The sequence below is a fragment of the Lynx rufus genome, unplaced genomic scaffold (assembly GCF_022079265.1).
Source record: "Lynx rufus isolate CCGP_SWC_20201006 ecotype Redwood Valley unplaced genomic scaffold, mLynRuf1.p SCAF_28, whole genome shotgun sequence".
NCBI classification, from domain to species: Eukaryota; Metazoa; Chordata; class Mammalia; order Carnivora; family Felidae; genus Lynx; species Lynx rufus.
The window spans coordinates 10894643-10960520 of record NW_025814843.1 but is presented as its reverse complement, the minus strand read 5'-3'; the positions used below and the strand labels follow the sequence as shown (position 1 = coordinate 10960520).

Sequence of the window (65878 nt, the reverse complement as noted above, 5' to 3'; positions counted from 1 at the left end):
ATCTCACGGTTCGTTGGCTCAAGCCCCGCGTCGGGTTCTGTGCGGACAGCTCGGAGCCTGGAGCCTGCTTCGGATTCTGTGTGTCTCTCTCTCTCTACCCCTCCCCCATTCACACTCTGTCTCTGTCTCTGTCTCTCTCTCAAAAATAAACATTAAAAAATAAAATAAAATAAAATAAAATAAAATAAAATAAACAAAATAAAACAAAATAAAATAACTTCACAATAAAACAAAAAAATCAGCAAGTCACCTAATTTCACGAAAAAGAAAAAAGATATTTAATTGTACCTTTTTGTTAGAAAATATGGCATACCCGGCCATCCATAAAATGGCTGAGAAAGTCCAATCCAACTGTAATACCCCCACGTGTACACAAAAGCCTTGCTGACATACTTTGTCTGCAGGTACCCCCCAAAGTAACGCTCATGAACTGTATACCCTCCTGCTATCCTCAAAGCCTGACACGTAGAAGCTTAAAGGTCTACAGGTGTTGATCGACAACTTCACAGACCACGTACAAGTGCATCCCACCGGCAACCAGAAGGTGACCACATTGCAAATATGAGGGCAAAACGGTTCTTCAATATGAAGGTTTCTTGATATAATCCACTCAAATTATAAGAGACTGAGATCCTGCTACTGCTCGAAATACTCTACTTGGCCAGTATACAAAAGTACAGGGTCACCACCGAATAACTCCGGAGGAAACTCCCGACCTAAGGATCTTCATATAAGTTTCAAACTACTGCTGACAGGGTCTCTGCGCTGTCTTTGTAATTTTTCTGTAAACCGGAAACTATTTTCAAATGAAAAGTCTATGAGAATAAAAACAAAAACTCTTCCTTTGTAGATTAATCACTGAATTTTTTTTTTTTTTTTAACGTTGGGGACACACTGTGACCTGAGCAGGAGTTGTGACGTTTCTGGGACCCACATCAGTGAAACCTTAAGGAAGGTCAGTGGCTCCACCTGCCAGTTTTTGGTGCTAGGTATACACCCCATTGCTCACAGATGAATGCGTTAGAGTGGATTTGTGGGAGGGGGGTTTGGAAAATTGTACCCGAAACATCCCCCCCGCCAAAAAAATATTGGTTAACTACTGCCAGTGCTCACAAAAACACTTCCGGATGCCAGACACAATGGAAAAGCTATCAAATGTTACTATAAAATTAACATAAACTAGTTGGCCAGTAGACAGGTGCTGTCTGGTGATGTTATTGTCTGTGAACAAATACGAACAGAACTGGACAGGTCAGATCAAGGTGACCTACTTTGAAGTACCTCTTGGGGCGCCTGGGTGGCTCAGTCGGTTAAGCGTCCGAGTTCGGCTCAGGTCACGATCTCGCGGTATGTGAGTTCGAGCCCCGCGTCGGGCTCTGTGCTGACTGCTCAGAGCCTGGAGCCTGTTTCGGATTCTGTGTCTCCCTCTCTCTCTGACCCTCCCCCATTCATGCTCTGTCTCTCTCTGTCTCAAAAATAAATAAATGTTAAAAAAAAATTAAAAAAAAAAAAGTACCTCTTCTAGGAGAGCTGATGAACAGAACTGTCTTTCCACCCGTCTGAAGCTCGAGGGCAGGCACCAGGACAAAAGTCAACTCCCCAGAAAATAATTCTTCAGAAAAAAAAGAGGATCTCTACTTCAGACTACATATCGGGGGGGCAGGGGGAGGAAACATTAAGTAGTGAGTCAACGTGAAAATGTAAGGTCGATTGCTGGGCAAACAGTTTTCCCAGACCCAAACGCAAGTGCCCCTGAAATTACCTGACTCACCTAGAGAGGTTCTAGAAATGTGAAAAAAAGCCAGGGGATGCCAAGTTCCTGCCCCTGAGAGCAGTACCCAGCAATTATGAGAAGAGAGCCATCTGGAAAAGGACCCCAGGAAGACAGGAAGAAATTCACTCCACATCCACACTCAGACAGGTCCTGAGCTGTCCGGGGAGAACGCTGGGTCACCGTTTCAAGGTGCTATTTCTTGGGCCCAGACCACAGGGGCCCCCGCGCCCCAGCCTAGAGACTGTGCCACTCAGTGCCTGCCACTTGCGTTATCCAGGATCCTTTGTTCACATGTAACAGAAAGTCAATTCAAAGTGGCTTTTAAACAAGAAAAGACATTTATTGGTTCCTATAATTTAAAAAGCCAGAAGTAGTCTGACCTCAGATGTGGCTGGATCAAAGTGTTCAAACGATCTCATCAGGATTCAGTCTCTCTCGTCCGTGACCCAGCTTTGCTTTCCTCTATGTCGGCCTTATTCTCTGACAGGCAGGCTTTCTCCAAGTGGAGGGCGCTGAAGTCAACACGCCTATAGCCTACAAGCTTGGTGGCCACCGTGGAAACACAAAGACTCTATTCTTTCTAGTTCCATCGAAGCCTCAGAAGGAAGCCTCATTGGTGCTGATTAGCCCATCCTGGGCCATGTGTCCACCTCTCGGCCAATCACTGTCCCGGGAGACAGGACATTATCATTGACTGGTGTTCAATAGATCGGTTACCAGTAGATAAGGAGCATAATCATTAAACACCCTGGGATCCACCAGCAATCCATATTCCAGTAAAAGCAACAACAGTCAGAAAACAAAACAAAAAACAAAAAACAAAAGACACGACACAGGAATCTCTTACAGACTGAGCAGGTTTTCAGATTTGTTCTTGAGAAAAGAGTGACAAGTACTGACACATTAAACTTAATAAGCTTCCTCGAGGAGCCTGGAATTATAATGAGTTCATACATGTGAAAAGCACTTAGATGAATGTCTGGCCCAAAGTAAGTAGTACAGAACTGTTAACTAACATCACGGAAGCACCCTAGAGAAGGAAAAACAACATATCCTAACAGGCCAGGGTGGGGTAAAGAATCGTTTAATCTAAATATTTAAAGGAATGTAACCCAATTTTGTAAGAAACTGGTGAAGCAGGATATATTGGTTAAACTACTTTTGCTTCTTTGATTCATAGTTTGAGAATCGCAAGACTGTTTCAAAATATCTTTCCAGTCCCCAATACAAGGAGATTTGGTAAGGAATAAATACCCAATGCTGACGACAAGATGGCGGACAGATAGAAACTGGAGTCTACTTTCCACACCAAATTCTAACCATAAACATGATAGGAAATATATTACAGATGCTCCAAGATCAGAAAGTGAATGGTTCATGGGAAAGAGAGGGAGAACTAGATAGAAGTCCTACTAGGCTGAAAGGGAATACCAGCCTGGAACATCAGCAGGAATACAGAGAGAGGAATATACTCCTTTCTCCCAGGAGGAAACAAGAACAGTGCCCTGAGGTGTGGGAGCCACGTGGAAGCCATCCTTACGGCATATGGAGCAATCACACTCTGTGCCTCACCAGAAGCACACCCGTCCACTTCCAACTTTCAGTGGAAACAAATACAGAGTACAACCCTGACAGTGACACCAGCCCCTCTCCCCAGCTGGGCTGTGAAAACTAAGACGGCAACAATCTAATAGATAATATCAGCTATGAAGAGGAATACACAAAGAAAGAATTAGCAGGCAGTTGAGGAGTTTCTAACCTCATAAGAGAGGCACACGTTCAAACACTGGGAGAACTTAAACCCAAGGAAATGGCATTAATAAGGTATTAGAATAGGACTTCAAATAGGGATAAATAATATCTTCGGAGAGATAAGGGTAGGTAATCATGAAACAGGAACTGGGAGTTTCTAAGTGAAGCAATTAGAGAAGTAGGGAATAAGACAAGTGCTGTTGTTGAGATTACAACTCAGTGGCAGAACAGACACAGCTAAAGAGCGAATTGGTGAGTTGGAAGACTCAGCCAAGGAATTCTCTCAAAGTACAAAACACAGAAATATCATTTTTATTATAAAGTGAGGGAGAAATGTTGAGGGACATGGAGAATAAATCCAGAAGTTCTAACATCCATCCGAAAGCTCAAGAAGGAAAGACGAGGGAAAAAAATGGAAGAGCGGCACTATTTAAGGAAAAAAATCTTCTTTTAAGTAATGATGAAGGGCTGGAGTTCTTCCTCTCCTCTGCTCTCATTCCTTTCTCCACTGAAATGTCAGTTAAGGGACTTTTTAGGGGCGCCTGGGTGGCGCAGTCGGTTAAGCGTCCGACTTCAGCCAGGTCACGATCTCGCTGTCCGTGAGTTCGAGCCCCGCGTCAGGCTCTGGGCTGATGGCTCGGAGCCTGGAGCCTGTTTCCGATTCTGTGTCTCCCTCTCTCTCTGCCCCTCCCCCGTTCATGCTCGGTCTCTCTCTGTCCCAAAAATAAATAAACGTTGAAAAAAAATTAAAAAAAAGGGACTTTTTAAAAAAGCATAATGACAAAAGGAATTGGAGATCGTTGGTTCACAATCTGGCCCTGTATGCAGAGAGCAAGGAGAGCTCGAAGTAAGTGGCAGATCACTCTAGATTGGTAGGTGGCAGTTTTAATAATCAACTAACTTACAAGGCTTGTCTTGGGTGGCTGCAGAACAAGCAGATTACACCTGCCTGCCATATCTTAAAACTGTGTAAAGAAGCCATAAATGGGTTCAGTCACACGAACCATCCAGATGGTCTACACGACACACTGTTCTCTGAAGGCTGTGTCCTTGAAAGTGGCTCCCGCTGTAGGGGTGGTGGGGAGAGCATACATTCCAAACATAGGGAAGGGCAAGGAGCCCCCAATATCCTGAGTCCGACTCTCACATGAACTGTGATCACATCTTCTCCATGACCTCTCCCAAGAGAGATGGTGCAAGGGTAGACAAGAGATGACATCTACAGTTTGGAAGGCGAAAGCACATGGACAAGTGGTAATTAATGTAGCAGACCAGAGAAAGTTAAAAGTCCAATGCCCACAGGGTGTGGGTGGGCCAATCAACACAGATCCCCCAGAAAGTGTCAGGAACTGGAATACTGATGATGATTGCAGTTAGGGCTACAGGTGAGACTGAGCACAGTAGAACTGGTTGAAATTTGGAATGACAAGGAAGCAAATGGCCCCCATATTCCTTTATCAACCCATTCAGGCAATTCTCCTTCCTCTTCCCCAGGAGAAGACTAAAAGTTTATCCTCTGACTGAGCAAGGGAACTCTGGACCTGGGACATCAGGTGGACATGTCCTAGTGAAAACAGAAAATCTAAGTGAAAGCCAACATGCCAAATGGTGCATCCTCGGTCCTCTTTCTCCAAATGCTGCCAAGAATGTCAGTGGCCAGGCTTACATACCCCAAACAGGAAACTGGAATGTTGGGTCTCTGGAGAGACCAAGCATCCCACTAGAAAATGCCTAAAGATACTGATACTGGAAGTCCCACACCAATGGCCAGGTCTCTGCTCATTCCTTTGAAAGCCCCACTAACAGGCACAATCCTTTTTTAGTGCCTCAGTCTTAAATATGAAGAGAAGGCCAAGGATCACCAGACATTTAAAAAGAGAAAGGGACTCAAAAAAAAACCAGGAATAGTGCAGGAGTAGACATTTTTTTCAACCGTAATTATCATGTTCAGAAATATTAGAGATTTAGCATCCTTGAAACAAGAGCAAGGTGGGGTTTTTTTTTTAAGTTTTTATTTAAATTCCAGTTAGTTAACATACAGTGTAATATTAGTTCCAGGTGCAACCTTCCATACAATACCTGGTGCTCATCACGACAAGCTCACTCCTTAATCCCCATCACCTACTTCACCCATCCCCCCACCCACCTCCTTTCTGGTAACCATCAGTTTGTTCTGTATAGTTAAGAGCCTGTTTCTTGGTTTCTCTCTCTTTTTTTCCCCTTGCTCATTTGCTTTATTTCTTAAATTCCACATCTAAGTGAAATCATGGTATTTGTCTCTCTCTGACTTCTTTCACTTAGCATAATACTCTCCAGCTCCATCCATGTTGTTGCAAGATTTCACTCTTTTTTTTGGCTGAATAACATTCCTGTGTGTGTGTGTGTGTGTGTGTGTGTGTGTATGCATATGTGTGTGTGCATGCATGTGCTTGTATGTGTATATATACACACACACATACACACACCACATCTTTACCCATTTATCAGTTGATGAACATTTGAGCTGTTTCCATAGTTTGACAATTGTAGATAGTGCTGCTATAAACATCAGTGTGCATGTATCCCTTGGAATTAGTATCTTTGTATTCTTTGGGTAAATACCTAGTAGTGCAATTACTGAATCCTAAGGTAGTTCTATTTTTAACTCTTTGTGGAACCTCCATACTGTTTTCCAGAGTGGCTGCACCAGTTTGCATTCCCACCAACAGTACAGAAGGGTTCCCCTTTCTCCACACCCTTGCCAACACCTGTTGTTTCTTGTGTTGTTGATATTAGCCACTCTGACAGATGTAAGGTGATATTTCATCATAGTTTTGATTTGCATTTCCTTGACGATGAGTGATGATGGGCATCTTTTCATGTGTCTGTTGGCCATCTACATGTCTTTGGGAAAATGCCTATTCATGTCTTCTGCCCTTCTTTTAATTGGATTACCCACCTTTTGGTGTTGTTTTATAAGTTCTTTATCAATTTCTTTATCAGATATGTCACTTGCGAATATCTTCTCCCATTCCATTGGTTGCCTGTTAGTTTTGTCGTTTCCTTTGCCATGCAGCCTTTTATTTTGATGCAGTACCAATAGTTTATTTTTGCTTTTGTGTCCCTTGCCTCAGGAGACATACCTAGAAAGAAGTTGCTACAGCCAATATCAACAAAGTTACTGCCTATGTTCTCCTCTAGGATTTTTATGGTTTCAGGTCTCACATTTAGGTTTTTAATCCATTTTTAATTTATTTTTGTGTGTGGTGTAAGGAAGGGGTCCAGTTTCATTCTTCTGCTTGTTGCTATCCAATTTTCCCAACATTGTTTGTTGAAGAGACAGTCTTTTTCCCATTGGATATTCTTTCCTGCTCTGTCAAAGACTAATTGGCCACATAGCCGTGGGTTCATTTCTGGGCTTTTTATTCTGTTCCATTGATCTGTCTATTTTTATTCCAGCACCATACCGTTTTGATTACTACAGCTTTGTAATATATCTTAAAGTCTAAAATTATGATGCCTCAAGCTTTGCTTTGCTTTTTCAAGGTTGCTTGGGCTATTCGGGGTCTTCTGTGGTTCCATACAAATTTTAGGATTGTTTGTTCTAGTTCCGTGAAAAGTTCTGTTGGTATTTTGATAGGGATTGCATTAAATGTATAGACTGCTTTGGGTAATATAGTCATTTCAACACTATTTATTCTTCCAATCCATGAGCGTGGGATGTCTTCCCATTTCTTTGTGTCACCTTCAATTTCTTTCATCAGTGTTTAGAGTTTGCAGAGTATAGATAGGTCTTTCACCTCTTTGGCTAGGATTATTCCTAACTACCTGATTGTTTTTGGTGGAGCCAACTGTTTTTTGAAAGTAACAAAGAACAAGACAGAAAAGTTTCAATAGCAGAAGTGGTTTTTTAAATGAGGTGTTTATTTATTTTTAAATGTTTTATTTATTTTTGAGAGAGAGCGTGCCTGTGCGTGCACAAGTGGGGGAGGGGCGGGGGGGTGGACAGAGGATCCGAAGCGGGCTCTGCACTGAGAGCAGTGAGCCCAATGCAGGGCTCGAACTCACGAACCGTGAGATCATGACCTGAGTCGAAGTTGGGGGCTCACCCGACTGAGCCACCCAGGTGCCCTGGCAGAAATATTTTTAACTTAATAGAAAAAAAGCAGAGATGAAGTTGAGGAAACCTCAAACAGAGTAGAGAAAAAGAAGTGATATGTGGACTATTCGTTGGATGTTTAAGTCACTGTATTTGGAGATTTCTTTGTTATGGAAATTAGTCTATCCTTACACTCACAAAAATAGTTTCAAAATTCTGAGGGCGGTTAATTTCCCATCCAGGATTCTAGGCCTAGGCCAATTACCAAGCAAATGTGAGTTGAATAAAGACATTTTCAAATATGCAAGATCTCAGAAAAGATGTACCTCTTAAGCACTCCTTCTCAGAAAGCCACTTGGAGCAAATGTTCATGCCACACTCCTTGTGCAGTAGACGCATGATAAATAAATATATAAGTACTTCCTCACTAACCAAGTACTCTGTATATCCACTGATAAATCACCATGCACCCATGAATTCCATAATGCATTTTTAAAATTTTTTTTTGAGTTTCTATTTAAATGCTAGTTAACACATGGTGTAGTATTAGTTTCAGGAGTAGAATTTAGTGATTCGTCACTTACATACAACACCCAGTGCTCACCCCAAGTGCCCTCCTTAATGTCCATCCCCCATTTAGCCCATCCCCCCACCCCTCCAGCAACCCTCCATTTGTTCTCTATAGTTAAGAGTCTGTTTTATGATTTGACTCTCTATTTTTCCCCTGTGTGCATCTGTTTTGTTTTCTAAATTCCACAAATGAGTGAAATCATTTGGTATTTGTCTTTCTCTGACTGACTCATTTTGCTGAACATGATACACTCTAGATCCATCCATGTGTTGCAAATGGCAAGGTTCATTTTTTATGGCTGAGTAATATTCCTGTGTGTGTGTGTGTGTGTGTGTGCGCGCGCGCGTGTGTGTGTGCGTGTGTACATCTTCTCTATCCATTCATCAGTCCATGGACATTTGGGCTCTTTCCATAATTTGGCTATTGTTGATAATGCTGCTATAAACACCAGAGCACATATAACCCCTCAACTCAGCATCTTTGTACCCACAGGCAAATACCTTGTACTGCAATTGCTGGGTCGTAGGGTAGTTCTATTGTTAACTTTTTGAGGAACCTCCATACCGTTTTCCACAGTGGCTGCACCAGTTTGCACTGCCGTAGACAGTGCAGGAGGGTTCCCTTTCTCCACATCAATCAAGCCATTTATACAGGCAGGAGGCCCGCAAAGAGTTATTTGCGTGAGACCCTGCACGCCCTAAGGGCAGCCCCAGTTAAGGCAACGGAGACTGTTGCAACATTGATCACCTGCTTGTGACATGTGTGACTTTCGGGACAGCCCTTCCCCTCTTTGAGCCTTAGTGCGCTCGTTTATAAAACAGGGGTAATAATATCTACTTGTCAGAGTCTTGTAGGGTTAATTGTGTATATCCATCTTGCTTTCTCTTACTTTCATCAAACACACACACACACACACACACACACACACACACACCTTGATTGTAGCCAACTGTTCTCTGGGGATGGTTTGGCCACCTCTCTTATGAATCTTAAGAGAGTCAATCTTTGTTTCCCTCAATTTACAGACATTTGTGGGAAAGGCAACATGCTTGAGAATTTAATCTTGGGAAATCACTTATTCTTGTGGCTAAAGTAGCAGATGGTCTATTATTCACAAAACACCTTGAAGAGCCATCTTGGTTTCAGAAAAGCCAGGAGGCGGAGCAGAGCTTGAAGAGACAGATACTTGGGACAAATAAGTTGTTTACATAATAAGGAAAATACGGCCTTTCCTCAAGTATGTCATTGCTGAGGGGAGGGTGGAGGTGCGGAGAGGAGGTGAGAGGGTCTGCGAATAAACAGAAATAAGAGAAAGTAAGAACTTTCTACAGCAAGGCCCCTGTGGGTTGGGTCTGGGGGTCCCGAGGGTCAGGTCGGCCAGAGAGAAATCTCTGGTGGAAGGAGTGATTGCAAAAAATGTTAAGAATACAGATGGCTAACGTTAAGTCTTACAACTGACCCTGGATTTATTTTACATTTTGATACCTTGTTCGTCCTAGATTTTTCTTTGCATTCACTTTGATTTTTTTTAAATACTGCATCAAAATATTTTCCATCTTTTTTAAAAACATGTTTAAGTTTATTTACTTATTTTGAGACAGAGAGAGAGAGAGAGAGAGAGAGCGTGCATGCACAAGTGGGGGAGGGGCAGAGAGAATCCCAAGCAGGCTCCACTCTGTCACTGCACAGCCCAACGTGGGGCTCGAACCCACAAACCATGAGATCATGACCTGAGCCGAGATCAAGAGTGGGACGCTTGATCGACTGAGCCACCCAGGCGCCCAAAAGATTTTCGATCTCGATTACTGAGTTTTGGGGGACCCCCTGTATTGTCATGCCCAAGGTGAGTGCCTCGCTTCCCTCCCCCTAGCCCCTGCCCTGGCTGTCACCCTTTCAAACCTTCAGTACGAGTCTGTCTCACGGACCACCCGACAGTCAGCACAGGGCGGAACATCAGGCAAGACGCAGAAGCCATTTGGAAGTCGGGGTGAGTAAGAAATGTCACTAATGTAGGGTGACAAGACAAACACCGGGCCGAAGAGGAAGGTCAACAGGTGGGATGGTGAAGGGTCGTAGGCAGGGCTCCCAGAGAAGGTGTGGAGTTTGTGTGGCCCCTGGGGTGTCCTCTCCAGGATGGAGTGGGAGGCACAAGGTGCCACGGGGGTGGCCTTCCCGTGCAGTCCTGCCAAGATAAGCCAGGCATCCGAGGCTGGCTCTCCAAGAAACAGCGGGCGGCGGTGGGGGCTGGGGAGAGGGCCCAGGGTGCACCTGTCAGCCTCCTTCCAGAAATGCTGAGAAGAGCCCGCTGTGGCATGAGTCATCCGGGCAGTCCCGAGACGCCAGCCTCACGGGGGTAGATCCGGGAGGCCCCTCCTGACACCCTGTCTGCTTGACACGCAAGCTGACGACACGCGACGACAGGCCCGGTGTCCGCGCCTGCTCCGCCAGCGACACTGGGGAGATAAGAACGAGGGGGGGGGGGGGCCATATCAGCCTCTGACACGGCCTCGGGATTCCCGTTCCGGCCGTTAACGTTCCGGAGGATTCCAACCTTCTATTTTCGTGTGGGTGCCTAGCAGCCAAGCAGGGAGCACTGCTAAGGAAATCACACCCCTGAGCCACGTTTTCCTATCACCCCCTTACGAAACCTTTAAGACACTGGTTTCTTAATTGCTTTCTGCCCCTTCTGGTTGAAATCTTAGCGCTTTAATATATCTGTGGACCTGTGTGTGGCCCTCTGGAGGGCCACAAACCGCCGTGGTATCTGAGACGCTGCCCTGCCCGCTGTCGGCGCGCGGGATCTACGGCCGGGTGTTCCATACGCTTCCTGGACTTCACCTGCCCCCTCGGGGTCTGCCCTCATCACCCGTATCCCATTTTCCTGCACCTCAACACCTCCCTCCCACTGCGTCCCCGGAGCCCCCCTCTCCAGCTACGACCCCCTCTGTCGCCTTCGCGGCCTTCTTCCTGGCGCACTGCGCTCTGACCTGCACCCTGCCTCCACCTGTCTGAGGCACCGGCTCCCCGTAAGACCACAAAGAGCCCCGGGTCCCCACGGGAAAGGGCTCCGGCCAGCACTTGCCCCGCAGACGGCAGAAATAAACTGTTGCTCTCCAGCTGAAGGTTTTTGATGGCCAGGAATAGCCTCTCCAGGGACAAGCTTTCAACTGTGAATTCACGTACACGTTACGAACGCCCCCTTCCCAGCCCTTAAAAATTCCCGATTATCCCCGTCCGTGGACGATTCAGCCGGTGCGTCCCCCGGTGTATTCCACCGCCAGGCAAGCAGACGCTCGGCTTTGTTGTTTTCATCCTGTTTGTTTTATCTTATTCTTGTTTTGTGGTCTTTTATTCTTTGCACCTTTCTCTTGGACTCCGATCCACAGAAACAGAACCACCGAGGGCATAAAGACGTAAGCACAAACCCACCCTTCGTAGCGTCGGTCGTGTGGCCCCAAACCGGAAACAGCCGTACGCCCGTGACAGCGGAGCACCACACAGCTGTTCGAAGGAACGCGTCGGCTGAATCACCAGTGAGCCCCAGAAGTTTCCGCGAGCAACGTCTCTTACGGGAGAAAAGCAAGCTGTGGGGAGAAGTATATAGTTTGGCAAAGAGTTTTTTCCACGACCAAAACCAACCGCTCCTTGGAGGGCATCGTGACTTAAGAGCGCTCTGAGCGCACAGAAATTCGCACAGACTCTTTGGGCTCAGCTTGGGCTCGCCTGCCAGACGGGGGCGCGGCAAGCGGGGGCAAGAGAGGCGGCAAAATAACCTGCAGCTTTTCCTCTCTGAATGGACGCAGCTCCCCGGGAGCAAACCTTCTAGGACTCTTCTCTGAGCTCTGAGCGTCCCCTCTCCGGCACCCTTTGGAGGCCCCACCAAGGCTCTGCCACACCCCAATACTCCCGTGGTGTGCAGACCGGCGGATGAGGAGGAAGGGGGGAGATTTGCCTAAAGGGCCCAAGACACTACCTGGAAGGAAAGGGACTGGGATTTGAATTCTTGTTTACGTTGTTCAATATTAATCAAGCCCTCTGTGAAAGACTGGGAAGGTTCTAATAGAGATCCATCAACAGGAAGGAACACTGAGGGTCCCGAGAGGGAACCCCCTGTGAGGAAAGTGGCTGTTCATACGACCGGGCTCAACACCGAGGCCTGACGGTTTAAGAGCCTAAACCTGGGGGCGCCTGGGCGGCTCAGTCGGTGAAGCGCCCGACTCTTGATTTCGGCTCAGGTCATGATCTCATGGTTCGTGGGATCGAGCCCCGTGTCGGGCTCTGTGCTGACAGCTCAGGGCCTTCTTAGGATTCTCTCTCTCCCTCTACGTCTGCCCCTCCCCCTCAAAATAAATAAATAAACTTAAAAAATTTTTTTTAAATTACAGAAGTGCTTTGAGAAAAGAAAATAGTCTAAAGCTGGACACGGCCCTGGTACAGCCCCCTCACACCAGAGTCACACGTGGGGACCCCACCCGAGCCTGTGTGAACTAAGAGCTTGGAAGCCCGAGGGTATGTCGTGGTCGAGGCAGGGATCCCCGTATCCCGAGAGACTGACCCTTAGACCGTGCGAGACGGTGTTTCCCTGGTCACCCCACTGAACAAGGACAGAATCGAGTGACGGTGCTCAGAGGGAAGTGCTGGGCCCCTGCAGGCAGGCCGAGCAAGCCCTCAAGTGACCAATCGGAAAAACAGATGACAACATTTCTACCCTGAAGTCAGGTCCCGTGTTTAGACGGTTTAAAGTGACATAGCTTATAATGCCATGTTTGTACATCCAAGTTGTCCTCAAGGAACAGTGACAAATTCATACAGCCCCGTGCCCAAAGTGGGCCCCAAACGCTCATAGTGCCGGGGCGAGGGGGTCATCCTCTAGACTGTCTGTGGTCGGAACCACATTGGCACGGGAGATAGGAGGGGATGCAATTATTCTTACGTTTATGTTTAGAAAAACACTATTTTTTTAAATTCACTTTTTAAAAGTTTATTTATTTTGAGGGGGGGGGAGGGGTAGAGAGAGAGGGAGAGAGGGAATCCCAAGCAGGCTGCCCACTGTCAGTGCAGAGCTGGACTTGGGCCTCGAACTCACGGACCGTGAGATCATGACCTGAGCCGAAGTCGGACGGACGCTTAACCTGAACCGACAGAGCCACCCGGGCGCCCCTAGGAAAACACTTTAACGAGCCTTTCCGGCTCGAACACGTAAGGGCCATCCCCCTCCCCCACAGGCCCCCGGGGAGAGTGAGAGGGCTTTGATCAAGGAGTTCACGTGCCCTGTGAAGGGAGGTGGTGGCAATGTGGGAGTCGGCTGCTGGGCCCGGAGAACAGGGCCTGGGGGTCTGGAAGAGGGGGGAGCTCGGCTTCGGTGGGCCCGTGTGGCAGGTGAGGGCCTCCCTGCCGCAGAGGGCCAAACTCAATCCCGCAACAGGCCTAAGAACAAAATGATCATCATAAGGACAAAAAATAAAAAAATAAAAAAATGAAGAGGCTTAGTTCTCCCTGTTGAAGACAAGAGGCTTCTCCACTGTTCCCTGGTCTGAGAGCATCTCTGTCAGAAAACCTTTCGTTTTAAGTTCCTTCTCCATCTCCGTAAAATGCATGGAAATCCCCTTAGAAGCTAAACAAGCTTTAGATCCAGGAATGTCTTTCCCAAGGACCCAGGATCCACCCCTTTGAAATGCCAACATCAAAGGAGATGGAGCCCCTCTCTTCTGGCTTCCGTGGGAGGCTGGAAGCCCGACTGGGGGGGCGCTCCGTGCTCCAACTTGCGGAACCAGCTGCCGTCATCAAGATACAAGAAGTCTGCTTTCCTCACGACGAGGCCTGGCAGGAACACAGACCGCCATCAGTTACCTGGGGGACTTGGGATGAATGGGGCGTGCCAAAGGGTGCCGCCAAGCCTTTTACTTGAGGACCGGTTACTCTTAACTTGAGATCATGCTTGTGTGTGTGTGGCTGTATGAAAGGGACCATTTCCTTCTGTCCGTGAGTCTCTTAGCAGATTGCCTGTGAGACGTGTCACGTTCTGGTTTAAAGCGTAGTCAATGACAAAACTGTTCGGGGGCGCCTGGGGGGCTCCGTCGGTTGAGCGTCCGACTTCGGCTCAGGTCATGATCTTGCGGTCTGTGAGTTCGAGCCCCGCGTCGGGCTCTGTGCTGATGGCTCCGAGCCTGGGGCCTGCTTTGGATTCTCTGTCTCCTCCTCTCTGCCTCTCCCCCCACTGGTGCTCTATCTCTTTCAAAAACAAATAAATGTTCGGGGCGCCTGGGTGGCTCCGTCGGTTGAGCGTCCGACTTCGGCTCAGGTCATGATCTCGCGGTCAGTGAGTTCGAGCCCCGCGTCGGGCTCTGTGCCGACAGCCTGGAGCCTGGAGCCTGCTTTGGATTCTGTCTCTCTCTCTCTCTGCCCCTCCCCTGCTCATGCCCTGTCTCTCTGTGTCTCTCAGAAATAAATAAACATTTAACAAAAAGACTTTTTTAAATAATAAAACTGTTTCTTTCTCTGCAATCTTTGTGGAGGGGTTCTCCTGGGTTGGGAATTTGGGTTTTTAACTGTATTTCCCCAACATAACCCACATGCTTAAAAAAGGAAAAAGAAAGGAAGTGGGAGGAAGGGCCTAGAGGAGTAAGACCCCTCATGGGAAACTGGGGTCTTTGGAGGGACACGGAAAACAGGGCAGGGAAGGGCAGAGGAATGTCCAGGAGTGACGCGGACAACATTCAACTGGGAATTGTTTCCAGTCTGTAAATAACAGAATGGTAGCAGATAACACACATTGGCATCGTCTAAGTGTTTTAAACGTATAAACTCATGTAACATATGCTCTACTTGGGCCTATTCTTAAATATTTACTTCCCCCTCTGCCACGTGACTTTGCAATGCACCAGACAGGGCAGAAGGGGCGTCACAAAGGGGCAGAGAAGCAGGTTCAAGTGTGGACTGACTTGGGAAGTAGGTATGAGACAAATTCTTTTATAGGCAAAAGGGACCTTTGAAGGGGGTGTGTGTGGAAAAGGTCAGAGCCAGCCACTACACAGGCTGGGAACGCGAGCCATTTTATTTGGGTATTACAGAGCGGGGCGGTCCCCCAAACTGGAGGAACCGGGAGCCTGCGAATGGCAGACGGACGGTGCTGAGCACAGAGGACACAGGTGGAGAGGAGTCTCGAAAATACGAGGGAGGACGACGCCCAGTGCAGATCAGACACTTCCGTGCAGTTTGGAGGCTGTTCTGCGGGTCTAGAAGCCCTCTTACCCCCAATAACCAACAGACCAAATCATTTTTGAGGGTCAGGCGCAAGAAAGCAGACTTACTTTGCTCTGGCCCAGGCCACCAGACATACACCCTGGGGGCCAAACGCTTATAAGTGACCCGGAGCCAGGTCTAGGCAGGGACCTGCGGGAGGCGTCTTCGGATTCCTGGATGACAAAGCCCCAGTCCTGGGGTCTACAGAGTCCCTAAGCAGCATGGGCCCCACCGCTGTTCCCTAGTTTCCTGCCCCGAGAGCCAGGAGAGCCACTCAGGAAATTGCTGGGGGAAGGAGGAAAGATAAGGACAGCAGGGAAGAGGACAAAAGTGGAACTTAATGCCTAACAAAAGCCACTTACATAGAAGGTTTGAGAAGAGAACAATTCTGGTTAAGGGAAGAAGGCATCAGGGTCAGTGACGTGAAGACAAAAATTAACCTGTTACATACTGAAGGCTAAGGGACTCCGTTCACCCGGAAAGGACCAAGGTCACGGGAACTGCCCGCCCGACTCCACGCTGCACCCTAACACCTGCGACCCTAACATCTGCACGCACTCCGAAGGGTGGACGCCAGGAGTTTGCGCCGCCCTGCCTCGGTGAGGCCTCTGTTTCTGGTGTCCCCGGGTCCTGCAGCCAGGACGTGTGAAAACGGCCCCGGGAAGGAGGGGGACCAGCCTTTGACCTGTCACTTTTCCAGGTTCTAGGGAACTAACTCCTGGTCATTTCTCGCAGGGCCGGGCTCCAACGCGGTAGAAACCAGGCGCCGCGGGCCCTCCGGGGTCCTTCTACCGGAGGCCAGCGCGGCCCCCCCCAGCCAGCCTTCCCCAGGTGCCAGCCCAGGGAGGCCGAGACCCCCTCACCCCCTCCTCCTCCTCCCCACTTTCCCGAAGGCCTGGAGCCTCATCCTTGCAGCCCCCGACCCTGCGGCCCCAGCCCCCACCCCTCCCCCCCTGGCCGTTGCGGCGGGCGCCTCCAGCCTCTCGGCCCCGCCCACCGGGCCCCCTTTATCTTCCCGCAGCCCCCCCCCCCCCCCAGCCGTCTCCTCCGCGCACAGGTTCGGGCTCGCCTGGGGCGGGGACTGGGGAGCGCCCGAGAGTTGCGAGGGGGCGGGGACGCAGGCCCCTCTTTAAAGGCCCGCGACGGGCCGGAGGCGCCCCGACAGCCGCCGGCGGCCCCGGGCGATCCCGACGCGCAGGCCCCGGAGCCCGAGCTGCGGCGGGACCGCCATGGGCCGCTACCGCATCGGCGTGGCCACCGGCGCCTGGCTCTTCTCCGGGTCGCACAACCGCGTGCAGCTGTGGCTGGTCGGGGCGCGCGGGGAGGCGCGGCTGGAGCTGCGGCTGCGGCCGGCGCGGGGCCAGGTCAGACGCCCCGAGCGGGGACCCCGACCTTGGCCGGGCCTGGGCTCGCGGCGGGAGGGCGGCGGGGACGCGGGCGGCGAGCGACGGCGAGGTCGCGCCGGCGGAGACAGGAGCCGGAGCCCGGGCCGGGCTCAAGTCCCTTCTCCCTCCGGTCCTCGCAGCCTCCCCACTGGGCTTCCCCAAGTGACCCCAGAGCCGGTGTCAATGCGGGATCGGAGGTCCCGCCAGAGGCTGCTCCGAGGGCGGGCGCGGTGACAGCTCAGGGCTGGGCCCATGTGGGCGACGACGCTCAGTCACTGATCGCTGACCCCCGCGGGCCGTGCCCCGCGCGCCCTCGTCCTCCCGGGCCCGCGCCGCGCAGGTGTCCGGAGAGGGGAACAAGGGCTGCCGTCTCTGGAGGCCTTGGGCAGCGGGGGCTCCGCAAAGGCGCCCCCGACCCCCACGAAGACGGCCTCTCCCCGGGCCCCTGCTCCTAAGTGTCGCGGACTGTGGCCCCCGCAGGAGGAGGAGTTCGAGCGCGACGTCCCCAAGGACCTGGGGCCCCTGCAGTTCGTGAAGCTGCGCAAACACCACTCGCTGGTGGACGACGCTTGGTTCTGCGACTGCATCACCGTGCGCGGCCCCGGAGCCTGCGAGGAGGCCACCTTCTTCCCCTGCTACCGCTGGCTGCAAGGCCAGGACGTGCTGAGCCTGCCCGAGGGCACCGGTGAGGGGTGGGGGGCGGGGAAGCGGTATGGACACTGGGGACCTCGGGGGTCCCCAGGAGGGGCTTGAAAACAGTGGGTGCTCGGCAGATGAGGTAGGGAGAAGGCAAGGATCAGGGAAAAGTTCTCAGTCCCCAAGTGACACACAGAGTAAGGCGACTGGAGGGGAAGAAGGATCTGGAGAGCCCTCTTCCAATGAGGGGAAGGGGCCTGGGGGCTGCAGCACTGATGGAAAAGAGTGGAAGGCAGGTCTCTGTGTGGCTGGACAAGTGAGGGCAGCGACAGTCAGGACAGCATGCGCAGCAGGGGACCGCTCGGGGAAGACCACGAACCAGGCCGAGAAAGCACGCAGACCCCTGGGAGGGACAGGGCGCACCCCGACAGCGGGCCGGAGGAGGAGGCAGTTCAGATTGGTCACTGTTCCAGACGAGTCCTGAGACCAACACGGACAAGGACGGTAAGGATGGGCGCCTGAGAGGGGGCTCCGACACAGGTGAGTGCGGGCACAGAGAAGAGCTGGAACCCGTCAACACAGACAGACTGTGCCTCTGAGGCTAAGAAAGGTGAAGTGAGGGAAAGAAGGCCAACCCAGCAGCTCCTCGATGGCTTCTGAAGACAGCCGCAGGTGTGACAGGTGAGGGTGCAGACGTGTGAAACTGAGCCAAGCTGATACGTGGTAGAAAGAGGTGCGGTCACAGGAGTGATTCAGATTTTATCAGCTTAATTAAGGTGATGAATCCAACCCCCGGTATTGATGAAATAGGGTCAGGGAGGGAAAGACAGGCTCACAAACATGGGGGACAACCATGACGTTTGTGTCTCAGGGCAAGGGCTGAGCGCAGAGGTGAGGGCCCCCGGGGAGTGCAAGGTCGGCAGGTCTGGGAAGCGCTCGTCTGGGCGACTGACTGATCACATGAGGCACAGGGAGAGACAGAAGCGACAAAGCAGAACGGGGCCCTCGGGCCCTGACCACCGTGGCTAAGATGAGGACAAGCAGGGGAGAGCCCAGGACCACGCAAAACCGTGTGGCCAATCACCTTTGTGTCTCCCCAGCGCGCCTGGCAGGAGACAATGCCTTGGACGTGTTCCAGAAGCATCGGGAGAAAGAGCTGAAGGAGAGACGAAGACTGTACTGGTGAGCCCTGTCCCCCCTCCCCGGGCCCCGCCCCTCTCGCTGACGGAGACACCCTCCCTGAAGTCCCCTCCTGTCTCCCAGCTGGGCCACCTGGAAGGAAGGGTTACCCCGGACGATAGCGGCAGAACGCCAGGACGATCTGCCTCCAAACTCGAGGTTCCATGAGGAAAAGAGGCTGGACTTCGAGTGGGCACTGAAGGCAGGGTGAGGAAGCCTGGGGCTCAGAGCGGAGAAGGGCGGGGAGACCGGACAACGGCGGCAGCGCAAGAGGGGCTGGGCTCACGTCCCCACACCCGTCCTAGGGCTCTGGAGACGGTCCTCAAGCGCGTTTACACCCTCCTGAGCTCCTGGAGCCGCCTGGAGGATTTTGACCAGATCTTCTGGGGCCAGAAGAGCGACCTGGCTGGTCAGTGGTTCCCCCAGGTCTCGATACGTCCCCGATGGCCCCGCTGGGTGACCCGCCCTTCACACCCCATAGTCCCCTTGACTCCTCAGACCCTGTCGGCCGACCAGGTCACAGAGGCCTCCAGAGTGACGAGCCAGGGGCCGCAGACAGGCCCGGGTAGGGCCTGGAGGGGAGGGACATCCGGGAGGTGACAAATACCCCCTCCTCCACTCCCCCTGGCCCCACAGAGAGGGTTCACCACTGCTGGCGGGACGATGAACTTTTCGGCTACCAGTTCCTCAACGGCGCCAACCCCATGGTGCTGAGACGCTCCGCCTCCCTGCCCTCCCGGCTGGTGCTGCCCTCGGGGACCGAGGCGCTAGGGGCCCAGCTGGAGAGAGAACTCCAGGTACTCGGTCTCCTTGGCCATGTGGGCGGGGGAAGCGGTGAAGGCGAGGGACCAAAGATGGGTCAGGGGAAGGGAGGCCTGGTCGCCCACTGTGCCGGGCTGCGGGGCCCCGTGCAGAGAGCCTAAGGATGACAAAGCGTGGAGATGGGTGCCGCGAGGAGCTCCCGGCACGGAGGGGAAACCGGACGAATTCCCAGGGCCCCGGCGGGGCCGGAGACGTTAGCAGGGACGATGACGTTCCCTGGCTGACGTCATACTCCCCGACAATGGCACCGCGGGCAGGGACGAAGGTGAAGAAGGCACCGCCAGTGGGCGAGACCTGGGGAGGCTGCCTGGAGGAGAGCAGGGTCTGGAAGGGCCGTGCGGGTGTGCACACGTGCCGGCTGGATTCGGCGGCGGCCGTGGCCAGGGGCCCTCTGTGCGGCGCTCGGACGAAAAGGAGACATTTGGACGGGAAGCGAAAGAGCGTTTGCCAAGCTGGTGGGGACCAAACACAGGGAGCAGAGCACCGAGGGGTGACGGCGAAGGGGACCGGCCAGCCTGGCAAAAGGACAGCTTCCGGTACCCGTAACACAGACCGGGCCGGACGCGGGCCCGGCTCTGAGCCCAGATCCGCTAACCGCACGTGACGCTCCGTTTCTCGGCTCAGCGAACCTGACGGGGTGGGACCAGACGCTCCGGGCCTGCCAGCGGGGCTCTGGTGCCGACACAGGATGATGGCAAGAAGCTAGATCAAGGCCGTCGCCTGGCCTCTGCCTGGGCCCCCAGGGGTGCACCGTCAACCGTAACCTTGGGCGCGTCCCTCCTCCTCCCCGCAGAGCGGTTCCCTGTTTGAGGCTGACTTCAGCCTGCTGGACGGAATCCCGGCCAACGTGATCCGAGGAGAGAAGCAGTACCTGGCCGCCCCCCTCGTCATGCTCCAGATGCGGCCCGAGGGGAAGCTGCTGCCCGTGGTCATCCAGGTGAGGCGCCCTGGGCGCCCCCTCCCCACACGGCTCTGTCCGCCCGACCTCTGCTCCCAGCTTCTTTGTCCCTCACCCCCACCTCACTCAGAGCGGCCGGTCCGCCTGTCACTCTTGGCTTGCTGGCTCACCCAACTGGAAGTTCCCGTTCTGTTCGAGAGCCATACTGGCCTTCTGGATTCTCACCCTGTACCCGGTGGTTCTCAAACTTTTGTGGGCATCACAGTCACGGGAGGGCCTGTTCAAACACAGGTGGCCGGGTCCCCCCACCAGACTTTCGGGTCCAGTAGGTCTGGGGGTAGGAACTGGGAATCTGCATTTCTAACAAGTTCCAAAGCTGCTGCTGGTTTGGGGGCCACACTCTGAGAGACCTCTCCTCTCTCTGGGGCCCCTGACTCAACACCCATTGTCTCGCGAGTCCCTTTCTCCCACGGTTCTCGACGGTCCGGTCCGTCACCGAGTCCTGCCCACCGTCTCACAAACCCAGCTTCTCCTTCCCATTGCCCACCCTTGCTCGGGCCCAGGCTTGCTGGGCCCCCTGCTTCTGACGCTCCTGCATTCGCCCCACCATCTGGGCACCGGTGCGCAGTGCAGGTGGGAGGCAGGGTAGGAGGGGGCCTTGGTCTTCCTCCTAGACCCTAACCTGCAGGGAGCAACACCTTCCGTACTTGGCCGTGGCCGCCCCCGGAGCCGAGCAGAATGCCACACAGCAGGCGGAAGTTCAGTAACTGTCTGATTTCCTTCTTGCAGATCCAGCCCCCCAGCCCCAGCTGCCCCGCGCCCCCGCTGTTCCTGCCCTCGGATCCCCCGCTCGCCTGGCTCCTGGCAAAGATCTGGGTCCGCAATTCCGATTTCCAACTGCACCAGCTCCAGTATCATCTGCTCAACACTCACCTGGTGGCCGAGGTCATCGCCGTGGCCACCATGAGGTGCCTCCCAGGGCTGCACCCCGTCTTCAAGGTACGTCCTCTCCCCTCCGTGCCCCAGTTCACAACCCCAGAGAGAGGAGACAGCCCAATGCCAAGTGGCGCCGCAGGAACACAAAAACGTTTACATCAGTTTGTGAACGAAAGCGGGGAGACGAGGAGCAAGACTGTACAGCCTGAAACCCATGTGTTAATGACGTCAAGTCACTTAACGTTTCTTCGGGAACGCTCTGAAATTCTCAGGGAGCTGACGATGTAGCGATGAGCCTGGAGTACAGCTGGAATGTTGTTAGTAAGACAGCAGCCTTGTCCCTGCCTTTGGAGAGTCACTGTTCGGCCAGGAAGGCAAGTGACGCCCCAGAGAGCCACCCGGGAGAACAGTAACTGGGCCTGGAATTTGACATCACCAGAGACAGCCTATGAGCACCACGGAACTCCCGGGGAATGTTCTGCTGCAACCGAAGAGCGTGCTGGGTCAGAACAGATCAAAAGGCCGGGAGAACGCCCCAGCAGGCTACCTGTACCTGCCCAGGACCGGCACACAGAGACACGCGCTGGCAAGGTGGGGGCGTGAATGAAAAGCGAAAAGAAGTCAGAGACTTCGTGGAGGGAGGGGACAACGGCCGCAGTGATCCCGGGTGGGAGACTGGAGACAGGCTGGAGGTCCACGCTCCCACGACACCTGGGAGCCCACAAGGTGGGGGGAACGCCCTAGAAGGTGGTGAAATTTTACAAAACAGCGAGTTCAGGCTCCATGGCTAGGCCGAAGGCAGCAGAGTAAGCCTCGTGCTTGCTTAAAAATGTTCTCAACGTCTTGATGGCACTTTAGGTACAGGGACATGGCGGGGAGGGACAAAGCTGATACCAGCTTCTGAACGAGGCTGGTTGTCAGCAACGGCAAGGTCAGGAGAAGAGCCGGTCTGGAAGCAAAGACGGGGTGTCCAGTTTTATTATTTTTTTTAAAAATTTTTTTTTTCAACGTTTATTTATTTTTGCGACAGAGACAGAGCATGAACGGGGGGAGGGGCAGAGAGAGTGGGAGACACAGAATCGGAAACAGGCTCCAGGCTCCGAGCCATCAGCCCAGAGCCCGACACGGGGCTCAAACTCACGGACCGCGAGATCGTGACCTGAGCTGAAGTCGGATGCTTAACCGACTGAGCCACCCAGGTGCCCCTATGCAATTTTTATTTATTTATTTTTTCAACGTTTTTATTTATTTTTGGGACAGAGAGAGACAGAGCATGAACGGGGGAGGGGCAGAGAGAGTGGGAGACACAGAATCGGAAACAGGCTCCAGGCTCCGAGACATCAGCCCAGAGCCCGATGCGGGGCTCGAACTCACGGACCGCGAGATCGTGACCTGGCTGAAGTCGGACGCTTAACCGACTGCGCCACCCAGGCGCCCCATGGGTGTCCAGTTTTAAATACGGGGCGCCGAAGTGTCGGCAGGTTGGCACGTGAGTCCCCGCCGTGGGGCTTCAGCTGGGGGCTTCCACCCTGCCCCCAAGCCTGGGCGGGCGCAGCCGCGGCCCCCACGAGTCCGGGACAACACAGACAAGAGGGACGCCAGCGTGCGCAATCGAGTCTCAGATCTTGCCGGTCTCGTGATGCCCCCGCGTCGCCGTCTTCCGCCCTTCTGGAGTGGGTTAGGCCTCTGTACACGCTCGCGACCCCCGTCACTAGCGCAGCCCTGTCCCCGCCTCGACCCGCTCATCTCTACGCTGCCCCGAGGCACGTCAGCCCCACGGGAGAGCGAAGCTGCTAACGTCACAAAGGTTCCTCCCGCAGCCTCTCGATCTGGATGCGGGGACAGACTGGAATCCTGACCTTGGCACCTCCCAGATGCGCGCTCAGGGTCCTTGACTCCAAGCGCGGATGACGGGAGCTCCGCTGTGGGTTTGTGAGGGGTAACGCCACGGCGTGCCACAGGCTGAGAGCCACAAAGCACATTCGCTCTTGTGATTATTGTGGCTGTTAGGAGGGTTGTTGGCCCTCGGGGATCTTCTCTCCCCCCGTGGACTTGGGGCTTTCTAGGACACTCAGGGATCACCGGGGTCATTCCCCGCGTGCAGCATCTACAGCGCAGATGAACCCCACACTGCAGGAAACCTGCACGTGACCTGGGCCGAAGTAACACAAAACAGTCTGAGATCAAAGAAACGCGTGTGGGGGTCAGACGGCCTTTTTCATGCCTAATAAAAAGCAGTTTCTTAAAGCTATTAAGATTAGAGGGGCCTAACCGCCAACCTGGGGCTGGGGCAGATGTGACGACGCCCCCCCCCCCCACCAGTGTAAGCAGGCAGCTCAGTATGGCCCCTCCCACGACTCACAAACCCCCCCCCCCAAAAGGCGCCTCCCCTGGACTGCAGCGCCAGATGGGGGCGTGGCTCTGCAAACGAGCAGAGAGGCTAATTTAAGCTAGGAGTATGTGCACGATAGAAATATAAAAGAAAATAAAAAGGACACGTACACTCAAGGCGGGAGTAATGAAGAGCAGTGGTAACAGCCGCAGCCGCAGCCTGACTCCCGGGGCAGCAGAGGGCACGAGAGCGAGTGCTCAGGGACGCACAGACAGGCCTGTCCCCGCAGCACCAGGGAGGAAAGCGTCCAGGGGGGAGAGGGCCACCAGGCCTGGCGCCACACCCCAGGAGGAGAGACCCCAGCGTGGCCTCCCTAACCCCCCACCCCCCTCCACCCCAGCTCCTGATCCCGCACATCCGCTATACCTTGGAAATCAACACCCGGGCCAGATCCCAGCTCATCTCCGAAGGAGGAATATTTGATAAGGTAAGGAGGTGACGGGCCACGGGGTGGGGCTCATCACCCAGCATTCCGTGACCTCCCGCCACTTTCAGGATCCCAGACGGTGGGAGTGTCCTGGCCCTAAACCCATGCGCCTGTCCCTCTAAGCTCGTGTCTTTAAATGTGGAACCCCACCTCCGAGCCCCTGCACACCGTGCTCGGTCTTCTCCCTCAAGGCCTCTCTTCTCTCTTGTCGCAGGCGGTGAGCACTGGCGGAGGGGGCCACGTGCACTTGCTCCGTCGGGCCATGGCCCAGCTGACCTACAGCTCCCTCTGTCCTCCTGACGACCTGGCTGCGCGGGGCCTGCTGGGAATCCCAAGTGCCCTCTACGCCCACGACGCCCTACGGCTCTGGGAGATCATTGCCCGGTGGGTGAGAGTGGCGGCTGGGAAATGCAGGGGCTTCGGGGAGGGGGCCAGCGGGGCTCTGACCTGAGGTCAGCATGGGACAAAACTCCCACACGAAACCTAGAAGGTCCAGGGGCGCCTGGGGGGCTCAGTCGGTTAAGCGTCCGGCTTCGGAAGGTCCAGACAGGAGGCGCAGGAGCTCAGTCCTGGGGAGACAGGAAGAGTCAGGAGGCAGCGGACGTGCAGGAAGGGTGGGCAGGTAAAGCACGGGGTCTGGCGGAGTCAGGGATTCTGTCAGAAGAATGCCTTTTTCAGCCGCGGGTCCAGAATTCTTTTTTTTTTTCCCCGTTTGTTTATATATTTATTTGTTTTAACGTTTATTTGTATTTTTGAGAGACAGAGACCGAGCAAGAGCGGGAGAGGGGGAGGGGCAGAGAGAGAGGGAGACACAGAATCTGAAGGAGGCTCCAGGCACGGAGCTGTCAGCACAGAGCCCGACGCGGGGCTCGAACCCATGAACCGTGAGATCATGACCCGAGCCGAAGTCGGATGCTCAACCGACTGAGCACCCAGGTGCCCCACGAGTCCAGAACTCTTAAAACTAATGGCACACGTTTCCTTCCTTTCTAAACTAGCGTTTGGAAAGAGCTAGGGAACGTCCCCCAAGACAACGCCGGTAAGACCTGTCCCCACAAACAGTGAGCGTCAGCTGGGCAGAGGCCGCAGGAAGGGAGTAGAGGTCAGAGGCTGGCGCCTTCTCCCCTCAAGGAGCTCAGCCCCTTCTCCTCTGGGCAGGTACGTGCAGGGCATCGTCCGCCTTTTCTACCACAGGGACGACGTCGTGAGAGGGGACCCTGAGCTGCAGGCCTGGTGCCGGGAGATCACCGAGGTGGGGCTGTGCCAGGCCCAGGACCGAGGTAGGACCCTCCCCAGAGACAGGAGCCCCATCTCGGTCCTGCCCCTCTGGGTTCAGGCCCCAACCCCTCACCACACCCCCCTCTCCAGCCACGCATGAAGCTTCGGAATCCCGTTCCGAACTGAAGATAATTCCAGATACCCAGGGACTGTCCTCCGCAGAGACCCTGGCCATCAATCTTTACTGCCATCCCCTAGCCCGAGTCACAGATGCCCCTAATCCGCCACAGCACGGGGGCCCGATAAGACCAGGACCACAGCCAGGGTGGGACGTGCCCGGGTCCCGATGGGGCTCCCGTGCTCTCCTCGTGGTTATTTTCCTACATGCGATACAAACGGGGTGAGTTTTCCACCGAGGCCCGGGGTCCGGCACTCAGCCTCCCCGCCTTCTCCTCCTGCTTCTGTGCACACGCTCTGGGCGTACTGCACACACCCACGGTGCACGGTCACATCTGGGGCACACTCAGCACCGTTCGCGCCTTGGCACAGACCTGAACTCCATGCACTGCCCCTCGGGGTCCCGGTTCCGAGGCCAATCGGGCCTCCCTTCCCCTCGGCCGAGATCTAGCCTCCGCCGTTGGCACCCCCACCTGCGCTTTAACCTCTGGGGAAGACACAGCTTTTCTCAGCCTTTGGCGGGTCCATCCTCCCTCTCCAGCACACACGGGCCAGCAGGGACCGCTTGAAATCATCCTTCGGGCATCCTGCGTCCGGGGAGCCGCTCTGGCCAGGCCCTGGGGGTACAGTGGGCGATAAACCAATGCCTACACTCCCCCTTCCGGGGCAAACTTTCCCTGGTACACCTCAGTCCCAGAAAACCCTTCTTCCTCTCCCTAACCATCTCCTCCCAACCACCATCTACATCTGGAAGATAAAAATAAACACTCATATGGCAGCTTTAATCTCCACCGACTGCCTCTCATTCTCTCTTTTCCCCTCTCCCCCCCCCCCACCCCGGTTCTCATGGTGCTCTTTGCCTAATTTTCCCGATAGCCTTTCTAGAGGAAATGTGCTAAAATTAAAAACAGCTTGAGAAAAGCAGTCAGGACCCGGAGTTCAAGGTCAGCCTCTGCCTTTTCCCAAAGATGGGATCCTGCCCAGCAGGTTAATCTCTCTGGTCTTTGATTTTCTTTTTTAATCTACAGAAGGGGAGTGATTATATGTTTCCCTTAACAGGATAATTGGGTCTCTGAGTCCCCACCTCCACTGTAAAACCAGTGGCCCGAGACAACCTTTGTGGAAACCCTCTCTTGGCCATGACACCACAAACACGGGACTTCTCGTAATCCTCACCTTGTAACTCAGACACTTATAATGCCCTTGTTCCAGAGTAGGAGGAAACATCCCTAAATTCTTAACCCCTTTTTGAGGCAGAAGATATTCTATCAGTCAGAGCTGTTCACCCCCAACCCTTCCGTAATAATAATAATTATTATTTATTGAGAATTTATAATGTATTAGGTGACTTCAATGCATTTTCTCTTTTATAAGGCAGGTGGCATCCACACTTTACAGGTGAAGAAACCGGGGTTCAGAGAGATTAAGTCATTGGTCTAAGGCACCCAAATATTATTGCTTGAACCTGAATTGAAACTCACATCTAATGCAAATATACTTGAATAAAGGAACAAATACCCATCAATGCCAAAACACAGGTGACCCTTAAATAACGCAGGGGTGAGGGCACCGACCCTCCCCCACACACCCAGCAGTTACAAATCTGCATCTACTTTCTGACTCCCCCCAAAACTTCACTACCAAGAGCCTACCGTTGACCGGAAGCTTTACCAGTAACATAAACAATCAATTAGCATGTATTTTGTGTGTTCTATGTTATCATATGCTGTATTCTGACGATAAAGCGAGCTAGGGAAAAGAAAACGTCAAGAAAACCGTAAGGAGCATACATTTGTAATACTGTACGGTAAATAACCCACACATAAGCGGACCTGTGCAGTTCAACCCCGAGCGGTGCAGACATCCCAAGACGTCAGCCTTCAGGTTTCTCCTCTCCGGCCGTACCCTCCAAACCCCCTTCCTCTCTGCCCAGGTTTCCCTGCCTCCTTCCAGTCCCAGAGTCAGCTCTGTCATTTCCTTACGATGTGCGTCTTCACTTGCACTGCCCAGCACGGGGCCATCAACCAGGGCCAGGTATGACAGCCGGCAGCCCGGGTCCCCGAAGGCAAGTGTCAGACCTTGGGATTCCCAAGGGAAAGACGGGGGTTCCAAGCAGAAGTACCAGGACCCTAGGCTTGCAGTTTCTTCCCCCAGCTGGACTGGTACGCCTGGGTCCCTAACGCCCCGTGCACCATGCGGATGCCCCCACCCACGACCAAGGAAGACGTGAAAATGGCGACAGTGATGGGCTCACTACCTGACATCCGACAGGCCTGTCTTCAAATGACCATCACGTGGCACCTGGGTCGCCGCCAGCCAGACATGGTGAGACAGGACTCTGGGAAAAGTCAGAAGGGAGACATGAGAGTGAGGGTCTGCATGCTTCTGCCTTTGGACTAGAAACTGACCGACGCTTTGTTCTTTCCCAGGTACCTCTGGGGCACCACAAAGAAAAGTATTTCTCAAGCCCCAAGGCCAAGGCTGTACTAAGCCAATTCCAAACAGATCTGGAAAACTTAGAAAGAGAGATCACAGCCCGGAATGCACAAGTGGACCTGCCCTACGACTACCTGAGGCCCAGCCGCATAGAGAACAGTGTTACCATCTGAGCTCTAGGGCGCCCCCGCCTGGAGGCCTTCAGATCCGCGCTAGTGCCGATGCTTCATCTGGAATTTCCAGGAGTCCAGTCTCTGCTGCTAAAGCTCTACTCTCTCCCCCCAACTAAAGCCCCCACGTCAGCATCCCACCAGTCCGGGGGGGCCGCAAACCTTTTCTGTAAAGGGCCAGCAATAAATGTCTCAGGCTTTGCAGGCCACGCGGTCTCTGTCACAACCACTTAACGGTCCCGAAACGGCACAAAAGCAGCCACAGACGATAGGTCACTGGAATGAGGTGTCACTGTGCTCCTGTAAAACTGTACTTATGAGCCGTGAAATATGAACTTCAAAGTGTCACAAAACGGTCTTCTTCTTTTGGCTTAGTCAACCATTTAGAAATGCAAGAAAACCTGGTGTTTTGCTGGATGGACCCGCACAGACTGTGGGCTCGATTTAACCCGCAGTGGGGGGACCTGCCTGGGGCTGCTCTGCGCTAGCCTGAGGCACTGCCCCGACTCTGCAAAAACGGTTCCAGAGGACCTCTCGGAGGTTTCTTGGATAAATCAACTACCTCAACTAATTCTCCTTTCCCCGGAGCTAGACTTCCTGTGGAGTGGCCAACTTAAATCTTCCTGCCTCTGTTTTTTGGCAACGCCCCCTCCACCCTGTTCCCCCTATTTGCACACCTACCCCAAAAGCCCTCGAGTAACAATGATGCTCCTGGGCAAAATAAACACCCGCGTGCCTTGATGGCTTCCCCCACCACCACCACCAACACCTCCACCAGTCTCAAGCATGGGAGGCATGAAATTCATGTCCCAAGGCCACTTTGCCAGCTCCTTTGGTATCCCAGGGTCTGTGTTTCCCAGGATTCAAGTTCTTTCTCACAACCTGTTTCAGAATGATATGCATTAAATAAATGGGGGAAAAAGTACCACAAAGTTGTTCTAATCACGGACACAGTGTTTCTTCGCGTTTGGTAACAAAACGTGACTTAAGGATTCCCGATGCTAAGAGCCCTTGGGGTCTCGGGATCAAAATAGCCCCTCTCGATTATGCGGTGGATCACTGCCCTCACTAGAATGGGTACAACGGGCTCAGTGGAAAACGGTGTTCTCCAAACACCCTAGCTCCCTAAACAATTCTCACAAACCTGCCCCTCGCCAGTGAAGTAGACAAGCTTTCTCCTCGGAGTGGGTGATCGATTCCCATTGTTAAAGTCTTGTGCCCTACACCTTATTCAAGGAGCCTATGATCACTTTCCGTGGTTCGCACGCAGCAGGGAAGCAAAGTGGCATCACTTTGGTGTACTTACTCCTTTCTCCAAATACATTTAGCAAGACCACTCCCCCTACACACACAGCATGTTCACGGAGTCTGTTTTCCCGAGACTTTTCCTAACGCCCCGCATTTCTCCTGGGTTTGGGCATCCAGAACTATTCAGTATTCTGCGTTTGGTAACAAAACGTGACTTAAGGATTCCCGATGCTAAGAGCCTTCAATTCTGAAGCCTCCTGGCCACGACTGCACGCTTGGCCTCGGGAAGGGGCTCCTATCTCCTTTCATCGTGTCAGAGTATCTATTTTTAAAGGCAGGGATGAGAAAAAAGGAGATAGAGGCGGTCTTTCTCGGTGTAAATCCCCATGTGTCACTTACCATGCCCCCCATCACGGGACACCACCCGCAACTAGCGTATCTGAGGGGGAAAATTCGAGTAGCTCCAATCCTGCGCGCCTCAGAGCCCGACGCCACGGTTACCACAAGCTCCGCCAGAGCTACTCCCTCCCCGGGCGCCGCTGCGCTGCTTCCTCGTCACGTGACGCGCAGTATTCGGTCACGTGGCGCGCTGGGTCCTCCCATTCCAGCCTGGGCCGGGGGGTGACCAAGAAAGCGGAGGCGTTGCTCCGACAATAATCCGCGCCCCAGCTACATAGATCATGAGGGGCTCCTGAGGGGCCGTCTCGGCCTCACACGCCTCCCGCTCCGCCGGAGATCCGGGAGAGCCTGGAGGCGCCCAGCGAAGTCCGCCCGGCGTCCCCCGGCGCGATGGTTGGGACCGGAGGCCACGCCCCCTCGGCTGCGCTCCCGGCGGCCCGTCCTCCGCCGCGCGAGCCCCCAAGTCCAGCTCGCTTTCCCCGGGCGCATCCGGGCCTTCGTCTCACCGCCTTTCCGCTCGGCACGCGACTAGGTGTTCCCCCGACCCCCTTCTCCATGGCGTCGCTTCTGTGCTGTGGGCCCAAGCTGGCCGCCTGCGGCATCGTCCTCAGCGCCTGGGGAGTGATCATGTTGGTGAGGGGACCGCCGGCGAGAGCCGGAGAGGGCCCGACGCGCCCCAGTGTTGGAGGGCTGGAAAGGCTGGGAGAGTCCGGGCCGTAGGAAGCAGCAGGCAGGCTGAAGGGGGAGGCTGATTACCCGCTGGAGGACGAGACACTTGAGATCGAGAAATGGGGAACTTAAAGGGGCGGGAGGGAGACGAAGCTGGGAACGGGAGCCGCGGCTGGTAAATTTGGAGACCCCTCAAGGTAGGAGGAAGACGAGCTGGGGTCTTGAGAGACGCCTGCGCTGAGTAGAGGGCAGTGGGGCAAGGGAGCGCTTGTTCCCGAAATGGGTAGCGGGGCCCTTGTTTCCCCACGACTACCCGTCCCCCTCCAGGAAGAAATACTCAGAAGGGCTGATTTCCTCCCCGTCCCGTGATAATGACGCCCCTGGACAAGAGGATAATCTGGGTTGCTCACTATTCCTGCCCTTGCACCAGCCGAGCCGTCTCCGTCACCGACTCAGCGCCCTATTCCTGGTGACTGAGTCCGAATCCGGCAACATCTACTCGAATCCCAGCTCGTTCCGGTAGTGCCCAAATCCAGATGTTGTGGCAACATTAGAAGAGGGAGGAGTTTAGACAGTGAGCAGGTTCGGTGCCTGGGTTCACCCACCAGACCATTCCCTCTTTTCAGATAATGCTCGGAATCTTTTTCAACGTCCATTCCGCTGTGCTAATAGAGGACGTCCCCTTCACCGAGAAAGATTTTGAGTAAGTCAGGTGGGAGAGGCGGGGCTGGGGGCGGGGTGGGAGGCGGCTGAACTGCAGTGGAACGGTAGGCGGGGGATTACAGGTGGCGGGGTGCTTGGGGCCCCGAGGCGAGGGAGCTGAGTGCAGACGGCTAGTAGTCTCCCTAGCGGTCGTGGAGTCGGACCTGAGTGGCCATGCTAAACCCACCGCTTTAGGCGTGGCTTCTTAGGTATATTCCTTGACTTCTCTGCGCCGCCATCCACCTCTGCCAAGGGGATGCTATCATAGGGGTCACCCCAGAGGGTTAGGAGGAAGCCCGAATAGTACGTGTAGAAGCGCCTAGAATGGTGGCTGGCACACCGTGCCCAGTAAATGTTGGCTGCTGGATGGTTTCTGACACTTCACTACCTAATCTTCCCCCCCCCCTCCCCAGGAAAGACCCCCAGAAAATATATGACCTTTACGAGCGAGTCAGCTACAACTGTTTCATCGCCGCGGGCCTTTATCTCCTCCTCGGGGGCTTCTCCTTCTGCCAAGTTCGACTCAATAAGCGCAAGGAGTACATGGTGCGCTAGAGCATCGTCGCGCCTCCCCTCTGCGGCCCCCTCCTCTATTTAAAGACTCTCCCAGCCCTCCCACCCGCGTCCCCACTCCGGCGCCCCCTGCGGGACCGGGTTTCCCCGCGCCGAGATTGAATCGCTCCTTCCCCGGCGGAGGGAGGCGGCCTCCGTGACCCCCCCCCCCCGACAATAAAGCGAAACCGCTCCCTTCAGCCTCGTGTCTGTGCTTGGGTCGGAGTGGGGGGGGCGGGCACGGGGGCTGGAGGCCGGCGTCCACACCCGTAGTCTCGACGCACCGACGGAAGTGGAGTGAGGCCGGGCCGGAAGTGAGGCGGTGTCTTCCACCGTCGGCCCTCGGCTCGCCCGGGACCGCCCGAGCCTCGGCTGCTGGCGAGGGCGGGGAGCGGCCGAGCGGGAGCCAATCGGCGGCGGCGGAGGGGGCGGGACTTCCTGCGCGGGGGCCCGAGCGCCTCGGTCGCCCGGCTCCGTGGTCCCGGCCAGGCGGTGGCGGCGGCGGCGGCGGCGGCGGCGGCGTCTCCGTGAGGAGGCGCGCGGGACCATGACGTCAGCGTCCACGAAGGTTCGCCCTCGCTCGCGGACAGCGCTCCCTGGCGGCCACGGGAGGGCGGCCCCCCCCCCGTTGGTGCCGACTCTTCCGCCCGAGGCGGGGGGCGGGCGGGAGCCGGGCCGGGGTGGGGCCAGGGGCTCCGGGCGGGCGGGCGCTGGGGGGGGGGGGGGGTGCGCCGGCCCCCCGTGACGCTGCCCCGCCCCCAGGTCGGGGAGATCTTCTCGGCGGCGGGCGCCGCCTTCACGAAGCTCGGGGAGCTGACGATGCAACTGCATCCCGTGGCCGACTCTTCCCCCGCGGGGTACGTGAGCGCGGGGCGCGCGGACTCCGTGGGGCCGGGACAGGTGGCAGCTCGCCGGTGTGAATAAAGACTGTCGGATGAGGGAATGACAGGTAGCAGCGCAGACTGGAGGCTCCAGACCCGGAACCCCTGCCGCGAGCCGGCGGCCGCAGAGCCCAGGGGGTCCCCTGCGCACCGCGCGCGGGGTTCTGTCCCTGAGACCCCCGCGGGTCGGATGGGTCTGCGCCGGCTGCTTACAGCCGCCGCTTCACGTGCCTGGGGGAGAGGCTTGGGGGTCCTCAGGATTCCCACGGGGCGTTAAGAGCTTTTATTTGTTTATTTTTTAAGAAAGCCCTCTTTAGGGATCCACGGAAGGGGCCCCAGGGCCTGCGGGGGAGGCTTGGGGGCTGGCTGCGCACCCCCCTTCCCACTTTCGCTGTTCCCCCTTTCCCCTCTGACAGCGCCAAGTGGACGGAGACGGAGATAGAGATGCTGAGGGCTGCTGTGAAGCGGTTTGGGGACGATCTTAATCACATCAGCTGTGTCATCAAGGAACGGACAGTGTGAGGGAGGGTGGCCGGCAGAGGAGGGGGGGTGGGCACTGTCTTCCACCGCACCCGAGCCAGCCCGAGGTCCACCTTCCCGAGAACTCCCTTCCAGCTCGACAGCCCTCCTACCTCGCTGCCGGCTCTGTTAGCACCTCCGCGAAGAGTTTGGTCAGAAGTTAACTGAACCGCTGGGGTAACAGGACCTCCCAAGAATTTAATCTCGGGGCGGGGGCCGCCTGAGATCCCCAACAACCGGAACTTCTCTGGTTGTTTGCGCGGCTCCTTGGAGGGGACATTGTGATTCCGAACGAGTTGATCAGGATCCGCTAATAAGTTCCCCTCTACCTGTCGGTCGGTCACCAAGGTTCACCTGGGAGCCTTCCGCCCTGGAAGAGAATTAGGACTCGGGCCTTTCCGCCACTCAGCTCAGGGAGTCCACTCTTCAGATCCCAGCCGCCCTAAGCGCGTGCAAAGCCTCAGGAAAACGAGAACCCTACCAAAGGGCCGGGGCCCTAACCAGATTCTTATGGAGGGGCTCCCAGTGTTCCTTCAGAATGGCCCATTACCCCTTCCCTCCCCTCCCTTCTTCCTTCAGTCTCCCCAGGACTCCCTCCCTAACCTGCTCTGTCTTCTCTTCAGGGCCCAGATAAAGGCCACCGTGAAGCGTAAGGTGTACGAAGACTCCGGCATCCCTCTCCCGGCCGAGTCACCCAAGAAAGGGCCCAAGAAGGTGCCATCTGGTGTCTTGTCGCCTCCTCCAGCCGCCCCTCCACCAAGCAGCTCCAGTGTCCCTGAGGCCGGGGCCCCCCCCGTAAAGAAACAGAAGGCCGGTGAGGGCTGTGGGGCTGAAGGTTCAGTGGGAGAATCGGGCTTGGGCCAGGGAAGGACAAATGTCCCTTCCTCTCCCCGTCAGGGTTCCCAGAGAGTGGCTGAGAGGGCAGAGGGAGGGGGAGCTCGAAGCTCTGGGAAGCTGGGAGGCAGTCGGAGAACCTAGAACCCAGTTGATGTCCCCACCCCCCCCAGATGTGACACTCAGCGCTCTGAACGACTCGGACGCCAATAGTGACCTGGTGGACATTGAAGGGCTAGGAGAAACCCCTCCGGCTAAGAAACTCAACTTCGACCAGGGTAGGCGTCCTCCTCCTCCCACACCAGCTATGGGGCTGGGGGCGGGGGGTGGGGGGAGTGCTCACTCGGATGGTAGGGGAGGGTCTCCACAGGAGCCCCCTGCCCCCTCGTACAGAGGTTCTGGAAGAGAAGGTCCTCCAGTCCACGCTGCGGGGGACGGGCTCAGCAAAGAGCCGGGTGGTGTGGGGGGGTAGGAGTCGCCTTGGAGGCATACTTGGGGCTCACCCCGTCTCGGCCCATCTTGCTTCCTGTTCCAGACAGCCTGACCCTGGATTCTGGCCTTCTCGTGACCTCTGCTGACCCTCCTCTGCTCTCTCGCTGAGCCTTCCACCTCTGACCCCTCTCACTGTTCACCCTGGACCTGTGGATCGCCTGGGACTCTGAGCGGGCCCGCAGAGCACGGCCCACAAGGCTGCTGGGGCTGCGCACTCCGCTGTTCCCGTGTGAGCGTCTACCCCCAGCCCCTTTGACCTCCATCGGACGGACGTTTTTATACCAAAAACAATAAAGATTCTCCTCTCAGCTCCGTGCCTACAGCCTAACATCATTGGAGCGCCACGGGCGGGTGCCTCTCCCCTCAGCCCCACGGGGCTCAGCCCCTTCTGGAAGTTCTCACCACCCTGCCTAGAGCAGCACAGCCAATATTGGCAGACTCTCTTCCCAGTGCCAATATTTCTGTGCTGCTAGAGCCAGGGGAGCTGGGCGTGGGCAACAAAGACTCCACTTTGCTCTCCGAAGGCAGAACTGAGCTCCCAGGGTCTCTGGCAGTCAGTATTCCTGAGGCTGCCCTGGGGATCTCAGAGGGGCGTATTTCCAGTGCTTTCATCCCCCCCCCCACACACACACAACACCTCACAAGAAGGCCCAGATGTTTTCCGTGTCGCTTCTCCGGGGTGGCCTCCCCGGGCCAAGCCTCAGCGGTGCCTCCCCCACCCTCGCTCTAACACCACAGTGTGGTTTGGACGTGGCCACAGTGCCGTACAAACCACAGTGTGCTGCTGGGGCGGGGGCAGGACCGGGGTGGGTTGAGAGCACGGGACGGGGCTGCGAAGACCCCGGCACCCAGAGCAGGGACATAGACAAGGCTCACGAGGCAAACGTGGCCCCAAGAGGGGCTGGGAAGAATAAGAAACGGGGGCCGGGCGCCGACGGGGGCCTATGGGGCGAGCTCGCAGTGGTGATAAGACTGGAGCCATCTTCCCTCTGCAGGAGCTCTGCTCAGGGGATCCCTAGGGTGGGGTCAGGGGCAGAGGAAGCGGGGAATGACCGTGGGGGCCAACACACTGCCTGCCGACTCCCCGAGGCTTCCTGTGTCCGTCCCTCCCCTCCCTGGGTCAGAACCCAAGAGAAAGCAAGGAGAGACAGAAGGCCGAGGACAGCAGGGTTGGGAGTTGGCAGTCCAGAGGTGGTGGGGCCGGAACATGGTCGGGAGAGGGGGGCCGGAAGTCGCCCTGGGCCCTGGGCCTGCCACAAGATGGAGGTCCAAGGCAGGAAATGGAGGCCAGGGGGAAAAGGGGAGCAGCAGGGCCCAGGAAGAGGGCTGCCTGGACCTGGGGGCCAGGTACTCAACCCCCAGCACTGTTCCAGCTCCCCGCCGCCCTCCGGGACCCCCGCCCTGCCCCCTGCGACCACCCCCATCAGCCCATCCAGCAGGCCCAGGAAGGCGGGCCCACCCCAGAAAGCCACGTTTAAGCTGAGACACACATGCCCGTCCCCACCCCCACCCTAGGCCTCCCCTCAGCCTCTTCCTCCTGCCCAGGACTTGATTTTTAGAAGCACCCCACAGGAAGCACAATCTAGGGGCCCAGAGGCCCTCCACAAATCAAAATAACATCCTCTGAAACCCTGAAGTCTTCCTTCGTCCCATTCCACCCTTTACCACCACCCCCCTGCCGACACACCCCCCAAAACTCTTAGCAATCAAAAAGATCTAAGATGGTGGGTGTAAGCAGTCTGCTTGGGCCCCGGGGGGTGCCAGACCCCCTCCCTTGAGACCCCTGTCTGTCCTCTACCAAATCCTGCCAGGGCCTCCTGGTCCTCACCCCCCCCTCCATAGCCCCCCAAACTGAGCAGCTGCCCCCAGCTCCCAATTCTCGGCAGAGCCTTTGTGGGGGTGAAACAGAAATCAAACACCATGCTGACGGCCGGGGATGTTGGGGGGCCTTCGGGACTCAGCCTTTGGTTTCCACCTGGCGGACTGCACTCGAGGGGCACAAGAGAAAGCCTCTCCAATCGTCCCCCCACTTCCAGGACTGACAAAGCCCAACCCCACCCCAACACGCACCTCCAAACCTCCCCCCCAACCGCCACGTCTCTCCTGAAAACAGGGGACACTTTCCTCCCCACTTACCTCAGCTACTCTCCCCTGAGATCCTGGTCCCCTATTTTGAAGGGAGCAAAATTTGGGGTGCATCCCTCACATTTGGGGTGCAGGAGAAAGGAGCCGCCCCAGTCGCATCGCTGGCCTCCTTCCTCTCGGCTGGCTCAGGGAGTGGGGAGTGCCCTAGGGAGGGGGGACCCCCACAAGAGAGCTCAGAAGGGGGTTCCTCCATTCCCAGTCAGAATTGGGGACACCCCCCCAAACCCGTCCCAGCCCATCCGTCTCCAACTCGGCGGGAGAGGCAGCTGCAATGCCCCAGTCAGATTCCCCCAACACTACATTCCTCACCCCATCTAGAGGGGTCCCGGGGGCCCCAAAAAATCCCAAAAAAATCTAGGATGTTGGCAGGACGGTCCTGGACCAGCACCCCAAATTTGGGGTCCTCAGATACCCCCGTTTTTTCAGGAAAATTCCGTCTTTCACCTGCCTCCCGCCAGCCCTGCTCTGTCCCGATGCCAATTTTGGAAGTCACTCCCTCCTTCCTCCTCCCCGGCTCTCCAGGCCCCCCCGCTCGGGGGCTAGGGTCCAGGAAACCTGGCTTCCAGACCGGGGGGCACTCCTCGAAGGGCTAGGGGCCAGGAGGTCAAGCTCATAGCCCCAGTCTCAGGGAAGCAGGAAAGCCCGATCCTCCCCTCCCCTCCCCCCTGGCTGGTCTCCGCGGTGGTTTAAGGAAAGTCTGGAGGATTGGAATCTGCCATTGCTGTTGCACAGGCAGGTTTTTTTCCTTGGGTTGGGGGGGTGGGCGGTGGGAGGGAGAGAGGGGAGGAGAGCCGAAGAGAGCAGGGACCCAGGCGTGCAGAGCTGGCCTGAGTCACCCCCTCGCCCCTGCTGCCGTGGGGCACCCCTCCCCCCTCCCCACCTCACCCACATTCCCAGTGCTCTATCTGCTTCCCGTTTGGGGCTCTTATCCTGGAAACTCTGGGTACAAGAATCACCTCCTCGTACCCCCCACCACCACCTCTCCTTGCCAAAGTTCCAACAGCACTGCCCAAGCCCGGGATGTCCACTTTACCACGGGACACCCCATGTCCCCCCACCTTCCCGGAAAGTGAGGTGTGCTCCCTTAAGAAATTGGGGTTCCGAGTCTGAAACCACCTTTTCTCCCTCAGATCTATCCAGGCCACATAGAAATACGAGGAGATACCCCACTCACTCACTACCTTTCCAAATCTCTCCCTTCACATCCTGGGCGTAATTGGGGGTCCACCAGAAAAAGAGATTTCTAGAATCCAGGGTGAGAGGGAGCTATGAGCAAAGGACATCCCACATCAGCATCACGCTCCAAATTAAGTGAACCTTCAGATCAATCTCCCCTTGAGACCCATCCCTCCACTTCATCAAACGCACCCAAAGAGTGGCAAAAAAAAAAACACCCCCAAATAAGGACACCCCAAAACTTTAGTCTCTCACCCTGGGCCCTCACCTTGTTTCTCCCCCTGGAAAAACCTTCATGGCTATCTATGTAAACAGTGGACTGTTCCCCTCAAAGTAAGTTTCCACAACATTCAGATATAAAGCTTTGCTTCCCCTCAGTGACCCCTGGTAGCAGAAGGCCTTCAAACTTGCTCCCAGGTCCCTATTATGTCCTGCCTCAGGCTAACAAAAAAACCCTCGAAGTTAAATTTCACGCCCCCCAAATCTAACCTGAGCCTCGAAACGCGTACGGCTTCCCCACACAGACTGTACCCCAAAGTCAGCACGACTGCTCTACTTGAAATCAGATGGTCCATATACACCGATGACTATGAATCCCCAAAACAAAACCCTCACCCACCCCCTGAAGACCATCTAGAGGTTTGTCCTCATATTCCAAGCTGACAATCTCCAAATTATGGGTGTCAGAATCCCCCCAAACGAATGTAGCTTCAGACTCAGCTCCCTCAAACTTACCATTGGCCCTCGGGGCCTGAATTCAGCCGCCAGTGCCCAAAACAGTCAAATGAACTCAATACCCGGTCATAAACGTGCACTCTCCACCAACTGACCAGATAACGCAAAATCGACTCCAGCCTGATCCCCAAGGGAGCCCCCAGGCGACCTCCCAACTCCAAATTGAGCAGAGACCGAAGTAACCCTCACAGACAAAGGCCACACCGACCCCCACCCCATCCCTGGTGGTCCTGGATTCTCAATTTCTCAGCTGCTCTTTCCTGCACCCAAATAAAGACACCCTCAGATCTGAAGAGGAGGACCCCAGGCCCGGATAGGCAGCTCCATGGATAACGGGTAGATGTCCCTGGGCACCTGTAGACTGTCCTGAACACAAATGCAAGTCCTGCTTTGCAGCTAGCCTCAGCTCTGCCTCCCCCGCCCCCGCCAAATAAACACTGCCGCCCCCAACGTCCCCCCAAACAAAATATGAGGGTGTGACCCGTGCCCATCTCCCAGATGCCGGGACCTAAATTTAGGGTTATCGGCCCCTCCTTCCCTCTCTCCCTCCTGTTACCCTGAGACCCTCCCTCCCTGCTTTCCTTTCTCCGTCCACCGCGCCCAAATTTCATATTAATGTTCACTAAAAATTCACCCCTACGGGCAGATTGATAGGGTCTAGCTAATTAGAAAAGAAAACCCTGAGCACCCAGGGCTCAGACCCAGAGCCCGCGGATTTCCAACCCCGGCCTCGGAGGGAAGTCCCCGCTGTCACCTAGCTCTCCCTCCCTCCGCCCAACCCCAGTCCCCTCCTAGGAGACAGAGGGACAAAATTAACCAGCGCAAAGGGGAGAACGAAGGTTTCAGCCGCTCAGACCGAGTGGATCCTGCGTCCCGGTCCGAGTGGACCCCAGCCGGGTGGAGACGGCGAGGCGAGGCTAGTGCTCGTCCGCCCCCTCGTGGAAGGAGTCAAACATTGCCGGGTTTTGCCTACTTGCCGCGCTGGACCCCGGCGTCCCGCCAGCCTCCGAGCGTAGCCGACGGGCGGGTGCCCGAGGCCCTAGTGAGCTGGGATTGGGGGAGGGCGAGCGGGCTTTGGGCGGGAGTCTGTCTCTCTGGATCCCTAAAAGGATTCAGGAGAGAGTTGGGAGCGAGAATCCGGACGCCCGGGTCTCCTGAGCGTCTCTGGGCCCCCACCCGGGGCTTTCCCCACCTCCTCGAGGGGAAGCAGCTGGCGGAGCCGTCCGGTCGCAGGACAATGGAAGGAAACGAACTAGAAATCATATCCGTCCCCTCCCTAACCCGCCCGATCAGAGCCCCCCTTCTTGCAGGCACCGCTAGAGGAGCCTGTCATTCACACGACGACCTCCCGCTGTCTTGAGACCCCACGCGAGTCCACCATCGCCTCCCCACACCTGGTGCCTTGTTGGGCGCCCCTTTATCTCCTGGATACCTTACGTCGGAAGGGGGGAGTTTCCCTGTATTCACTCTCCGGGAACAGGCACCCCCTTCCAAAAGCCAACACACCAATTTTCGCTGCCCCAGGCCCCTCGACGACCCGGGTCACCCATGTTTCCGATCTCGAGATTCCCCAACCCCCTCCCCAATTCCACCGTCCCATCCCCGGTTCCACTTTCAGTGGCCCAAGACCCCTGACGTTACGACCACCCAGGGTTTCTGAGGTCCCGCCCTCAAGCCGGAGACCCCGCCCCGGGCTCGCCATCTGGAGAGCAAGGGAGGAAGGAAGGATACAGACCCAGGCGTTCACCCCACCTCCACCCCCGCCCCCGCCATCCCGGCCAGATAAAGGAGCCGAGTCCAGGAGGGGAGAGGGACCCCGCCCCCCTGAGAAGAGAAGCCGCAGCCCCTGCAGGACGGGGGTAAGAACGACAGACTGAGGGACCCAGACTCCGGGGTCCCCGCGAAGGGTTCTGGATGGTAGGAAGACTGAGGCCCAGTACTCGGGCTGCGCTAGGGGTCGGGGACCAGATAGTAGTGGGAATTCAGTGCTTCGGAAAGGGAGTTTCGACTGGGATTTGGAGAGGTGTGGACCGCGGGCCGTCTAGGGTCTCCAGGCAGGTGGGACACCCGAGAGCCAGGCGCGCGGCGAAGCAGAGGGGAGCGGGGTGCTGGACGGGCACGAGCAGTGGGGACCAAGGGCGCTGCGGCCGGATTCCCCACGCGGGCCCTCGACGGCGCGGTCGGGAACCTCCAGCTCGCTGCAGGCACTGTGGAGTCTCGGGGAGGGGGGCGGGAGGGGGGTGCAGCGAGCGCCGGTGAGCTGAGGCCAGAAACAACTAGACGGCTCGAGCCAGGCTGCGCGAGCCGGCCTAGGGGCTCGGCTCTAGCTGCGCGTCAGCAGAAGGGGCGAAGCGAGGAGGGCAGGCGTCTGAGGTCGGCCCGGGTCCCTGAGCTCCTTGCTCTGCACCCGCAGGCCTGCGTCGCGATGGGCTCCACCGCCACCCCGGAGGGGGCGCTGGGCTACGTCCGCGAGTTCACGCGCCACTCCTCCGACGTGCTCGGCAACCTGAATGAGCTGCGCCTGCGCGGGATCCTCACTGACGTCACGCTGCTGGTTGGCGGGCAACCCCTCCGCGCCCACAAGGCGGTTCTTATCGCCTGCAGGTTGGACGGGTGACTCAGGGGGTGGGGTGGGGCCAAATGGGAAGGGGGCGGAGCCATGAGGCCTTCGGAAGGGGATCCGAAGCCTAGCCTTCCGGAAGCAGGAGGCTGAGCACCCCGGGATTGGGGCGACAGTGGGGAGGACGTGGCGCGCGTGTCTCCCAGGGGCCCCCAGGCGCTAACATAGCCTATCTACCCTCTGTCCAGCGGCTTCTTCTATTCAATTTTCCGAGGCCGCGCAGGAGTGGGGGTGGACGTGCTCTCCCTGCCCGGGGGCCCCGAAGCTGGAGGCTTCGCTCCCCTTCTGGACTTCATGTACACCTCACGCCTCCGCCTCTCTCCCGCCACTGCGCCCGCGGTCCTTGCGGCCGCCACCTACTTGCAGATGGAACATGTGGTCCAGGCATGCCACCGCTTCATCCAGGCCAGGTGAGGGAGCCCCAGCTCCGTGGGGTGAGGTGGCATCCCGGGTGTCAAGGGCAGAGGCCGAGATTTGGAAATGGCACTAAGATCCATCGCACTGTTCCCAGCTATGAACCTCTGGGCATCTCTCTGCGGCCTTTGGAGGCAGAACCCCCCACGCCGCCAATGGCCCCTCCCCCGGGCAGTCCCAGGCGCTCCGAAGGACACCCGGACCCACCTACTGAATCTCGCAGCTGCAGTCAAGGTAGCCCAGACCCCAAGGCCTGCAACTGGAAAAAATACAAGTTCATCGTGTTAAACTCTCAGGCCTCCCAAGCGGGGAGCCTGGCGGGGGAGAGGAGTTCCGGTCAACTTTGCCCCCAAGCCGGGCTCCCCAGTGGAGATGAGGCTTCCAGCAGCAGTGGCAGTGAAGAAGGACCCATTCCTGGTCCCCAGAGCAGGTACAGAAACTGGAACCTCAAGAATTGGTAGAGGCTAGCCTCGGCTAGGAGACCGAGCCATCGGGCGGGCGGGCCTGGGTGGCCAGGAGCGGAGAGGGAGGGGTGGGGCTTCGGCAGCACAAAGGGCGTGGCTCGTTGGTCAGTATTGGCTCACCTCCAGGGGGCAGGCCTTTGGCTCCAAGTCCTCCAGGGTAGAACCCCCCCCTCAGTAGAAGCTCTCCTAACCCTTTTCTCTGGGCTTGCCATCTGCCTAGGCTGTCTCCAACTGCTGTCACGGGACAGTTCAAGTGTGGGGCTCCAGTCCATGCCCGCCATCTCCTCACAGCCCCGGCTCAAGAGACCCCTGGCTCACACTCTGGGCCGGCTTGTCCCCCACCAGGTACAAGAGCCCTTTTGGTTACTTCCTTCTTGGCTTTTCTCCTGGGTCTGCTCAAGGCCAAGTTTGGGCCAAAAGGCAAGGCCCTTTCCAATTACTGCAACGTAGAGTCACGTGCGGAGCTTTTAACACTCCCATTGCCCGGGTCACGTCCCCGAAGATCAGAATGCCTGGAAGAGGGCACCAGGTATCAGTGCTCTTTAAAGCTTCCAGTGAGCAGCGAAGTTCTGGCCTGTTCCCCTCGGGGAGGAACGGTGGGCCCAGAGCTCGGCAGGGCCTGCCTCTCTGACAAGCTGTCAACCATCGTGGTGCAAGAGGGGAGCAACAGGGGCCAGTAACTGGGGCCTCCCCGTACCACCGCCTCTACCGAAGAGATTAGCAGAGTATTCTGGAGTCAGACAGACATGAAGTCAGATCTTGGCTTGTCCTCTCATTACCCATGTGACCTTGAGTAAGTCAGGCGAGCCCCAGAAGCCTTTACAGTAAATTGGGAAAGAGAAAACCCACTTTACCAATGTGGTTTGAGGATTCACCGGTATTGTTGTCATGACCCACCTCCCCTGCCAGGAAGTGAATTTCTCGGCTGCCAGAGCTGCGAGGCTGTGTCCGGGTGCTCGTCGGGGCTGGACCCCTTGGCTCCTGGGGATGAGGACAAACCTTACAAGTGTCAGCTGTGCCGGTCCGCCTTCCGCTACAAAGGCAACCTGGCCAGTCACCGCACGGTGCACACAGGTAGGGGAGGAGAGGGCCCCTCCGGGCTTCGTGCCCGCAGGTGTCCTAGGGCCGGTCCCCGACCTCCCTTCCTCCCTGCCTCCAGGGGAGAAGCCCTACCACTGTTCCATCTGCGGGGCCCGCTTCAACCGGCCGGCCAACCTGAAAACGCACAGCCGCATCCACTCCGGAGAGAAGCCGTACAAGTGTGAGACGTGCGGCTCGCGCTTCGTGCAGGTACCCAGCCGGCTCCGAGGCCAAGCTCCGAGGCCAACGGGCCGGAGCGCGGGGCGGGGCCGCGGGGAGGGTCCCTCCGGCCGGCGCGGTCTGAGGCCCCCCTCCCCTCCCAGGTAGCGCACCTGCGCGCGCACGTGCTCATCCACACCGGGGAGAAGCCCTATCCCTGCCCCACCTGCGGCACTCGCTTCCGCCACCTACAGACCCTCAAGAGCCACGTTCGCATCCACACCGGGGAGAAGCCTTACCACGTGAGTACCCGCCCCGCCCCGCCCCGGCCTCGCCCGAAGCGGGAGCGGGGCCTCGAGGGGAGCACCTGGAAGTGGGCGGAGTCCTGAGAGATCAAGGGGCGGGGCCGGGGAGGCTCAGGCACCCGAGTCAGGCCCCCGGACTGGGCGCCGTCCGTCCCCCACCCCGCGCCCCCAAGAGGAGCTGGGGGGGGGGAGCTGAGGGCGGGGCCCGCCTCCTCGGCCTCCGCGGAGGATCTGGGAAGACGCGAGGACCGAAGAGCTGGTCTTCCGCGGGGAGCCGGACAGTTGCCCCGCCTAAAAGGTGCTGGTGGAAGGGGGCGGGCGCTGACCCGGCTGTCCCCCCCCCCCCACAGTGCGACCCCTGCGGCCTGCATTTCCGGCACAAGAGTCAACTTCGGCTGCATCTGCGCCAGAAGCACGGGGCTGCCACCAACACTAAAGTGCACTACCACATTCTGGGGGGGCCCTAGCTGAGCGCCGCCCCGATCCCACTCGCCTCCTGGAAGCCGGGAAAGCTGCGCTCAGGCCCGGCCTCCCTGTCGGCCTTGGGCATGAGGAGAGGGGTGGTGTGCGAGGCCCCTCTGGTATCAGAAACAGCCACCGCCTTAAATTCTCATGGGGGGGGGGGGCGGGGGGAACAGGGATGGCAGGTCGTGGCTTGATCTGCCTGTTTTGCTGGTCAAAACCTCTTCCCCACAATCGAAATTGTCCTTGAGACAGCAAGCTGGGAGCTGAGGGAGGGGAGAGACTGGAGGCCTGGATTCCCTGAGGGAACAGTCCTCCACACCCGCGGCCCCCTCTCCGTTTGGTTTGTCTGTAAATATAATTTATTGAGGCCCGTGGGTGGCACCGGGGCCTCCATTCGATTGCATTTCCCACCTCCCTCTTCCACAAGTGTGATCCAAAGTGACCTGAAGCACAGTATGCGAGGTCACAGCTCTGCTGGCAGAGATTAGCACTTGGCCGCGTCCTTAGGCTTGAGTGTTTTATGTTTATTATTGTCATTAACTTTTATCTTCGGAATCGTCTCGTTTCTTCAACCTGTTTGCTTGTTGGTGTGTGCAAAATGGAGGAAGGGCTTCTGTGTGTCCTGTCTCTCCCGATTGTAGGTCTGGAACCTTAATTTTCTAGGGCAGCACTGGGCACGTGTGAGTTTGTGGCATTGGGTCAGGAACCCTCTCCGGTATTCTGGATAATGTAGGTTCTCTAGCGGGCTGGAACTGGCTATAGACTTTTTTCTCTGTTTTCAAGACTTCGAGGGAGCTTTATGGTGAGCCTGACGGGGAAGTAGGAAGTGTTTCCTGGGGGCTGTGGATGTGGGGGCTTTGTCGGTGTTGGAGCTAGGGGGAATGATTGGAGAGGCTTTCTCTTATGGCCCTAACCTTCCCAAGAGTCTGGCCACCTGGGTTTGGCTGCACTATGTCTGTCTGGCATGAACTGGGCTGTATTTGAGCCCAGAATCTTCCCACTGGGGCTTGTGCTTAGCACTGAGTTGATCCCTCCATGAGGGAGAGATCTGAAATTCCTTATCAGAGATGATGTAAGCTTTTCGGGTTCTGCCCAGCCTCTAAGAATGGTATGACCTGCGGGGGAATTATGAAACTCTTTATCTTGACTAACAGCTGAGTCACGACCAGTCCTTTACTGTAGATGTGTCTGGATTTGAATGTTCCTTGGGATTCTGTCCACCTGAGACAAACCCCTTCTCCCTTTGGTGAGCTTTTGGGCATTTGTGGCAAGTGTTCAGATTCCAGAAACGTCTTTGCCTTGAGAAGTCACAGGTGCTTGGTAACTTTGTTACTTTAGAGAAGCCAGGTCTGTGACCTGGCCTTCCTGCCACTGTGTTCCTGTCTGAAACCAGCGAAGGCAGCAGGACCTTCCACAGGGAGAGAAATGGGGCTGAGTTCCATTCTGGATTTGCTAGAGTTTGGGATTATGAGTGGGATTGCTGTTGGGATTAGAGATTTAAAAGATTAATTGACTGATGGACCTTCCAGCTGACCGAGTATCCGGGTAGGACTGAGAGATTGGTAGGTTGGTTGAGGGGCAGTCTCCGGTGCAGGCCAAGCAGGTGGAAAGTTGGGAATGGAGTTGCCTCTTAACTGGATGGGATGTCTGGAATGTGAGATGATACCCTGGAGCCTTGGTTTACAGTCCTTCCCCTCCTTGGGAGCTCTTCGATTGCAGGGTGCGGCGTGGAGCTGGCTCAAGATAGGTCAGTACTAATCGCTTCTGCTTGAGGCCAGGTGAGAAAGCAACTTTTCTTGATCTTTCCCTCTTACTCCCCGCCACAGAGTTGAGAGCAGAAGAGAGATAGGAGAAGGAACCATGATTTTTTTTTTTTTTTTTTTTAAGCCAACTGGTTGGGCAGGTGGAGAGCGCCCAGGGGTGGAAATGTTAGATCCTGCAAGATCAGAATGTTGGAATAAAGAAGCCTCTCTGTGCTGCCTGCTGTGTCCAAGGTTCTTGCCTGGGAGGATCTGGGAGCAGGGCACAGCCTGGGAAAGAAGGTTCTTCCCTGCTGGACTCCATCTTGGATTTTGTGACCATTCCACTGCCCCCATCACATCAGGCCCTTAGAATGGCCCTTGTTCTCCCTTTCCCTGCCCTTGCCTTCCGGCTCATTGTGTGAGAACCAGTGACTTCATGAAGTTTCTCCGGAGCCACCTGCATCCTGCCGTTCTGAAGTCACTTCCTGGTCGAGGTGTGGGGGCAGCCTCGAGAAACCTGGAAGCCACGAATAATGCCGAGAGGCGGGGGGGAGGGGAATATGCATCTGTGCTGGGGTCCTAATGCTTGGGACACCCCCTGCCTACCACCACCACCGCCACCAAGGAAAATGGATAGGACTTGGGTCCCATGAGGGCCATACAGGATGCAGGTGGCAGTGACAAGGCCATGTATGCGGTTGGAGCCCATGTGAGAGCTCCACCCCTCCCCCAGCGATGGTGCCTTGGAATGTATCCACTGCCCAGTTCGTGCTTCTTCCCCGCCCTATGCATGGCCTGGGTGCCCACCTCTGCTCTGCCCGTAGGCAGAGGGTCACTGATTCTGTTAGGTTACCTCCCTTTTGGATTTAAATTCCTCCTCTGTGAAAGAAGTCCATTAACATGGTCTGCAGTTCCTTCCAATATGTACAGTTTGTGGTTGTATTTCTCAATCTGAAAACTCATGATCTAGATTAGATTTTTTTTTTTTTTAGTAAAATAATGAAACAAAGAACCCAAACTAAAACCTCTCTTCCTCCTCCCACTATAGCTTCTGTCCTGTTGAAAATGAGACCAGCTAATATTACTTATCCCCTGCTACCTGTCAGGTCCTAAACTAAGCATTTTACTTTAGTGCATACATAGATTTTCTAATTCAATTCCCCTGACAACCCGAAAAAGTAGGTACTAATCTTATCCCCAGTTTACAGTTAGGAAAGCCACCTGAGAGGCTCAGTGGCTTAGACAGTATGTGATGAAACCAAGATTGGAGCCTTGATTTGCTCCTAAAGATTATGCCCCTGCACTGTGTTATACAGCCGCATCAATTTCTACATCTTGGCATTATTTCCCACCAGCCGAAGTTTTGATTCCACTTAACAAAATCTTGGGGGGTATGATTATTTTTATTAACCACACATAAAATTATAAGGCTCAAAATGCTTTTCTTAAGAAAAATAGTTTTGGGAAAGCGCAAGTGGGAAGGGGCAGAGAGAGGGGGACAGAGGATCCCTAAGCAGGCTCTGCGCTAACAGGCCGACAGCAGTGAGCCCAATGTGGGGCTCAAACTCGTGAACCGCGAGATCGTGACCTGAGCTCAAGTCCGAAGCTCAACCAACTGAGCCACCCAGGCGCCCCTGCTTGCTTGCTTGCTTTTCTTTCTTTTGAGTGAGACAGAAAGAGCAGGGGAGGGGTAGAGAGAGAGAGGGAGAGAATCCCAAGCAGATGCGGGGCTCGAACCCACGAACTGTGAGATCATGACCTGAGCTGAAACCAAGAGTCAGACGCTTAACCAAGTGAGCCACCCAAGGCTCTTTTTTTTTTTTTTTAAGTAGGCGTCACACCCAGCGTGGAACCCAATGCAGGCCTCGAACTTACGACCCTGAGATCAAGATCTGAGCTGAGATCAAGAATCGGATGCCCTACCCACTGAGCCACCCAGGCAGCCTCCCCCCTCCCCCCTCCCATTTGTCTGGGTATGAGCCCTTGAACCCAATTTGCCAGGTCAGGGTCTTGGGGAGCATGAATTATAATGAAGAAACAGGAAGCCAAGCCCTCGGTGCTGTCTTAGGTGGACCCACTGGGTACTGGTTGGGTAGGAGGGGCTGACCGCTCCGGTGGTCAGAACTTGGCTCTTTAGTCAACCCCATCAGGAGATCAAATACTGCGTAGAAGTTGTTGTTACCAGAGGGTGAAAGAAAAGGTTCCAGCCCCACCGAGGAAGGGGTGTAGGTGATGTTTGTGGGGCCCCGGGTGAGCTCACAGCCGCCCTTCCTCTTCCCAGTTATTTTTGGTCTCTGTGACCTGTGGGTTTCCTGCTGGTGAAAACAGAAGCAACAGGAACTGAGTTCCCACTGCAGAAATGAACGCCCGCAGTCCAACAGCCTGTCCTTCCCCTGGTCTCTTCCGGGGCCTCGGAGACCTCCGGGATCCAGGCATGTAGCTTCTAGCGTCCTCGGGCGCTCGGGCAGGTGTCTTCGTCTGACACTCTCATCTCAGAACCCCTGCGCCCACCGGGCGACCTGGCCTTGCAGCTAGGCCCCTCGTTGAGCGAGTGGGTGTCTTCCTCTCCCGAACCAGTTCACCCACCACCTCCCCGCACGAAACTGCCAACGGGAGGGTCTTGGTGCGGAAATCCGCACGGATAAAAGTGGGCGGGGGACGCAACGGCCTCCCCGCACATCCCCGAGTCCCCGTGGGGCCCACCCGGCAGGCCGCCTCGGGTCCCCTCTTTACGCATGCGCCCCACTCGCTGTCCGGGTCCGGGACGCGGCTCTAAGCCCCGCCCCGCCCTTCTGGCCCCACCCCCCGTGCTCCGGAGTCGCGCGTCCCCACCAGCGAGCCGTGCCCGGGGGCGCCGGCCGCGGTGGCCGCGCAGCTGACACTTCCAGTGACAAGAGCGATAACCCACACGGGGGCTGGCGCGCCGCAGGGCTGGGCCCGCACCCGGGGCCGCCTCGCGGCTCCTCCGCTGAACGTCGGGCCCCCGCGCGGGCCCGTCCCGCCCCGGCCTCGACCCGCCGCGCGCTGCCCGCGGAGCCACGCCCCCGGGCGCCGCTCGCCCGCCCTCCCCACCTAGGTCGCCCCCCTAGGGGAGAGGCGCAGGCGCCTCACGCAGCCTCCCGGCCGCTTAAAAGCCCTCGTCGGTGCCTTCCTCTTTAGCAGCCTGCCCTCCGCAGGCTGGGCGGCTCGCGGGGCGGAGGTGGAGCGTCCCCGCGCCCTGCTCCCGCCCGGGCGGCGCGCACTGGCTGCAGCCGCGTCCCCTCCCCGATGGCGCGCAGGGCCGAGCCCCCCGACGGGGGCTGGGGGTGGATGGTGGTGCTGTCCGCCTTCTTCCAGTCGGCGCTGGTGTTCGGGGTGCTCCGTTCTTTCGGCGTCTTCTTCGTGGAGTTAGTGGCGGCGTTCCAAGAGCAGGCGGCGCGGGTCTCCTGGATCGCCTCCATAGGGATCGCCGTGCAGCAGTTCGGGAGTGAGTGCCGCGCCCGGGTCCGGCGTGCAGGCGACCCTCCCTCGGAAGGGATAGGGGGTTGGGGGGGGGGGGGTGAAGGGGGCGCCAGAGAGGCAGGGCGGGGCTGGGAAGGACGCCGGAGATCTCGCAGAACCTCTTCCTCTTTCTCAGGCCCCGTGGGCAGCGCCCTGAGCACGAAGTACGGGCCCAGGCCCGTGGTGATGGCGGGGGGCATCTTGGCTGCGTCGGGGATGCTGCTCGCCTCCTTTGCTACCTCCGTGACCCACCTATACCTGAGCATTGGGCTGCTGTCAGGTGAGGCCCAGGACTAGGGCAGGAGAGGGAAAGGGCCTCCGGGCTTTCACCTGCTTCCTGCCCCTTCCCAGAGGCTCGGGGAGGCTCAGAGAAAGTTTCTGCTAGCACCTGTGCCCGCAAGGGAAGGTTGAAGAGGGATGACTAGCTTGATAAAGCGCGGCTTGGGGGATATTGAGAAATTCAAAGATGACGGATCCAGCAAATGCAAGCCCGGGGCTGGAGTGTAAGAGTCACCCTACTCTTGTGCCAGCTTCGGTGGCTGTGAAATAGATCTCGTTGTCCAATTTGCATACAGACCAAGAAAGGCTTCGGAAGCTTATGTAACTTGGCAGCTGGAGCTCACCGTAGCCAGAAGTGATATATAGCCCAAGCCCAAGTGCAAAGTTCTGAGCTACCACCCCGCAAACGGTATTTCTAAGCCTCTGCAATCCCCTGAGGTGTATCACCCCATCTGCAAGATGCCGAGCCCAAGGCTGGGAGATTGAATAAAATACAGGGTAACGATGCTAGGGGCTGTAACCCAAGCCTGTGCTACATCCTGGGCAGTGGTGGGATTTCTGGGTGCCCCGAGCCCCCTAAGAGCCCCCCAACCCCTATTTGTTCCTTTCTGACAGGCTCTGGCTGGGCCTTGACCTTCACTCCGACCCTGGCTTGCCTGTCCCGTTACTTCTCTCGGAGGCGATCCCTGGCCACGGGGCTGGCACTGACCGGCGTGGGTCTCTCCTCCTTTGCCTTTGCCCCACTTTTCCAGTGGCTGGTCAGCCGCTACGCCTGGCGGGGGGCACTGTTGCTGGTGTCTGCCCTCTCCCTCCACCTGGTGGCCTGCGGGGCACTCCTCCGCCCACTCTCCCTGACGGAGGACCCTGCTGTGGGCGGCCCTGGGGCCCAACTCTCTTCCCTCCTCCGCCACGGCCCCTTCCTTCGTTACACTGTGGCCCTCACCCTGATCAACACTGGCTACTTCATCCCCTACGTGCACTTGATGGCCCATCTCCAGGACCTGGACTGGGAGCCTCTGTCTGCCGCCTTCCTCCTCTCGGTGGTGGCTGTGTCTGACCTCGTGGGACGTGTGGCTTCTGGGTGGCTGGGGGACACCGCCCCAGGACCTGTGGCTCGACTCCTAATGCTTTGGACCACCCTGACCGGGGTGTCACTGGCCCTGTTCCCCGTGGCTCGGACTCCCACGGCCCTGATGGTTCTGGCCGTGGCCTATGGCTTCACGTCAGGGGCCCTGACCCCCGTGGCCTTCTCCGTGTTGCCTGAACTGGTGGGCACTGGAAGGATATACTGTGGCCTGGGACTGGTGCAGATGGTAGAGAGCATCGGGGGGCTGCTGGGGGCCCCTCTGTCAGGTAAGGGGGACTGGGCTTCCAGGGGGGTCAGGGCTGCATGTATTGCGAGGGGGAGGGAACTATTTAAATTCCAGTGTCTGTGAATACTGCCCTCCGGGATGGCACGGAACACGGGTCCGTCAGAGCAGCCCCGGAGTGGGTCCGTGGCGCAAAGAAATCGGGGACTGTGGGAGGATTAAGGGGAGCTATGAGGAGCCCTTGGCAGGGTGTCTGCAGCTTGGGTTTTCAGAGGACCTGGCTGGACCTGGCCAGACATAGGCCACCAGCGTCTGCCCGTTCCCCTGTCCTACTGGGCCCCAGCCCAGGTGAATGAGCCGTCGGGTCAAAGTTCTCCATGCCCCAGGTGCCAAAACCTTCAGACCCTTAAATTTCTCCTAACTATTAACTCGAAGTGTAAAAGAAGGACCGCTGTTGCTTGAAAGAAAGGCATAGGTGTGCCTGGCTCGATGTGGACACCCAGGTCTCTGCTGGCTGGTTTGGAGGCCCTTTCCAAAGGCAGGAAGGGGGTGGACGTTAGCTTTAGAAATCTCGGGGTCCCAGAGTTCTGGAGCTCATCCAGTCCTGCCTTGTGAGTCCTGATTCTTCCGAGATGATGCGTTCAGGATTCTCTTTTCCCTCCACCGGTCTTGGGAAACGGGTCACCCACGTGTGTTCTTTTTCTCTCTTGGATCTAGGCTACCTCCGAGATACGACAGGCGACTACACAACTTCTTTCGTGGTGGCCGGGGCCTTCCTTCTCGTGGGGAGTGGGATTCTCATCACGCTGCCTCACGTCTTCTGCTTCTCGGCCTCTGCCTCCAAGCCCCAGGACCCCAAGACGGATGCAGTGGATACCAAGGTCTCTCTCACCAAGGAAGGGCTGCAGGAGGACTGAACTCTGCAAAGGGACTGTCAGACCCAGAAAGCCAGAGGGCGCAAGCTCTCAGGGCCTTCCGTCCCATCCTGGTGCCCACAGAACCGCAGTGCCCAAGAACAAGGCCTCTTGGCCCGCCTCCCCCCGGGGCAGTGTGTTGCCTGTGCCAACCTTTCTTGTCTCGTTGAGGACTCGTAGCTCTTCCTTGCTCCCACGACCTTTCCTGGAGGATCCCGGAGCTCAGCCTGCTCCCCTGCGCTGTGAATCAGCCGTGAACACCCAAAGCCAAGATCTTCACGTGCCTTACATGTGATTTCTACTTTGCTGCCCTTCCAGCTTTCTTCTCTGAAGACCGATGTTTGGGAGAGAGGGAAGCCCTTCTGAGATAAACCTAAAGAAGGAAACTGGATAATAATGAGAACCTCACAGAGAGCTGGGGCGCATGTGCTTGGGTTGGCTGAATGGGTTCGTGGCTAGGAAGCGGGGAGGGGAAGTATCCATATGAACCCTGGACTCTGCTCTCTGGGCCACGGTTCCTCTGCCTTGTCTGTCCACTGACCTCCTCTTTCCCAGGCTCCCCCCGTGACTCAGAAACGAAGACAGCAGTGAGGACACAGGGTGGGGGGAGTCTGGGAGGGGCAGCAGAAGCTTGAAGAGCTAAGGTCTGGGTCTAGCATTTCCCACAGGCCAAAGGAGCCAGAAACACAGGAAAAGACTCAGCCGGGAGGTCTGGAGGGGGCTGATAGGTCCCTCATGAGCTCCCCACCCCGAACACACGGAAACTAAGGAACAGCTTTTCAGAGACTCCCTGTTAAAATGGCAACAGCTTGGGCAAAGACAGGTGGACCAGCTGGACGGAGGGAAAAACACCCCAGAGTTCAGTGGGATCCCGTTCGTTTGAGTCAGCCTTCTTAAATATCTTCAGCAGAATGTTTGCAGCGCCCTAGATTGGCTAACAGCTGGAGCTTGCAGGAAACCGGATAGAAATTCTTTATTGGGGGAGTGGCCCAAACAAAACGGTCAACACGTAGTGTCCAGAGTGGATCGAGGGCCTCCCGAGGAGAGCAGGGAGACCGGAAGAACCGGGAGCAGCTCCCCCCTCTCGGGAGGAGGGGTGGCCTGCCGGGAGGGGGAGGCCGGTGGGCAGGAGGGCAGCGCCCCCGGCAGCCCCATGTAGATGAAGCTCCCGGAGAGAATGAAAGAGCCGCAGGCGAGGAAGGAGGCGGTGAAGTCCCCGGTCTCGTCCCTTAGGAAGCCTGCAAGGAAGGGGAAAGGAATTTAGAGGCCTGGGACCCAGGGGTGGCGGGAGGCGGTAAGGGGGGGACAGAGGATGGTTGGGAGCGGATCTGCTGGCTCGGGCCCTTACCTGACAGGGGAGGGCCCAGAAGCCCCCCCAGACTCATCAGCATCATCACCAGCCCTGTGGCCTGTACGACACCTCCGACGCCCACTAGCCCCGGGAGCACACCGAAAACCAGGGGGGCGTAGCTTCCGGCGCTCAGCCCGTAGGCCCCAGCCGCGGCCAGCAGGGCCCCCCGGCAGCCCTCCTGGCTCCCCGCCAAGGGCGCCAGTCCCACGGCCAGCACCCCCAGCCCGGTCAGAGCCCCGAACACCAGCAGAAGCCGCGAGAGGGGCACCCAGCCCTGGTCCGCCAGCCAGCCGCTGATCAGCCGCGCACCCGCGTCCCCCACCGCAGCCACGGCCACCACCAGCGCTGCCCCATACCCGCCCAGGCCCCGGTCTAAAGCGTGGGGGGCCAAGTGCACGTAGGGGACGAAGTAGCCGCCCCCAACCAGGGCTGTGCCCAGAGCAAAAACTGAGAAGGCCCGGCGCGCGAAGAGACCCAGGCCGAGGGCAGCTAAGGGCCCGCGGGGTGGCGCCGGGGGGTCGCCAGGGAGCACCAGGGGTCGCAGCAGGGCGCCACAGGGGGCGAGGTGGAGGGTGATGGCGCCGAGGACGAGCAGGGCGCCCCGCCAGCCGAAGGTGTCAAGGAGGAGCTGCAGGGTGGGCGCCAGGAGCAGCGAGGAGGCCCCGTTGCCCGTGAGCGCCAGCCCCACGGCCAAGACTCGACGGCGGGAGAAGTAACGAGACAGGGTTCCCAGGGCAGGGGCGAACACCAGGGCCCAGCCGGAGCCTGCGAACGGACAGGACGGGGTGACGACAGGGACCCGGGATGCTCTGCGCCAGCAATCCCAGCCCGGATCCTCGCAGGAGGCCCCGCCCCTTTGGCCTCCAGCCCCCAGGAAGCGCCCACCTCCACCATCACCCCTTAAGGACCCGGGTGTCCCTCTCCCCTCACCAGCAAGGACGCCCAGGCCAAGGTAGAGGTGCAGCAGACTGCGGGCGAAAGCGGAGAAGACGAAGCCCAGCGAGGTGAGGACGCCCCCAACCATCACCACGGGGCGCGCCCCCCAGCGGGTGCTCAGGGCGCTGCCCACTGGGCCTGCAAGGGGGCGGAGTCAACGGAAGACACGCCTCTGGACCCCCAAACTCTATTCCAGCACTCCTCTTTGGCGGCTTGCCAGGCCTAAAGCGTCTCTCTGCCCGCCCCCCCCCCCCACCCCACCCCGCCTAACAGCTCCTGCCCTTGACCTCAAGACGAGACCCTCTCTTTTCTAGAACTCGTTCCCCCCCGGTCCCCACCGGTCGCCCTTTCTCAAGGGCTGTCTGGTGAGCAGGTGGGTCCTCCGCCACCGCACACACTCTCCGCCACTCCACCCCGGTCCCCGCCTCCCACCTGGGGGTCCCCCTCACTGGCTGCCTGCTGCACCGCCAGGGCCAGGGCGCTGACCCACGCAGTGTCCTGAGTGCTTCGGTCAAAGTGCTCCGCGAGGTCAGGGAGGGCGAGGCCCAGCGAGCGTAACAGCCCGTAGGAGAGCCCATTCACCGCGAAGGCTGCGGCGGCCACCACCCAGCCCCAGCCCCCGTCCGGGGGTCCGGCAGGCTTGGGGGTCATCGCCGTCTGGGGAAGGGGGGACACACAGCGTCGGCGCCTCCTCTAGGAGATGCAGGTTCTGGCTGCTGGCCGGGGTGGGCACGGCCCCCTGAGCACGATAGGGCGGGGCGGAGGGAGCGGGAGTCAGGCCTAGGGATAACCGCCCCCCCCCCCCCCCCGGTCCGCGCGGGCTCCCGGGACGGGGTGACAGCCGGATCCCCCAGGCCTGGGGCTCCCCCTCCCACGCCCACCCCTCCCCCCTTACCCGGCCCCTCCGGGCGGTGAGGGAAGGGGAAAGGCGAGGACACCCCGGCCAGGTTTTCTGCCTGCTTCCTGGGCGGGCGGGGCCCCGGAGGGGAGCGAGCGCCGAGATGGAACCCCACCTGGACCGGCTGTCTCGGTAAACAGAGCTGGCCACCGGGGCCTGAGCCACCTGGGACGCGGGGGGTGGGGGGGGTAAGGAGGGCGGGGGAGCTGACTGTCAGCCAATGGCCTAGCCGCCGGTGAGGCCAGACGCTGAGTCCCACGGGGATTGAATTATATACACACGCCTACACACACACACACACACACACACACACACACACACCTCTACCTCCCCACCAGGGAGGGGGGCGGGAAGAATGAACGCGGCCCCGCCCGGCTCAAGCCCACGCACCTGCCACCTGCTTCTCCTGGAGGAGACCCGTGGATTGCAATCCAGGGCAAACCCAAGGTCGGTAGGGCAACACGTGGGAATAGGCGTGACCCCCAAGGCCAGGGGCGCTGAGTACTTTTGCTCTCAGGGAACATTGCTGGAGGGCCGGGCAATGCTCGGGTATCAAATCACTGACCTCCACTGAGTGCTCATTTCTTGCTCAGCAGTAAGGGGCCCTCAAGGACCCAGGGGGAGGAAGAAGATTCCTTTACCAGGAGGCGCTGTGATGAGCCAGGTGCCCTCCACCCACGTCACCTGTACACGCTCCCAGTAAACCCGTGAAGGTGTTGTGCCCAGTTTACAGATGAAGCTACTGAAACTTGGAGAGGCTAGGCGCCTTGCATCAAAGCAACCCAGCTAAAAGATGGTGGAAATACTTGAATTTGGTTGGATCTGTCCAACTGCAGACGGTGAATGGAGAACAGGCCTGGGATTGTAATGGGATACCACGGTGGAGGGAAGGGCCTGGGGACAGTGTGATGGCTGACTAGCCTGGAAATGGCAGAGCTTCTGCAGGGCCATGGCGTTCGTGATTCTACGATAAGCGTTACTGGGAAGAGAAAGGATCCTTGGGATCAGACTCGCAGAAGATTCAGATTCGAATTAAAAAAAATTTTTTTTAACGTTTATTTATTTTTGAGACAGAGAGAGACAGAGCATGAACGGGGGAGGGTCAGAGAGAGGGAGACACAGACTCTGAAACAGGCTCCAGGCTCTGAGCCGTCAGCACAGAGCCCGACGCGGGGCTCGAACTCACGGACCGCGAGATCATGACCTGAGCCGAAGTCGGATGCTCAACCGACTGAGCCACCCAGGTGCCCCTCGAATTTTAAAAACAAAGTAAGAAATCTGAGAATTGGACCCAGGTACTGATTTCGTGGGGGAACTTTATTTAAAAGTATACTTTTTACACCAGGATTAAAGTTACCGTTGCTTTACTTCAGGTATTTGAATCAAGAGATCTGTGGGGCGCCTGGGAGGCTCAGTCAGCTAAGCGGAGACTTCGGCTCAGGTCATGATCTCAACAGTTCGTGAGTTGCAGCCCCGCGTCGGGCACTGTGCTGACAGCGCGAAGCCTGGAGCCTGCTTCGGATTCTGCGTCTCCGTCTCTGCCCCTTCCCTGCTCATGCTCTGTCTCTGTCTCTCAAAAGTGAATAAACGTTAAAAAAAAAAAAAGTGAATCAAGAGATGTGTTCTTTGGTTTAATCATTGCGCAATATCATAGAAAATGTGGCAATCTCCAGTTTGGAGCAGGCGTCACCTGAGAGCCACGTGGGGGCAGTGTTCCCTAATTGTTGAGAGAGTATGTGCAAATTGGAGGAAAACGACCACATTTCTCTACTTTGGGGATTAGGCCTGTAACAGTCGAAAGTAGACTCCCCCTCTCCCCTCTCTCCTCTGCACTTACAGCCATCAGTGCCTCACCTGCTCCGAGGACATGCCTGGCTTTTTCTCGCTTGTGAATTTTTGCATGTGCGATGCCCACTCCTTGAAACGTCCTGGATGGGGAGCAGGAGTCCCTGAAGGTTTACAGTCCTGCCCCGTGCACCCCAGGGAAGTGGTCTTGCCCCGTGCACCCCAGGAAAGTGGTCTTTCCCTGTGCACCCTAGGAAAGTGGTCTTTCCTCCGTGCACCCTAGGAAAGTGGTCTTTCTCCATGCATCCCAGGAAAGTGGTCCTGCCCCGTGCACCCCAGGAAAGTGGTCTTACCCCCGTGCACCCCAGGAAAGTGGTCTTTCCCTGTGCACCCTAGGAAAGTGGTCCTGCCCCGTGCATCCCAGGAAAGTGGTCTTACCCCGTGCACCCCAGGAAAGTGGTCTTTCCCCCGTGCACCCTAGGAAAGTGGTCCTGCCCCGTGCACCCTAGGAAAGTGGTCTTTCTCCGTGCACCCTAGGAAAGTGGTCCTGCCCCGTGCACCCCAGGAAAGTGGTCCTGCCCCGTGCACCCCAGGAAAGTGGTCTTACCCCGTGCACCCCAGGAAAGTGGTCTTTCCCCGTGCACCCTAGGAAAGTGGTCCTGCCCCGTGCACCCCAGGAAAGTGGTCCTGCCCCGTGCACCCCAGGAAAGTGGTCTTACCCCGTGCACCCCAGGAAAGTGGTCTTTCCCTGTGCACCCTAGGAAAGTGGTCCTGCCCCGTGCATCCCAGGAAAGTGGTCCTGCCCCGTGCACCCCAGGAAAGTGGTCTTACCCCATGCACCCCAGGAAAGTGGTCTTTCCCCCGTGCACCCTAGGAAAGTGGTCCTGCCCCGTGCACCCTAGGAAAGTGGTCTTTCCCCATGCACCCTAGGAAAGTGGTCCTTCCCCGTGCACCCCAGGAAAGTGGTGTTACCCCGTGCACCCCAGGAAAGTGGTCTTTCCCCGTGCACCCTAGGAAAGTGGTCTCACCGGTTTCCCTCCAGCCAGGGCTGCTGTTGTGAGAGGCACCTGAAAGGCGGAGCCGGCAGACCCCCACTTCCCAAGCCTGCTGCTGAGGACCCTGCTGCAAGCTGCACCCCCTCTGAAACAAAGCTCGCACTGTCCGCTCTCCGTGGTGGAGTAAACACGCAGCGCTCAAAGAGGAGGCCGGCGCCCCTGGGTCTGGCGGTTGTACAAAGTGACCCCAAGCACCTTTACGGGCCACCTGTGAACCTAGAGGGCATCCCAGGGCCTGGGACTGGGCTGATTGGTGGTGAAAGGGCACGGTCATTTTCTCTCTCACGCTCCCTATATTCTTAGCCAAAATGACCATCACTTTACAGCTTCTGCTTACGGAGCCAACACAGCGTCGGAGGTTGGGAGAACGGACTCCAAGCTGGACTTTCTCAGCTCAGCCGCTTATTAACCGTATGATGGTGAGTAAGTTACGCAGCTTCCCTGTGCCTCAGTTTCCCCATCTCTAAAATGGGGGTAATGATAGTGGCTACGTGGTAGCGTTGGGAGGGGATTAAATGAGCCACTGTGTGTCTACACCTATGAGGACAGGACTTCGAGAATGTTGGTCTCTGTTGCTCTGGGCGACCCCGGCTGGACCCCACAGGGCCCCTGCTCGGTCGAATGTTGCCGTCTCTCCCTTCCGAGCGCCCACAGTCAAATTAGGGCAAAGGCGAGATACAGAGAGCTCGACACAGGGAGAGGGACACAGACCCCACCGAGCGGTGCATGGGAGGAGCTGACTCATTCATTCGCTCAGGTCTCCTGGGAAGGCTTCACAGAAGAGGAGCCCTTGAAGCTGGGTCTTGAAGGATGAGTAGGAGTTTGCCAGATGGTTGCCGTGGGCGGGGACACTCCAGGCAAAGGGAGCGGCTTGTGGAAAATCACAAATGCAGGCACCAGCTTGGCATATTATTTATTGTTTGGGGAGCCGTGACAAGCGACTGTGCGGAGACGAGAGAGCATACAGAACAGCGCAGGACAAAGCCACCAGGGTAGAAGAGGCTCCCGTCATCCCAGGTCTTGAAGACCAGACTGAAGGGTTGAGATGTTTTCCCAGGGACCGATGCCTCTCGAAAATTTCCACTGACGTAGTAGCATTTGCGAACATCAGAAGCTGAACACAGAGGATGACGGAACACCCCAGTCGGGGTGGGGGGCGTGGGCAGGAGAGTCCGGGGTGAAACACCTTTTTTTGAGGTGGGAAATTTCTTTGAAATATCTTGTTTTACGCTGAAAATTCACGTGAAGGTCTGCAGCCTACCTCATTCTAATCTTTTAAGTTTTATTTTATTTTTGATTTTTTTTAACATTTTATTTTATTTTCTGAGAGACAGAGAGAAACAGAGGGTGAGCAGGGGAGGGGCGGAGAGAGAGAGGGAGACGCCGAAATCAAAGCAGGCTCCTGGCTGCGAGCTGTCACACAGAGCCGACGCGGGGCTCGAACTCACGAACCGCGAGATCGTGACCTGAGCCGAAGTCAGACGCCGAAAAGACTGAGCCACCCAGGTGCCCCCAAGTTTTCTCTAAGTCATCTCTACACCCAACATGCGGCTCGAATTCACGACCCCAAGATCAGGAGACTCACGATGCACCCACTGAGCCAGGCCCCTCTGACTCATAACTTTCGACGCATATTTTCACGGGAAAATAATGCTTTAAGTGACAAAGCAAAGCATTTAAGTTTTTCTCCCGCCAAGTCTCCACTGAGGGTGCAGCCAAGCCCCTGGGGGCAGTCGGCCCCGACCCACCGCTAATCAGCAATGGTTGCTTCCCCTGCCTACTTAACCCCCATGGAATCTTCTGGGCCCGCAGGAACATCACCCACCGTTGTTTGTCCTCTGCGCCTCACCCCCACGTTGCCTGGGAGGCAGGCCCCGGCACTATTGATCTCCGGGTCTTTGACACCAAGGTGCAAGGTGACAACTAATCCAGAGAAAACACGGAACAGGGGATTCATGGGCTGAGCAGACTGGATGGGGGTGGGGCGGCATCCCAAGCGGTGGCTGTGATGGGCCTGGGTGCCCTGCCTGCCCACAGGGAGAAAGCCCCAGACACAGGCGCTGAGCCCGGGAGATCAAAAGAGAGGGTCAAAGTCTGCTCGTAATTTGGGATCCAGGAGTGTGTCTGGCTATAAACACTATAAAACGGCTCTGGGACTTTCCCAAGGCAGCACCTGCAGGAGGTTCTCGGGGCCCCAGCGGTCTGAAACCCCAGGGAAGCCCTGAGCTGGGCCCAGCCATCCCCTGGGTCCGCCGGCCGGGTGGGATCCTTCTGCGGAAGGCCGGCGGGAGGGAAGGGGGCAGGCAGGGACACAGGGCTGTACTCGAGGTAGGCAAAGTCTGACGCTTTCTGGAGTTTGGCCCAGCTGACCTTGGGCTTCCGCGTGCCTAACAAAGCTGCCTCTTGGGGCGCCTGGGTGAGTTCGGGGCTCGTGAGTTCGAGCCCCGCGCCGGGCTCTGTGCTGACAGCTCAGAGCCTGGAGCTGCTTCGGATTCTGTGTCTCCCTGTCTCTCTCTGCCCCTCCCCTGCTCGCGCTCTGTCTCTCCCTCTCTTTCTCAAAAATAAATAAACATTAAAAATAAATTTCAGAGCTGCCTCTTACCCCATCACCCCCAAAATCTTCTCCTTCAGCGCACCCAGAGACCAGGCTTCGGGAAGTCAGCACAGGCCTCAAAGCCCAGAGCCAAGGCCTGGAAAAGTGGAAGGAAACATGACCCAGGAAGGGGATGGGGACGCAAAGGTCCGGATTTGTGGGTCAGGGCCAGGCCAGCACATGGGCTGAGATGCTCTGAAAAGAGGGGGGGTGGGTAGGTAACAAAGCAGGGGGCAAAGGCGCCCACCCAGGACGGTGGGGCTCGTTGTGTGCAGGGAACGAGTCCCCTTGGGTGACCACGTGTGAATGGAGAACGAGGCCGGGTCCCCTGAACTGCCTGTGGGGGGCTGGGCCTGGGTAAGGGATTTGCTGAGTCTGTGGCTGAAGGAGCCTGGTGACGGGGTCACAGTCAGAACCCGCAAGACAGAGCTGAGGCTGGAGCCTGGGCCGGGCCAGATCCTACCCTCCCTTACTCCTCACCGACTCCCCCTACCAACCCGTGCCTCTTGCAGCCCAGCCCCATCCTGTCCCTCTGCCACTACCCCTGCCTCCCCAGACCCCTTCCCAAGGGGAAGGCCGGCAGCCTCTGGCTCCTGGGTCTTTCTGGAAGCCCAGTTTCCAATGACAAGGGATCGGGAGAGCCGGAGCGCTCCGCTGAAGGCTTTGAGCCTGGTCTGTGTGTCTAAATGTCCAAACGTGTCTTACCTGGCATTTTCTGGTTCTGGGACTTTGGCTCACGTCTGTGTCAAAGCTCTTAATTACAGGCCACGGGCGCTAACTCTGACTTACTGAAGGAGAGAAATGGCGGATTACAGGACACCGGGTAGTCTCGGAATTACCCAGAAGGCTACAGAACTTTGGCAGAAAATGGTCTGCCGAGGGCCTAGATGACTTAACAAGGGCCACTGCTGTCACCGCGGGCCACTAGACGTTGCTTCTGGCTCTCTGCCACCACCGGGCCTAAACCCAAGCCCAGGGTCTGTGCTCCTGACCACCTGAACCCCAGTCACGTGCTCGCGTCCTAGCTGGAAGGGACCCCGGGAAAGAGCACCTGTGCCCTCAGCGTCCCTAGGTAGGTGGATTCTTGTCTCCATCAAAAATAATGAGGCGGGGCGCCTGGGTGGCTCAGTCGGTTGAGCGTCAGACTTCAGCTCAGGTCATGATCTCACAGCTCATGAGTTCGAGCCCCGCATCCGGCTCTGGGCAGACAGCTCGGAGCCTGGAGCCCGCTTCTGATTCTGTGTCTCCCTCTCTCTCTGCCCCTCCCCCGCTCGCACTCTGTCTCTCTCTCTGTGTCAAAAATAAAAACATTAGGGGTGCCTGGGTGGCTCAGTCGGTTGGGCGACCGACTTCAGCTCAGGTCATGATCTCGCAGTCCGTGAGTTCAAGCCCCGCATCGGGCTCTGTGCTGATGGCTCAGAGCCTGGAGCCTGTTTCCGATTCTGTGTCTCCCTCTCTCTCTGCCCCTCCCCCACATGCACTCTGTCTCTCTCTCTCTCTCTCTGTGTCAAAAATAAAAACATTAAAAAACAATTCGAAAAAATAACGAGGCACACGTCAATCATGTCTCAGCAAAGCGTAGACCAAGTGTGGGTGACCCTTCGTTCCGTTTCCTCCCGTTCTCCTGGCCACAGGCAGCCACCCTTTCGTCTTCTCTCGGTCCAGTGTGGTCTCCAGCTCCCTGCAGGCCTCCTGTCTTGATTCCAGAGGGGGAGTCACGCCAGAAAGGGCCAGAGGTGAGGGCTGTCATTTCCCCTCTGCAGTAACCCAACCTCTTAGCTACCTCTGCATCCTCTGGGCTGCTGTCTGCCTTCCCAGCCCCAGCCTGCGACCTTGCATTGGACTTAAAGGACTCGCCCCTTAGGGGACTCCCGAAGCTGACAACCCTTCACATCTGCCGAGGGCTACCGGGACCCTGCTTGGCGGGATTCTGCGTCCGTGGTCCCAGGACCAAAGCCAAGGTGGGAGGAGACAGGGAGTGAGAGAACAGGTTTTCCTGCCCCTGCCGGGATGTCACTTGGACATCCTAGGGCCAAACGTGTGTAAGGCAGAGCTTTGGGGATCAAGTAAGCGGGAGGGGGGGCTGTTTTCTTCCCCCCCCCCCCCAGGAAGAGCTCCCTGCACAGACACCAGGAGCAGTGGGTGGGCGAGTCCCGAAGTCTCTGTGACCCTGGAGAGGCCCTGCCTGGCTGCCACTGAGGCCACAGGACCTCTGGCTTGTGTGCAGGGTGGGTCTTTCCCTTCGGGGTCCCGGCCTCCCACGGAGCCCCTCTTGTCTGCCCAAATCTCCTTTGTCCCGGCCCACACTTCAGGGTCATTTCCTCTGCAAAGCCTTCTCCAGCCTCTCCCTACTTGCAAAGCATTTTCAGTCCTGAGCAGTGCTTCCCCCAAAGGGTCCCTTCCTTCTCTCCTTTCCATTCAGGCAGGCGGCCTTTACCCAACTTTCTTCCCCCGGTCTCAAGTCCGGGCGTGTCTCTCTTTCTTGGTTTACAACCAGGAACTTCTCGCAGTGGGACCGATCCAAAGCACATCTGTGAGTCTAGTGTCTACTGTCTATTGGAACAGGGTGGTGGCAGGGGCTGGCCTGAAAGGAAGTCACATCGGGCTGGGCCTACAGAGGTGGAGGCGAGGCCTTGGGCATCCGGTCGACCAGCTGCCTAGCAGAGGCATGTGACTTACGGGTTATGAGCTTACCCGTCCTGGACCCAGAGATCCAGGAGGTGACAAGTTGGTGCCCAGGGCTCAGATGTCTTGGGACAGTGGCCAGTGATTGCTGGGAACAGTGAGCAGCAGCGTGGGGTAAGACTGGAACCTGAGCTCCATGGTACATAAAGCCGGGTTGTTCTCCCGTGGCTTGTGGGTTTATTTCCCTGTTGTCCTTGAGGAGAGCTGATTCATCCCCTGAGTACACAGGGCTCAGGACCAGAGGCTTTCCGAGTGCTTACAGATATGTTACGGACCTGGAAAAAAAGTATATTCTAAAATCCAAAAACTGCAAAAATCTAAATTAATAAACGTCTAAGGAAATGTGTGCAAAATACAATGGTAGCCAATCAACATCTTGGTTACATTTCATATTCCTAAAGTTTCATTACATCGGCACACAATTTGTAGATTAGTTTTTCTCACTTCCTAGAATTTCCTGAATGTTCGTGCATTCAATCCGTTCCTTGCAGGCAATTCTAAAAAAGAAAACCCTTTCAAACACCTTAACAGCAAACATATTATGTTTTGTGTGCAATGTAAGTGTATTTTAATATACTCGATATTGAGGGGTAATACGGTCTGGTGGGAGGAACAGGGACCCTGTAACCAGACTGCCTAGGTTTAAATTCTGGCTTTGCCACTTACCAGCTGAATCACCTAGAACAAATTATTTTTTTTTTTTTAATTTTTTTTTCAACGCTTTTTATTTATTTTTGGGACAGAGAGAGACAGAGCATGAACGGGGGAAGGGCAGAGAGAGAGGGAGACACAGAATCGGAAACAGGCTCCAGGCTCCGAGCCATCAGCCCAGAGCCTGACGCGGGGCTCGAACTCACGGACCGCGAGATCGTGACCTGGCTGAAGTCGGACGCTTAACCGACTGCGCCACCCAGGCGCCCCTAGAACAAATTATTTTTAATTGTTTTTCATGCTTATTTATTCTTGAGGCGGGGGGAGGGACAGAGAGAGAGGGAGACACAGAATCCGAAGCAGGTTTCAGGCCCTGAGCTGTCAGCACAGAGCCCGAGGCGAGGCGAGGCGGGGCGCGAACCCACCAACTGTGAGATCGTAACCTGAGCTGAAGTCTGACGCTTCAAGGACTGAGCCATCCAGGCGCCCCTCGGACAAATTATGTAACCTATCTGTGCAGCGGCTCCCTCGTCCGTAAAACACGACCACGGTAAAATAGCACCTAGTTCAGAGCAGAAAACATGATGATAATGGTAATACCTTGTTATTATCGGCACAACTTCTCAGGTTGTCGTGGGGATTTGTAAAGCATTTGGAACAATTCCTAGCAGGAAGGAAGCTCTATTTAAGGGTTTGTTTGTCTAAACAAACACATGGGGGAAAGCTGTGGATCTCCGAGTGTTTGCTTAGGTCTTTAAGAAAATTCTATCCCACTTCACTGGGGCTAGTGAACCCAAGGAGAGTGTTGTGTGCGGCCTCAGGCCACAGCCATGAGAGGAACCATGTGCACTTGGGCCCCCAGGATGGAGGCAGAGTGAGAGGGGCCCCAAGGAAAAGGGGAAACTCAGACCAGAGAGTTCGTGTTTAGTTTTTGTGTTCTGCCCGTTTGGACTAACCCATGGAGTTTCTAACTTGGCTTTATTGAGGAGGCTGTCTTCCTAAGTCCTCCCGAATGTGATTATCCATTTTGGCACTGACCTTGCTGGAGAAGGTCATCAAGAGGACCCGACGGGCAAGGGACCCTGGAGCTTGACCCCAGCAATCAGAGCCTCCTTACCCACTCTCCTGTCCTTGGAGCACACATTCTGCCATTTTCAAGGATGCGGCCTTGAGAGAGCAATGTGTCGTTGAGACCATCTGGCCTGGACACATGAGTGAACCCTGTTAAGGCTTCTGTGTAAATGTTTAAGAGTCTGGCGGGCAAGTGCTGAGAACTACTTATCTTGCTGCTGCCCAAGACCAGCCTTGCATAGGAGTTATGCTTATTAATAAGTCCCTGCTTATTAAAACTCTCATCGGCGGGCTCTGGGCTGATGGCTCAGAGCCTGGAGCCTGTTTCCGATTCTGTGTCTCCCTCTCTCTCTGCCCCTCCCCCGTTCATGCTCTGTCTCTCTCTGTCCCAAAAATAAATAAAACGTTGAAAAAAAAAATTTTTAAAAAATAAAAAATAAAAAAAAAGGGGCGCCTGGGTGGCGCAGTCGGTTGAGTGTCCGACTTCAGCCAGGTCACGATCTCGCGGTCCGGGAGTTCGAGCCCCGCGTCGGGCTCTGGGCTGATGGCTCAGAGCCTGGAGCCTGTTTCCGATTCTGTGTCTCCCTCTCTCTCTGCCCCTCCCCCGTTCATGCTCTGTCTCTCTCTGTCCCAAAAATAAATAAAACGTTGAAAAAAAAAATTTAAAAAAAAAAAAAAAACCTCTCATCGGGGTGCCTGGGTGGCTCAGTCGGTTAAGCGTCCGACTTCGGCTCAGGTCATGATCTCATGGTCCGTGGGTTCGAGCCCCGCGTCGGGCTCTGTGCTGACAGCTCGGAGCCTGGAGCCTGTTTCAGATTCTGTGTCTCCCTCTCTCTGACCCTCCCCCGTTCATGCTCTGTCTCTCTCTGTCTCAAAAATAAAAAAAAATAAACGTTAAAAAAAATTCTCATTAAAAAAACTGTCATCTAACAACCTGGGGTGGCCACCTCTTTCTTTGGTCTCTCCCTGTCGTCCGTGTCCAGGAGCCAGTTTCAGATCTCACCTGGGGAACTCCCGAAGTTGCCAACCAACTGACCTCCGGGGCTCAAGCAGCCTTCGGCCCTGCCGCCCTGCCCTACACCATACATCCACCCGTTATCCCACACCCCCGCCCCAGTCGGGGCTCTCTCCCTTTCACGTTTGTCTTTGTCTCCAGTTATGGGTCCAACTTCCCCG

At 56.6% G+C, this 65878-nt stretch overlaps 6 protein-coding genes across 13 annotated transcripts; 5 read left to right on the top strand and 1 right to left on the bottom strand.

Moving 5' to 3' along the window:
* The first annotated feature begins 16557 nt into the window (after positions 1-16557).
* On the top strand, positions 16558-28302 carry ALOX12 (arachidonate 12-lipoxygenase, 12S type). Of its 5 annotated transcripts, none has more exons than XM_047090065.1 (14): positions 16560-16781; positions 17283-17487; positions 18539-18620; positions 18702-18824; positions 18923-19026; positions 19254-19414; positions 20233-20376; positions 21127-21336; positions 24006-24092; positions 24307-24476; positions 25287-25372; positions 27421-27521; positions 27642-27812; positions 27917-28302. In XM_047090065.1, exons 1-14 carry the CDS (start codon positions 16647-16649, stop codon positions 28094-28096), a joined length of 1959 nt encoding a protein of 652 aa, XP_046946021.1. In that variant the 5' UTR covers positions 16560-16646; the 3' UTR covers positions 28097-28302. The 5 variants fall into 5 exon arrangements, with proteins under 5 accessions (XP_046946023.1, XP_046946022.1, XP_046946024.1 ...); XM_047090064.1 differs by having other exon boundaries at positions 25251-25372; XM_047090068.1 differs by lacking the exon at positions 27917-28302 and having other exon boundaries at positions 16559-16781; positions 25251-25372; positions 27421-27552; positions 27642-27726.
* A 1725-nt stretch (positions 28303-30027) lies between these two features.
* Positions 30028-31863, top strand: RNASEK (ribonuclease K). 2 transcript variants are annotated; one of them, XM_047090073.1, is made up of 3 exons: positions 30162-30373; positions 31036-31112; positions 31525-31863. In XM_047090073.1, exons 1-3 carry the CDS (start codon positions 30296-30298, stop codon positions 31664-31666), a joined length of 297 nt encoding a protein of 98 aa, XP_046946029.1. In that variant the 5' UTR covers positions 30162-30295; the 3' UTR covers positions 31667-31863. The 2 variants fall into 2 exon arrangements, with proteins under 2 accessions (XP_046946030.1, XP_046946029.1); XM_047090074.1 differs by lacking the exon at positions 31525-31863 and having other exon boundaries at positions 30028-30369; positions 31036-31113.
* A 263-nt stretch (positions 31864-32126) lies between these two features.
* CUNH17orf49 (chromosome unknown C17orf49 homolog) lies at positions 32127-34697 on the top strand. 3 transcript variants are annotated; one of them, XM_047090070.1, is made up of 6 exons: positions 32128-32231; positions 32426-32520; positions 32961-33062; positions 33687-33877; positions 34071-34175; positions 34437-34697. In XM_047090070.1, the coding sequence occupies exons 1-6, from the start codon at positions 32211-32213 to the stop codon at positions 34439-34441; spliced, it is 519 nt and encodes a 172-aa protein (XP_046946026.1). In that variant the 5' UTR covers positions 32128-32210; the 3' UTR covers positions 34442-34697. The 3 variants fall into 3 exon arrangements, with proteins under 3 accessions (XP_046946028.1, XP_046946026.1, XP_046946025.1); XM_047090069.1 differs by having other exon boundaries at positions 34433-34697; XM_047090072.1 differs by lacking the exon at positions 32961-33062 and having other exon boundaries at positions 32127-32231; positions 34433-34697.
* A 6161-nt stretch (positions 34698-40858) lies between these two features.
* Positions 40859-44076, top strand: BCL6B (BCL6B transcription repressor). The gene is made up of 8 exons (XM_047090156.1): positions 40859-41049; positions 41254-41475; positions 41577-41909; positions 42164-42288; positions 42853-43017; positions 43103-43233; positions 43347-43484; positions 43838-44076. The coding sequence occupies exons 1-8, from the start codon at positions 40871-40873 to the stop codon at positions 43952-43954; spliced, it is 1410 nt and encodes a 469-aa protein (XP_046946112.1). The 5' UTR covers positions 40859-40870; the 3' UTR covers positions 43955-44076.
* Positions 44077-48826: 4750 nt separating this feature from the next.
* On the top strand, positions 48827-52091 carry SLC16A13 (solute carrier family 16 member 13). Its single transcript, XM_047089785.1, has 4 exons — positions 48827-49160; positions 49311-49454; positions 50069-50806; positions 51481-52091. The coding sequence occupies exons 1-4, from the start codon at positions 48962-48964 to the stop codon at positions 51678-51680; spliced, it is 1281 nt and encodes a 426-aa protein (XP_046945741.1). The 5' UTR covers positions 48827-48961; the 3' UTR covers positions 51681-52091.
* A 74-nt stretch (positions 52092-52165) lies between these two features.
* On the bottom strand, positions 52166-54677 carry SLC16A11 (solute carrier family 16 member 11). The gene is made up of 3 exons (XM_047089787.1): positions 54414-54677; positions 53026-54102; positions 52166-52915 (listed from the first exon to the last, which is right to left on the bottom strand). The coding sequence occupies exons 1-3, from the start codon at positions 54613-54615 to the stop codon at positions 52680-52682; spliced, it is 1515 nt and encodes a 504-aa protein (XP_046945743.1). The 5' UTR covers positions 54616-54677; the 3' UTR covers positions 52166-52679.
* Between the last annotated feature and the right edge of the window lie 11201 nt (positions 54678-65878).

What these genes read in the sequence shown, in the direction of transcription:
- ALOX12 (XM_047090064.1), top strand. Translation starts at nt 16,647, where the DNA reads ATGGGCCGCTACCGCATCGGCGTGGCCACCGGCGCCTGGCTCTTCTCC. An exon ending in GAGAGACGAAGACTGTACTG is followed by an intron (nt 18,621 to 18,701) that starts GTGAGCCCTGTC and finishes CCTGTCTCCCAG; the next exon opens with CTGGGCCACCTGGAAGGAAG. An exon ending in CTCTGGGAGATCATTGCCCG is followed by an intron (nt 24,477 to 25,250) that starts GTGGGTGAGAGT and finishes TCCTCTGGGCAG; the next exon opens with GTACGTGCAGGGCATCGTCC.
- RNASEK (XM_047090073.1), top strand. Translation starts at nt 30,296, where the DNA reads ATGGCGTCGCTTCTGTGCTGTGGGCCCAAGCTGGCCGCCTGCGGCATC. An exon ending in CCTGGGGAGTGATCATGTTG is followed by an intron (nt 30,374 to 31,035) that starts GTGAGGGGACCG and finishes CCCTCTTTTCAG; the next exon opens with ATAATGCTCGGAATCTTTTT. An exon ending in TTCACCGAGAAAGATTTTGA is followed by an intron (nt 31,113 to 31,524) that starts GTAAGTCAGGTG and finishes CCCCCTCCCCAG; the next exon opens with GAAAGACCCCCAGAAAATAT.
- CUNH17orf49 (XM_047090069.1), top strand. Translation starts at nt 32,211, where the DNA reads ATGACGTCAGCGTCCACGAAG. An exon ending in GTCATCAAGGAACGGACAGT is followed by an intron (nt 33,063 to 33,686) that starts GTGAGGGAGGGT and finishes TCTTCTCTTCAG; the next exon opens with GGCCCAGATAAAGGCCACCG. An exon ending in GAAACTCAACTTCGACCAGG is followed by an intron (nt 34,176 to 34,432) that starts GTAGGCGTCCTC and finishes TTCCTGTTCCAG; the next exon opens with ACAGCCTGACCCTGGATTCT.
- BCL6B (XM_047090156.1), top strand. Translation starts at nt 40,871, where the DNA reads ATGGGCTCCACCGCCACCCCGGAGGGGGCGCTGGGCTACGTCCGCGAG. An exon ending in CACCGCTTCATCCAGGCCAG is followed by an intron (nt 41,476 to 41,576) that starts GTGAGGGAGCCC and finishes CACTGTTCCCAG; the next exon opens with CTATGAACCTCTGGGCATCT. An exon ending in GCCGGCTTGTCCCCCACCAG is followed by an intron (nt 42,289 to 42,852) that starts GTACAAGAGCCC and finishes CTCCCCTGCCAG; the next exon opens with GAAGTGAATTTCTCGGCTGC.
- SLC16A13 (XM_047089785.1), top strand. Translation starts at nt 48,962, where the DNA reads ATGGCGCGCAGGGCCGAGCCCCCCGACGGGGGCTGGGGGTGGATGGTG. An exon ending in CGCCGTGCAGCAGTTCGGGA is followed by an intron (nt 49,161 to 49,310) that starts GTGAGTGCCGCG and finishes CCTCTTTCTCAG; the next exon opens with GCCCCGTGGGCAGCGCCCTG. An exon ending in GAGCATTGGGCTGCTGTCAG is followed by an intron (nt 49,455 to 50,068) that starts GTGAGGCCCAGG and finishes CCTTTCTGACAG; the next exon opens with GCTCTGGCTGGGCCTTGACC.
- SLC16A11 (XM_047089787.1), bottom strand. Translation starts at nt 54,615, where the DNA reads ATGACCCCCAAGCCTGCCGGACCCCCGGACGGGGGCTGGGGCTGGGTG. An exon ending in GGCGGTGCAGCAGGCAGCCA is followed by an intron (nt 54,103 to 54,413) that starts GTGAGGGGGACC and finishes GCCCCCTTGCAG; the next exon opens with GCCCAGTGGGCAGCGCCCTG. An exon ending in TCTGGGCCCTCCCCTGTCAG is followed by an intron (nt 52,916 to 53,025) that starts GTAAGGGCCCGA and finishes CCTTCCTTGCAG; the next exon opens with GCTTCCTAAGGGACGAGACC.